The sequence below is a fragment of the Vipera berus genome, assembly GCF_964194415.1.
Source record: "Vipera berus genome assembly, chromosome: W".
Taxonomy (NCBI): Eukaryota; Metazoa; Chordata; class Lepidosauria; order Squamata; family Viperidae; genus Vipera; species Vipera berus.
This window is the reverse complement of record NC_138210.1, coordinates 72,898,550-72,969,149: the sequence shown is the minus strand read 5'-3', so window position 1 is coordinate 72,969,149 and position 70,600 is coordinate 72,898,550. Positions and strand designations below refer to the sequence as shown.

At 46.8% G+C, this 70,600-nt stretch overlaps 2 protein-coding genes across 2 annotated transcripts; one reads left to right on the top strand and one right to left on the bottom strand.

Annotated features, from left to right (window-relative positions):
- Window positions 1-19,970: 19,970 nt before the first annotated feature.
- LOC308676183 (transcription factor MafA-like) lies at window positions 19,971-25,160 on the top strand. The gene is made up of 3 exons (XM_081341944.1): window positions 19,971-20,061; window positions 22,504-22,906; window positions 24,515-25,160. Exons 1-3 carry the CDS (start codon window positions 20,042-20,044, stop codon window positions 24,911-24,913), a joined length of 822 nt encoding a protein of 273 aa, XP_081198070.1. The 5' UTR covers window positions 19,971-20,041; the 3' UTR covers window positions 24,914-25,160.
- An 18,664-nt stretch (window positions 25,161-43,824) lies between these two features.
- LOC308676176 (copine-6-like) lies at window positions 43,825-67,103 on the bottom strand (the record flags this gene model as incomplete). Its single annotated transcript, XM_081341934.1, has 15 exons — window positions 43,825-43,950; window positions 45,248-45,481; window positions 45,618-45,751; window positions 46,542-46,593; window positions 46,700-46,754; window positions 46,874-47,007; window positions 50,877-50,936; window positions 51,072-51,158; window positions 54,090-54,188; window positions 55,041-55,130; window positions 56,430-56,513; window positions 58,523-58,597; window positions 59,802-59,876; window positions 60,761-60,949; window positions 66,951-67,103. 15 exons carry the CDS (start codon window positions 67,101-67,103, stop codon window positions 43,825-43,827), a joined length of 1,647 nt encoding a protein of 548 aa, XP_081198060.1.
- Between the last annotated feature and the right edge of the window lie 3,497 nt (window positions 67,104-70,600).

The window sequence follows — 70,600 nt, the reverse complement described above, 5'->3', positions numbered from 1 at the left end:
CCCCCCCCCCGCCCCACATCCAGGTAATTAAAGAAAACAACACATGGCTGTTAGTATCCTTAGTAACTTTAAGATGGGGGGACTTCAACTCCCAGAATCCCCCAGCTTCGAATCCTCCTAGGCCCCCAGCCAGCCCTGACCATTTGCTTTCTCCTTGCTCCGAGTTCCTCATTTCTGCTTGCTGAATTGTGCAAGCCTCCTGTTTCTTCTCTTATCCGGTGAGGTCAACCGAGTCTCTGGAGGAGAGACATCACGAGTGGGTCAGCTGAGCTGAGTGGACACCCTCACTCCCCCCTATTCCCCGAAGACCAGCTGCCTCCTTCTGCAAAACAGATGGTGAACCACACGCTTCTTGAAAGTGCTACAGCTGGCAAACACCCATCCGGGCTGCCCGGGGCGGTTGCCCCTTTGCAATAAATAAATAAATAAATAAATAAATGAAAGAAAATAAAAAGAAATCCATACTGTATCAGCAAAACAACGTGATGCTGGACCAAGCGATGCTGCGGCCCGCTTGCTGACACTAAAAGGAGCATCGTGGAACTCTACGGCGTACCCAACCTCTGAGCATGTGCTAAATGCTCCCTCTAGGGGAGAATCCCCTTGAGGGATGGGAGGAAGGGCTACAGGCTGGACCGGCGCTTCTCAACCTTAGTGATGTTTAAGATGGGTGGACTTCGATTCCCAGAATTCCCCAGCCAGCCAGGAGGGTTAGCAAGCTTAGCAACTTTAAGAGGGGGGGAGGTCAGCTCCCAGAATCCCCCAGCCAACATGGCTGTTAGTATCCTTAGTAACTTTAAGATGGGGGGACTTCAACTCCCAGAATCCCCCAGCCAACATGGCTGTTAGTATCCTTGGCAACTTTAAGATGGGTGAACTTCGACTCCCAGAATTCCCCAGCCAACATGGCTGTTAGTATCCTTCGCAAGAAGATGGATGAACTTCAGTTCCCAGAATTCTCTGGCTGTTAGCAACCTTGGCAACTTGAAGATGGATGAACTTCAACTCCCAGAATTCCTCAGCTAGCATGGTTGGTTGGAAAATTCTGGGAATTGAAGTCCACCTATCTCCAAGTTGCTAAGGGATTGTGGGAAATGCACAACATTGAATGTCCACTTCTTCCAAACACCGCACACTAATATTGGAGACTTAGGGCTGATGTTAGCCATAATGTGGAACATATGTAGGTAGTCCTCGGCTGACGACCACAGGTTTTAAGTGAAGTTTGCTCCTTTTTACGACCTTTCTTGGCACAGGGGTTAAGGGAATCACTGCAATTGTTAAGCAAGTATCACGGTTGTTAAGTGAATATTGACTATCTGAATTTTGATCATGTGACCCCAGGGCTGCCGCAACGGTCACAAGTGTGAAAAAAACGGGCGTAGGTCACTTTTTTCAGAGCCGTTGTCACTTTGAAAGGTCAGTAAATGGACTGTCGTAAGTCGGGGGACCATCTGCAATCTTAACAAGGGGCTAAATAGTGAGATTAGCAAAGTGTCAATTCCACGTTGGTCAAATGCATTCCAGTCCTCATTCTGCTTCTCGCCCCCCCCCCCCGGCTGAAAATTTACTTTAAAAATCTCTGCCCAGTCTCAGCGTGGCTAATTTCTCTTTCAGCTTGCAATGAATGTCTGGATCTTTTCGGGGTGACCAATCTCCTGCTTAAGCAAGGGGTTGGACTAGATGACCTATAAGGTCCCTTCCAACTCTGTTTATTCTATTCTATTCTATTCTATTCTATTCTATTCTATTCTATTCTATTCTATTCAATTCTATTCTATTCTATTCTATTCTATTCTATTCTATTCTATTCTATTCTATTCTATTCTATTCTATTCTATTCTATTCTATTCTATTCTATTCTATTCTATTCTATTCTATTCTATTATTTCTATTTCTATTTTATTCTATTCTATTATTTCTATTCTATTCTATATTTTACTATTCTATTCTATTCTATTATTTCTATTCTACTCTATTCTATATTTTACTATTCTATTCTATTCTGAAAGGGACGCGGTGTGGCTCAGTGGGTTAGGACGCTGAGCTTGTCGATCAGAAGGTCGGCAGTTTGGCAGGTCGAATCCCGAGTACCGCGTAACAGAGTGAGCGCCTGTTACTCGTCCCAGCTTCTGCCAACCTAGCAGTTCGAAAGCACGTAAAAAAGCAAGTAGAAAAATAGGGACCACTTCGGTGGGAAGGTAACAGCGTTCCGTGCGCCTTTGGCGTCTAGTCATGCCGGCCACATGACCACGGAGACGTCCTCGGACAAGCGCCGGCTCTTCGGCTTTGAAACGGAGATGAGCACCGGCCCCTAGAGTCGGAAACGACTAGCACGCATGTGCCGGGGAACCTTTACCTATTCTATTCTATTCTATTCTATTCTATTCTATTCTATTCTATTCTATTCTATTCTATTCTATTCTATTCTATTCTATTCTATTCTATTCTATTCTATTATTTCTATTCTACTCTATTCTATATTTTACTATTCTATTCTATTCTGAAAGGGACGCGGTGTGGCTCAGTGGGTTAGGACGCTGAGCTTGTCGATCAGAAGGTCGGCAGTTTGGCAGGTCGAATCCCGAGTACCGCGTAACAGAGTGAGCGCCTGTTACTCGTCCCAGCTTCTGCCAACCTAGCAGTTCGAAAGCACGTAAAAAAGCAAGTAGAAAAATAGGGACCACTTCGGTGGGAAGGTAACAGCGTTCCGTGCGCCTTTGGCGTCTAGTCATGCCGGCCACATGACCACGGAGACGTCCTCGGACAAGCGCCGGCTCTTCGGCTTTGAAACGGAGATGAGCACCGGCCCCTAGAGTCGGAAACGACTAGCACGCATGTGCCGGGGAACCTTTACCTATTCTATTCTATTCTATTCTATTCTATTCTATTCTATTCTATTCTATTCTATTCTATTCTATTCTATTCTATTCTATTCTATTCTGTTCTGTTCTGTTCTGTTCTGTTCTGTTCTGTTCTGTTCTGTTCTGTTGTTCTGTTCTGTTCTGCTCTATTCTATGTGCATTTTCCTCTCTCCTCCCTCCGTTGGTCCCCTAAACATCCCCCCTACCAAGTTATTGGAAAGCTCCAGATGCTTCCTCTGCTTAAAATCTCGAGTTGCAACACAACTCGGCTGTGTCCGAAACCACTTTGTGCTGAGTCAAGGAAGAAAGCGTTTAGATGGGGCGCTGAGTCACTTTTCGGTCTGGATGCAAACTGTTTTTGGCACGCTGGTTCCTCTCTCAGAAGGGTGAAACTGCTTTCTTTACCAAACAGAAATATACACACATATATATATATTTTGGGGGGGGCTGTGTCATGCCTCTCTGCCCGGAAACTAAAATAGAAACAACTGAGAACATCGGAAAAAGAAAAATATTAAGGATTATTATCTCAGTCTTTCAGCCACCCATTAGAGTCAGCGCCCCACTATTTTTATGACTTTGCAAAATCAATTAATCCCAGGGACTGAAATTTCTGAAGAGAACATCTTGAGCTTTGCTGACCCGTAAAATGAACAGCTCCTGAGGCTCAACGTTGATTTTCTGCGTTGGTCTCTAAGGTCCCTGTTCAATTATTTTATTTATTTGTAGCCTGCCCTTATTATCTTTACATTAACACAAGGCGGGGAACATATCCAGTGCCCCTTCCTCTTGCTATGTTCCCCACAACAGAAACCCTGTGAGGTGGGTTGGGCTGAGAGAGACCGATCTGGCCCTGTCAGCAGCCGACTTTCATGGCTTAGGCAGGACTAGAACTCACCGTCTCCTGGTGATTGGCCCAAAGTCACCTAGCCAGCTTTCATAGCTAAGACAGGACTAGAACTTACAGTCTCCTGGTGATTGGCCCAAAGTCCTCCAGCTGGCTTTCTTGCCTAAGATGGGACTAGAACTCTCCCGTCTCCTGGTGATTGGCCCAAAGTCACCTAGCCAGCTTTCATAGATAAGACAGGACTGGAACTTACAGTCTCCTGGTGATTGGCCCAAAGTCACCTAGCCAGTTTTCATAGCTAAGACAGGACTAGAACTTACAGTCTCCTGGTGATTGGCCCAAAGTCCTCCAGCTGGCTTTCTTGCCTAAGATGGGACTAGAACTCTCCCGTCTCCTGGTGATTGGCCCAAAGTCACCCAGCTGGCTTTTCATGCCTAAGGCGGGACTAGAACTCTCCATCTCCTGGTGATTGGCCCAACGTCACCCAGCTGAGTTTCATGGCTGAGGCAAGACTAGAACTCACTATCTCCCAGGGATTGGCCCAAAGTCCTTCAGTCAGCTTTTGTAGCTAAGACTACTAGAACTCACTGTCTCCTACTGATTGGCCGAAAGTCAGCAAGCCAACTTTCTTGCCCAAGGCGGGACTAGAACTCACCGTCTCCTGGTGATTGGCCCAAAGTCTCCCAACCAGCTTTCTTGCCTAAGGCTGGACTAGAACTCACCATCTCCTGGTGATTGGCCCGATGTTACCCAGCTGGCTTTCACGCCCAAGGTAGGACTAGAATTCACCGTCTCCCCTTTTCTAGCCTGCTGCCTTCAGGACCACTGGACCAAATTGCCTTTCAATTATCTTTGAATAATAGAAAACTAGAGCAAATGTAATATAATTCCTGGGGTTCGAAACGGAACATGGGGTACATATTTTCATTTTGTTGGATGGGTGTGTGTGTGTGTGGGGCTGATTGTCAGAAGGGATTTCTGACTTTTGACTGCAAGTGGGCTGCAGTTAACCCTCCTGAGGTCAGCCGTTTTGTGGCCTGTCAATCTTTAAATTGGCTTTTTCCAGAACTGATAAGATGGTGAGGTGGGGGGGGGAGAGAGAGGGGAGGCGACCTTGGTGAGATCCAGGATCTGCAATCATGATTCATAGGTTGTGTGGGCAAAATTTGCTGAAACCTGGTTACTAAAATCAACCCACTTGCAGAGTTTGCACAGTTCCTGACACCCGGGTACGTTTACTAACCCACTGTAACGCTAAATGACTCCTCCAAGGTGAAAAACACCCACCAAATTCAGGATGTTATGTAAATGTAGGCCCTAGTTCTTTAACAGACCTGGTTAAGGACGTTGTGTGAACGCATCCACTCTAAAGCTTGTTTGTGGTTTGATTCCCTTAACCAAGACCTAGGCACGAAAAGCAGGCAACCTCCAGACTTTGGACATTGAAGTAAACAGGGCAACTACCATAAATATAGGATATTTTCTCAAACACTGATTGGCTAGGAGGGTCAAGTCCCACCTCCCGCTGTTGCTCTACCCAATGGGGGTGGGTCCTTAGCCACCATGCTGTGTAAAGGCTTGATACACCAGTGCAATGTTTCTCAACCTTGGTCCCTTTAAGGCGGGTGGACTTCAACTCCCAGAATTGCTCAGCCAATGCGGGAGTTTGGGGAATTCTGGGAGTGGAAGTCCACCCCTCTTAAAGGGGCTGAGGTTGAGAAACATTGCAGCAACACTCTTGTGTTTCTGAAGTGATGTTTAACCCTCTCACTCCCTACACGTCCAGTAGGGGCAATGAGATAGTTGTGTCTCTTTGCCGCCCTCTACTGGTCACCTGGGATATTGCAGCCCCCTGTTTGGACACACTAACTCTCTGGCTGGCTTTTTTTTTTAAAAAAATTACCTTTTGAAGCTCCCCGTATGTTCGCCACACGAGAAAGTGCTTCATTTCTGCCTCCTCAACCCCCCCCCCAAAAAAAAAGAAATTAAGGCCGCTGGACCCATCGAGACAGACCCGGCTTGGAGAGTCTGCAACTCGGCAAAGCCGCGTGGCTTCCTTCCCACCCCGCTTTTCAAGATGTGCCAAGATGGAGCAGAGGTTGAAAGGCCTGATAAGGGGCCATAAAAATATCCGAGCCTGTTATAAGCCGATTAAAGCATAATTGTCACGCTCCGTCCTCACCTGGAGCAAAGGATCAGGGGTAGAAAAGGGGGCGAGGCGCCTCAAAAGGACCACCACCCCTCCCCACCTTTGACCAGATGGCCAGGAGCAGAGTTCCTAGTTCTCAGTCCCTGCCCCCCCCCCGCAAGGACCCCTACCCAAATGCAAGACCCAGTCACCGGGCGCCTAAATCCCTTCTGTCTTCTGTCTAATGCTGTAGCAAGTGACACCTTTAATGAGCTTTGCATGCAAGCCGATTTGCACCCTCTTCTCTCTCTCTCTCTCTCTCTCTCCTGCCCCCCTCCCCATTTCTGATCCCTGGCACAAACAAACAGGTGGATTAAAGTGGGGGTGGTAGGGGGAGACTTTTAATGGGATCCCTGCGTCTCAAAGCAGGACGGATTCAGTTTTCTCTGGACGGACCAGCCCTGGAGGTAAAGATTGAAGCCTTGTCGTTTCCCACCCAGATCTGCAGAAAAGAAAAGAAAAGAAAAAAAGAAAAGAAAAGAAAAGAAAAGAAAAGAAAAAAAGAAAAGAAAAGAAAAGAAAAGAAAAGAAAAGAAAAGAAAAGAAAAGAAAAGAAAAGAAAAGAAAAGAAAAGAAAAGAAAAGAAAAGAAAAGAAAAGAAAAAAGTGCCTTCGGGTTTGGAGGTTTCAAGATGAAGTCTGCTCTGGGCCCAGGATGATGGGATGTAGTGGGGCGGGGGCATGGGTCCTTGAGTTCATGCTGAAGCCTTAGTCTACTTAAAAAGTCCCCCAAAAGTGCAAGATGGATGGATACACACACACACACACACACACACACACACACACGGGTGTCAGCATATACACACACACTCCTATACATATACATATAATATACTTTATCTCTCTCTCTCTCTATATATATATATATATAAAGGTAAAGGTAAAGGTTCCCCCGCACATGCGTGCTAGTCGTTTCCGACTCTAGGGGCCGGTGCTCATCTCCGTTTCAAAGCCGAAGAGCCAGCGCTTGTCCGAGGACGTCTCCGTGGTCATGTGGCCGGCATGACTAGACGCCAAAGGCGCACGGAACGCTGTTACCTTCCCACCGGAGTGGTCCCTATTTTTCTACTTGCATTTTTACGTGCTTTCGAACTGCTAGGTTGGCAGAAGCTGGGACGAGTAACAGGTGCTCACTCTGTTACGCGGCACTCGGGATTCGACCCGCCAAACTGCCGACCTTCAGATCAACAAGCTCAGCGTCCTAACCCACTGAGCCACCGCGTCCCCGCCCCCCCCTCTCTCTCTCTCTCTCTCTCTCTCTCTCTCTCTCTCTCTCTCTCTATATATATATATATATATATATATATATATATATATATATATATATATATAGAGAGAGAGAGAGAGAGAGAGAGAGAGAGAGAGAAGATGACGAGTGGGACCTCGTCGAAACGTCACCAAGACACTCTCAATCTTACACGGGAAAATACCTCAATACGCCAAGACCTACATACCTATATCCGTGAAAATCTACGAAAACAAATATTTTTATATATATATACTGCTCAAAAAAAAAATAAAGGGAACACTTAAACAATACAATGTACTGTATTTAATAGTAGGATCTCTTATTTTCTGTTCCCTTTATTTTTTTGAGCAGTTTATATAAATATTATATAAATTTCCCTTGCCTTGCAGCTAACAAAGCGAGAGAGAGCCTGTGGCCTAGGGGTTAAAACAACTGCTTAAGATCTCAGAAGGGTATGGCTGACTGATGAGAACAAATGAGTTTGAAATGGCCATATCAGTCTCCCTTTGATTCTTTGTTAGCAATCCAAAAAATTTACACAAATATGAGCTGTCACTGTTGTGACTACAGCCTGTGGATGGCCTTGGGTTAGGCTGAAACAGGAAATAAGTTTTGCCCCGTGTTTGGGGCCTAGCAAGGTATTCAAAACATTCGGGTTTTTCCCCGCGTAGAACTAAAGGTGTAGGAGCAACATTTTGACGAAATCCCATCCGTCATCCTCAGGCTGGTGGCTTCAGCTTATAAGTGGGACCTTATAAGGTCTCCGTGTTTACTCAGAAGTAAGGATGACGGATGGGATTTTGTCGAAACGTTGCTTTTACACCTTCAATTCTACGTGGGGGAAAAACCCGAATGACCAAAGATCCATATATATATGTGTGTGTGTGTGTGTGTGTGTGTGTGTGTGTAAATTTTAGATTGCTAACAAAGAATTAAAGGGTTAATAGTTAACTAAATAGTTAACAAGCATTTAACACACACACACACACACACACACACACATATATATATATATATGTAATAATGATAATAAAGTTGAAAGGGACCTTGAAGGTCATCTACTCCAACCCCCTGCTCAGGCAGGAAACTCTATCTATACCATTTCAGACAAGTGGCTGTCTAGTCTCTTCTTGAAAACCTCCAGTGATGAAGCACTCACAACTTCTGGTGGCCAGCTGTTCCACTGGTTAATTAACTCCATTAAAAAAAAACTGGAGGCCTTTAAGAAGAGATTGGAAGGTCCCTTGTCTGGAATGGTGTAGGCAGGTCTTCTGCTCCAGCGGGGGGTGGGGGTGGCGGAGGGGGGGGTTGGACTAGAAGACCTCCAAGGTCCCTTCTGATTCTTGTTGGGGTTTTTTTGCATTTTTTAAAAAAATCTCTTGCTGCCACAACAGGGGGGGACATGACAGCAAAGTGCATTTCGCACAAGCACACCCTTGGCTTGGTTCCTCCAGCACCGGCTCTCCTTTACTGGGTGGAGATCAAGGCCTGATTGGCAATGATCTTGAAGGGGAAAAAACACAAAACTCCTCCGACTGGAACAAACTTTGACCCAAAGCCCTGCTCCTTGGCTGAACTCTTTGGGACTTACTTCTGAGTAAACACGGAGACCTTATAAAAAAGAAAAAAAAATCAGATTGCTCTGCCCTAAGAGATCAGAAGTCCTTCTCAGTTCCCTGTCTAATTGCTTTCTTATCTCCTTCTCTCCTGCCCCCTCCCTCTTCCCCCCCTCTCTCTCCCCCCTCCTTCTTTCTCTTTCTGTTCCCCCCCCTCCCCGGCCAAATTTTTAGTCCATTCCCCATAGAGACTGGAAATTCCACAGGGATGTTGGGACTCTGTGGAAAGAGTGCAGAGAAAAGCAGCAAAGAGGCTTGTGGTGGGGTGGGGTGGAGGCTAAAACATAGGAAGAAGGATTGCACGAATTGGATGTGTCTAGACCAGGGGGTCTTCAAACTTGGCCCTTTGATGACTTGTGGACTTCAACCTCCCAGAATTCCTCAGCCAGCTAGACCAGGGGGTCTTCAAACTTGGCCCTTTGATGACTTGTGGACTTCAACCTCCCAGAATTCCTCAGCCAACTAGACCAGGGGGTCTTCAAACTTGGCCCTTTGATGACTTGTGGACTTCAACCTCCCAGAATTCCTCAGCCAGCGTGAGGGAACTATGACCCTTTGATGACTTGTGGACTTCAACTCCCAGAATTCCTCAGCCAACTAGACCAGGGGGGGGGGTGTCTTCAAACTTGGCCCTTTTTTATGACTTGCGGTCTTCAACTCCCAGAATTCCTCAGCCAGCGTGAGGAAATTATGACTCTTTGATGACTTGTGGACTTCAACTCCCAGAATTCCTCAGCCCCCGTGCCTGGCTGAGGAATTCTGGGAGTTGAAGTCCACAAGTCATCAAAGGGCCACGTTTGTAGACCCCTGGTCTAGTTTAATGAAGAGAAGGACCGGGGGGACGACATGATAGCAGCGTTCCAATATTTGGGGGGCTGCCACAAGGAAGAGGAGGGGGTCAACCTGTTCTCCAAAGCCCCTGAAGGCAGGACAAGGAGCAACAGGTGGAAACTCACCAAGGAGAGAAGCAACCTGGAACTAAGGAGGAATTTCCCAACAGTGAGAACCATTAACCAGTGGAACTGCTTGCCTCCAGAAGTGGAGGGTGGGCTTTCAAGAAGAGATTGGATAGCCATTTGTCTGAAATGGCCTAGGCTAGGTTTCCTGCTTGACCAAGGGGTTGGACTAGAAGACCTCCAAGGTCCCTTCCAGCTCAATTATTCCGTTAAGGAGAGACTCACCGTGCCGAGGATTAGGTGGGGAACTTTACCTGTTGAACTTCTCACGACGCCGGGGGACGGGGGTGGGGGTGGGGGAAGCTGCTGCTGTGCAATACAGGAAACCTTTTGGAAAATAAAGTGGTTCTTCTCCTACCCACCCCCACCCCAAATTTCAGATCAGGGGGCAAAATCTCTCTGTCGATTTTGCAGGGGATGCCAAAAATTCGCACCCGGAAAATTGAAGAAACGGGGTAGAGCTCAAAGAGAAAACAGGTCTGATTTTTCAATATTTTGAATTTTTGATTTTTCCCCCAATATTTTTTCAACTTTTCAAAGTTATTATTCAGTGCTTTGGAGAATTGTGGGGCAAGAGTTAGCCCCGATTTTCTTCTCTTCCCTTCCCCCAAATACAGAGTAACCCTTATTTGGAGCCCGGCAAGCCACAAAAAGTGACCGCAGAGAATCAGAATAAGTGAGCCGGAAGGGACCTCGGAGGTCTGCTAGTCTGACCCTCTCCCTCAAGCAGGAAACATTATACGGGTGGTCCCCAACTTACAACCATTCATTTAGCGATCGTTGGAAGTCACTACGGCGCTGGAAAAAAAGGGACCGTTTTTCACGCTTAACGACCGTTGCAGCACCTCCCACGGTCAGGTGATCAAAATTCAGAGGCTTGGCAACTGACTCGCATATATGACGGTTTCAGCCCCCTCTCCCCCCCGGGAATCACGTGATCTCCTTTTGCGATCTTCTGACCCGCAACGTCGGTGGGGTTAAGCCGGATTCGCTTAAGAACCGTGTCACTCGTTTAACAACTGCAGGGATTGACTTACGAACTCTCGGCAAGAAATGTTCGTAAAATGGGGCAAAATTCACTGAACAAGGGCTTCATTTTAGTAACAAAAATTTGGGGCTGAACCTGTGGTCGTAAGTAGAGGATCATTCTGGACAGATCTCTTCTTAAAAACCTGCAGCGATGGAGCACCCACGATTTCTGGAGGCAAGTAGTTCCGCTGGTTAATTGTTCTCGCCGTGAGGAAATTCCTCCTTAATTCCAGGTTGCTTCTCTCCTTTGATTAAGCCTTGAAAAAGGCAAAAAAAAAAATCCCCCTGCAAAAGATAAAAATAAAAATAAATAAATAAAAAAAATAAAAATAAATAAAAAAGCTAAAATCTCGCCTCTTTTGGCGCCGAAATCAGCCCCCATTCAAGGTTTCAATCTGTCAAGAAGGCAAATTTTGCCATTTTGTCAAAGGGTGTGCAAAGGTGACGCGCAACGCTTGTGTCTATTAGCACCCGAAATGTGTTGCTTTTCGTCACATCCGCGGAAGCGCAAAGCAAACTGCGAAAAAATATAATTCCGAGATCCAGACGACAGCTCTCCGGCTGATGAAATAAATTGCAATCTTGCCTTTAAAAAAACAACAACAACACCCAAAAAGAAAATCCAACACTTTAACCTTTTCCTAGCCCTCAAAGACCTTTGGCTTGGCTGCCTGGGGATGTTGGGATTTGTAGTCCGGTTCCTTTCAGGGCACCTGTGACATTCATCCTCACCCAGGTCCCCACAGACTCTTTTTTTTTTTAAAAGGTCCGTACAGAAGCGGTCGTTTTCTGGATAATTCCCCTCTTTTTGCCTCTAGCTCTATCAGTTCTCACGCGGTCCGGTCTGTTTCCAGCACTTCTCTGGATGGTGACGGGTTGTGAATGACAGCCGACTGTCAGGAACATGTGAGCATTCTCCGTCATTGCTTTCTGGACGGTTCTCCGAATCGTCCCATTAAGCGACCGGTTTAGGGGGGCTCCCAAACAGCCAGCCCCCCCTCCCCCAATGACCCCCCCCAACCAGCCTTTTATGGGGAGCATCTGAGCTGACGCCTTAAAGACAAACCATTCGTGGTGCCATCTCCTTTTACAAGGACTAAACATTCACATGGGTGACGTAGGCCGTCCTCACTCGTCGCTAAGTGAGGCAGCTGTTAAATGAGTTTTGCCCCACCTTGACAACCTTTTTCGCCACCGCTGCTAAGTGAATCAGTGCAGTTGTTAATGAGTCAGACCGTTGCTAAGGGGATCAGGCTTCCCCGACTGACTCTGCGGGTCAGACGGTCACAAACGTGACACCCCCCGGGGACACGACAGCCGTCATAAATATGAGTCAGTTTGCCAACTGTCCAAATTTTGATCACGCGACCCCAGGGATGCTGCAACGGCTGTGACGGTGAAAAAAACCAGTCATAAGTCCCTTTTTCCAGGGCCCTTGTAACTTTGAACGGTTGCTAAATGAACGGTTGTAAGTTGAGGACTGTGGCAGAATTGGGGAATTGTAATTGAATTCCTACGATGCCTGGGAATTCAGGAAGCCAGGAAACCAGCTTCCACCATTCTCTTTGGGGAAACTGAGGCATCCCATTGCTGAAAGTAGAATAGAATAGAATAGAATAGAATAGAATAGAATAGAATAGAATAGAATAGAATAGAATAGAATAGAATAGAATAGAATAGAATAGAATAGAATAGAATAGAATAGAATAGAATAGAATAATAAAATATAGAAGAATAGAACAGAATAGAATAGAATAATAAAATATAGAAGTATAGAATAGAATAGAATAATAAAATATAGAAGAATAGAATAGAATAGAATAGAATAGAATAGAATAGAATAGAATAGAATAGAATAGAATAATAAAATATAGAAGAATAGAATAGAATAGAATAGAATAGAATAGAATAGAATAGAATAGAATAGAATAGAATAGAATAGAATAGAATAGAATAGAATAGAATAATAAAATATAGAAGAATAGAATAGAATAGAATAGAATAGAATAGAATAGAATAGAATAGAATAGAATAGAATAGAATAGAATAGAATAATAAAATATAGAAGAATAGAACAGAATAGAATAGAATAATAAAATATAGAAGTATAGAATAGAATAGAATAATAAAATATAGAAGAATAGAATAGAATAGAATAGAATAGAATAGAATAGAATAGAATAGAATAGAATAGAATAATAAAATATAGAAGAATAGAATAGAATAGAATAGAATAGAATAGAATAGAATAGAATAGAATAGAATAGAATAGAATAATAAAATATAGAAGAATAGAATAGAATAGAATAGAATAGAATAGAATAGAATAGAATAGAATAGAATAGAATAGAATAGAATAGAATAGAATAGAATAGAATAGAATAGAATAATAAAATATAGAAGAATAGAATAGAATAGAATAGAATAGAATAGAATAGAATAGAATAGAATAGAATAGAATAGAATAGAATAGAATAGAATAGAATAGAATAGAATTGGAAGGGGCCTTGTAGGTCATCTAGTCCAACCCCCTGCCCAAGCCGGAGTCTCTGGCCACTGTTCTCCTTTGCTGCCAGCCTGCTGCTTTTGCAGCCATACCTGTTTAACCCTTTTGCACCAGAGACTCTCAAACTTGGGGTGGAGGAGCCCTTGAGGAGGGAGGGGGCAGGAAAGATTCTCTCTCTCTCTCCCCCCCCCTTTTGAAACCTGACCAAGCTCACGGAGGCCCAAATGGAAGCCTTGTCCGAATTTGGGCTGGTTTCCGGTTCTCCCTTCGCAGCCACAGGGAAGAACGTTGGATGGTACAGTGGTGACAATCCGGTTATTAAACACGATCTTCCGTTCTTGCGACGGTCCTCCCTTCAGTCATGGCTTTTAGGGGTCACGCAAGCCTGCTAGCCATGGTTAAAGTTCCCAAGCCCTCCAAGTTGAAGGAACCTTGTCCGTGGGAATCCTTGCTGCTCTCTGAGATGGGTGGTTTCTTTGCAGACCTTTCATGACCAAGCTAGGGAACATCATCAGTGCAGTGATGATGTTCCGTAGTTGGCTAATGAAACAATTGCAAGAAAATTGTCAGGCTCAGAGAGCATCAAGGACCCTTCAGCCTTCCTCCTCCACCTCTCCCTAAACCCCCCTCCCTTCTAGCACTGATGATGTTCCCTAGTTGGGCCATGAAACGTCTGCAAGAAAACCATCAAGCTCAGAGAGCACCAAGGGCCCCACAGTCGTTGTCCTCCTCCTCCTCTCTCCACAACCCCCCCTCCCTTCTAGCACTGATGGAAACATCTGCAAGGAAACTACCAAACTCAGAGAGCACCAAGGGCCCCCCCCAGCCCTCCTCCTCCTCCTCCTCCTCCTTTCCATAAACCCCACTCCCTTCTAGCACTGATGATGTTCCCTAGTTGGGTCATGAAATGTCTGCAAGAAAACCATCAAGCTCAGAGAGCACCAAGGACCCCACAATTCTCCTCCTCCTCTTCCTCCTCCTCCTCCTCCTCCTCCTCCTCCTCTTCCTCCTCCTCCTCCTCCTCCTCTCCATAAACCCCACTCCTTTCTAGCACTGATGATGTTACTTAATTGGGTCATGAAATGTCTGCAAGAAAACCATCAAGCTCAGAGAGCACCAAGGACCCCACAATTCTCCTCCTCCTCCTCCTCCTCCTCCTCCTCCTCCTCCTCCTCTTCCTCCTCCTCCTCCTCCTTTCCATAAACCCCACTCCCTTCTAGCACTGATGATGTTCCCTAGTTGGGTCATGAAACATCTGCAAGAAAACCACCAAGCTCAGAGAGCACCAAGGATCCCACAGTCGTTGTCCTCCTCCTCTTCCTCCTCCTCCTCCTCTTCCTCCTCCTCCTCCTCCTCCTCCTCCTCGTCCTCCTCTTCCTCCTCCTCCTCCTCCTCCTCTTTCCACAACCCCCCCTCCCTTCTAGCACTGATGACATGACCCAGTTGGGTCATGAAACATCTGCAAGGAAACTACCAAACTCAGAGAGCACCAGGGCCCCCCCCAACCCTCCTCCTCCTCCTCCTCCTCCTCTCCACAAACCCCACTTCCTTCTAACAACTGACGACGTTCCCTAGCTGGGTCGTAAGACGTCTGGCAAGGAAACCCCCCAGCTCAGAGAGCAAGAACAGCTCAAACCCTGGAGCTGCAAAACATTTTCTCCTGTCAAATCCCATCTCCGGCACTGCTTAACCCGAGTTAGACAGAACGGGGTGGACAAGCGGGATTAAAAGTTTAACCCACCACGCGCCAGCCGGGGATCGAAGTGGGAGAAATCCTCTCCGTCTGCCCCACTCCCCGATCCCATTAAAGGCCTTCCCACCTTCTTAATCTGTCTGTTTATTTGCCGGGATCAAGGTTTACAAACACTCCCCGGCTAGGCTGAGCTGGGAATCCATTAAATGCCGTCTTGGGCCCAGATCAGGATTAAATAGATTGGAATATGGGTCACTGAGGATGGAAGGTGTTGGGGGGGGGGAGAGAGAAACGGCCGGGGGGGGGGGGAGGCGGTCATCATGGAAGAAAGCTGGGCCAATTAAGCTGAGAATATACCTTAAAGTGATTAACAGAGCTGGGCTTTATTTAAAGACAGCTGCTTGAAGGCCCTGCGCTGAGCAGGTTAATCAGTCTTTTTTTTAACTTTGCAGGCCAATTGGGAGCTTCCTACAGGGAAATTCCTGCTAAAATTCTCATTTCAAGACACAACAGCTCTCTTTCTGTCTGGGAAACAGGAACGGTTGCGGGAATTGGGTATGTCTCGTTTAATGAAGAGAAGGATGAAGGGGTGTGTGGGGGGGGACATGATAGCAGCCTTCCAACATCCCAGGGGCTGCCCCAAAGAAGAGGGAGTCAAGCTGTTCTCCAAAGCCCCTGAAGGCAGGACAAGAAGCAACGGATGGAAACTCATCAAGGAGAGAAGCAACCTGGAATTAAGGAGAAATTTCCTGACGGTGAGGACAATTAACCAGTGGAACAACCTGCCTCCAGAAGCGGTGGATGCTCCAACGCTGGAAGTTTTGAAGAACAGACTGGACGGCCATTTGTCCGAAATGGTGTAGGGTTTCCTGCCTGAGCAGGGGGTTGGACTAGATGACTTCCAAGGTCCCTTCCAACTTTATTATTATTGTTGTTGTTGTTAGCTGCGAAGTCGTGTCCGACCTATCGCGACCCCATGGACAACGTTCCTCCAGGCCTTCCTGTCCTCTACCATCTTCTGGAGTCCATTTAGGCTCATGTTTATTATTATTATTATTATTATTATTATTATTATTATTATTATTATTATTATTATTATTATTATTATTATTATTATTATTATTATTATTATTATTATTATTATTATTATTATTATTATTTCAGCCTCAGAAACAGATCTCCCTCAGCAAGGCTCAGCTTCTGGGCTGTTGGCTTGACCCGTTGAACGTTCCACTTGCCCTGTTGTACTTCAGCCTGGCATCTTGTGCCCATTGCAGCTTGGCTCCTGAATTTATGGGGCAGGTCGGAGCCAAAGCCTGGGAAATTGGGTTCAGTCTGCCTCCCCTGAAAATCCAAAAAATAAAAATAATAATAATAATAATAAAAAAATCACACTGCAATTTTGGGCTTTAAGAGCATCAGCAGCAGAGGTTGAAATTCAACAGGTTAAGCTTTGCGCTTGGGGCATTTCTCTCTTGCTACCCAGGTCAGGAAAAGTCTCCTCGCCTCACGAGCAACGTTGAGCCCAATTTTTTTTCTTGCTAGATCAGACCGTTGTTAAGCGGGTTTCGACCCAATGTCTTGCAACGGTCCTTAAGTGACTCACTGTGGTCGTTACCGTCATAAGCAGGTCGTTAAGGGAATCTGGTTTTCCCATTGACTTTGCTTGCAAGAAGGTCATAAACGGGGATCACACACGACTGCAGGGACGCTGCGACCGTCATAAACGCGAGTCAGTTGCCAAGCCTTTGAATTTTGACCAGATGCTGAAACGGTCCTTAAGTGCAAAACCGGTCATAAGTCACATTTCTCCCTGCCCGGGAAGCTCTTTCGAAAGCCCAAATGAGTTCCGTCTCCCTCCCACAGCAACTCAACACCTGCCTTGTTTCGGCCTAACCTCCCCGGAACTCGGCTCTACCCATCAAGCAGCTAGTCCTCAAGAGGAGACTGGCAGGCAAGCAGCTGAATTGCAGTTTGGGGTGGGGGGCGCGAAAGATAGAGCTGGAAACGGGGCACGGCCGGGGAGCGGGAGGGGGGGAGGGGGGGGTCTTTTTTTTTTTTTTTTGCGAAGGGTGGATTTTTCCTGCTTTTCTTTCATTCGGGGGGCTTAACAACAGGACTGGGTCAGGTGGGGAGGTCACGAACGGTGGGGTGAGGGCGGATGACAGGCTGATGTCCAACTGAATAGGCTGAGAATCCCTTGTCAGAATGGGTTAGCAACGCTGAGTGGGCCCTTTGTGCCCATGTGGGGCTCGGCATTAGCAGAGGGGCGGGCAGGCCCCGGCGCCATGGCAACCCTCGGCCGGCCTGGGGTCCAAACCAGGGACGTCGCTTCTGCCCCATAGGACCCATTTCCATCGGGGCGCTGGCCTGCCTGGCTTTTTACGCCTCTGCCCGGCTGCCCGGTATACAGGCAGCGGGTGCGAGTTCAGCCTCTTTCTCAGCGCACGTCAGGATTTGAACCCACCTCCGCCTTTCATGCATGCTGCAAACGGGACTCCGAGCCCTGCCGTCTTCACCCCTGCCCTGAGTCGCGTCTCTCTCAGCCACAAGGCCTTTGTTTCTGACTTCCTGGGCATGCACAGAGTGCCTTCCCCCGCCCCCGCGAAAGAATCCTTTCCGATGGTTGCTGAAAGGGCGAACGATCTCTGAGCATGTCTAGAATGCCTTTTCTTTCTTTCTTTCTTTCTTTCTTTCTTTCTTTCTTTCTTTCTTTCTTTCTTTCTCCTTCCTTCCTTCCTCTTCTTTCTTTCTTTCTTTCTTTCTTTCTTTCTTTCTTTCTTTCTTTCTTTCTTTCTTTCTCCTTCCTTCCTTCCTTTTTCTTTCTTTCTTTCTTTCTTTCTTTCTTTCTTTCTTTCTTTCTTTCTTTCTTTCTTTCTTTCTTTCTTTCTTTCTTTTCTTTCTCTTTCTCCTTCCTTCCTTCCTTCCTTCCTTCCTTCCTTCCTTCCTTCCTTCCTTCCTTCCTTCCTTCTTTCTTTCTTTCTCTTCTTTTCTTTTCTTTTCCTTTCTCCTTCCTTCCTTCCTTTCTTCCTGCCTTCCTGCCTTCCTTCCTTCCTTCCTTCCTTCCTTCCTTCCTTCCTTCCTTCCTTCCTTCCTTCCTTCCTTCCTTCCTTCCTTTCTCTTTCTCTTTCCTTTTCCTTTCTTTCTTTCTTTCTTTCTTTCTTTCTTTCTTTCTTTCTTTCTTTCTTTCTTTCTTTCTTTCTTTTTCTATTTCTATTTCTATTTCTTTTTCTTTCTTTCTTTTTCTTTCTTTCCTTTTGCAGTTGCTACTCATGCCAGTGCTCAAGAGGTCTAGCTTCTTTGCCTGTCCAAAGTGAGTTTTTTTGTTTTTTTGTTTGTTCTTCCTTCCACTCCTGCGGAAAGTTAATTCTGGGCTTGCACAGAGCGCCTTTTCCTGACAGAGGAATCTTTTCCGGGTGTGGCTCGACAAATAACCTCTGAGCATGTTTAGAGTGCCTTTTTTCTTGCACTCAAAGAGATCTAGCTTCGGAGCCTGCTGCTTATTTTTCCTTCCCACTCCTGTTTGCTTCCAAAACAAAGTTTTTTGGGTTTTTTTTTAACACCCAGGTCGTCCTCCACTCACGACCACAGCTGAGCCCAAAATTTTCGTTGCTAAGTGAAACCTTTGCGAAGTGAGTTTTGTCCCACTTTGCGACCTTCCTCCCCACCTTTGGTAAGTGAATCCTTGCAGTTGTTATGTTAGAAACACGGCTGTTAAGTGAATCTGCCTTTCCCACTTGACTTGGCTTGTCAGAAGGTCGCAAAACGTGACACCCACCCTCACCCCCACCCACCCTGGGACACAGCAAGCGTCTTAAATGTGAATCGGTCACTTGGATCGTGGGATCGTGGGGAATGCCGCCACGGTCGCAAGTGTGAAAAACGGTCGCAAGTCTCCTTTCTCAGTGCCGTGGGAACTTTGGACGCTCACGAAAGGAACTGTTGTAAGTTCTTAGCTACTGCTAAGCTTGTAAGCCGCCCTGAGTCTTTGGAGAAGGGCGGGATATAAATGGAATTTTAAAAAAATAAAAAAAAAAGTTGAAGATTACAGGCAGGCTGAGGCTGTGGGGTGGGTGGGCGTGTGTGTGTGTGTGTGTGTGTGTGTGTGCGCGCGCGCGTGCGAGCTTTGCCGGCCAAGGCACCCAGCTTTGTGCATGCTCAGGAACACGACGGGCACACCGCTTCCACACCTTGCCCTTGGCACTGGGGTGCCATCCAAGCCAGAACTGAGACCATTGTGTGTGTGTGTGTGTGTGTGTGTGTGTGCGTGCGCGCGCATGGGCTTTGCCGGCCAAGGCACCCAGCTTTGTGCATGCTCAGGAACACGACGGGCACACCGCTTCCACACCTTGCCCTTGGCACTGGGGTGCCATCCAAGCCAGAACTGAGACCCCTGTGTGTGTGTGTGTGTGCGCGCGCGCGCACGAGCTTTGCCGGCCATGGCACCCAGCTTTGTGCATGCTCAGGAACACGACGGGCACACTGCTTCCACACCTTGCCCTTGGCACTGGGGTGCCATCCAAGCCAGAACTGAGACCATTGTGTGTGTGTGTGTGTGTGTGCGCGCGTGCGCACGAGCTTTGCCGGCCAAGGCACCCAGCTTTGTGCATGCTCAGGAACACGACGGGCACCGACATGACCTCACCGCTTCCAGACGCACTGGGGTGCCATCCAAGCCAGAACTTTAGAGGTGTGTGTGTGTGTGTGTGTGTGTGTGTGTGCGCGCCGGGAGCGCTGGGTTTTGTAGTCCCATGCATGGGAGGGTGGAGGCTGAGCAAGAGTGCAAATCTGGGGGGGACCATGTGATTCCCCCCCCAAAAGAGGAACTGGGAGTAGGGAACAAACTTCCTCCAAGCTGGTGAAAAGGGAGGAGGGACGGGGGGGGGGGTAAATGTCGGCCACGCCCCCGCCTAAATCCCACCCTCCCCATTGGCTGGCTGCTAATATATGCGGATGAAGTCATTCTCCCGGGGTTTAAAGGGAACCCCGGGGGCTGCGCTGGGTTCTTTGGGATCCTCAGCCCTAAAGCAGCTGCAACGGGAGGCAGGGCAGGGCAAGGCGGTCCGGACCGGACGCTGGGAAGGAACAAGATCTATGGACGACCAAGCGAGCAGGTGGGCTCTTTCCCCCCCCCCCACACACACACACCAAATATATATATATATATAGAAAGAAATTGGAATTTGCAAAGGATCGCTTTGCGTTTTCCCCGGATCTGGGGTTTTTGCAAAGGATCGCCTTGCGTTTTCCCCGGATCTGGGGTTTTTTTTTTTTTTTTTGCAAAGGATCGCTTTGCGTTTTGCAGGCTTTCTCCTCTATCCCTGCCCCGTCCGCTTTCATTTCTTCTTTTCTCTCCGCGATCCTTTCCGCACCCTTCGGGATGGCAAGAGCTCCGGGGAGAGAGAGAGAGATCCTCCTCTCCTGTGGAGGATGCGCGCAGCCGCTGCGCGCCATCCAGAGGGGGAAGCCAGCACCTGTGGATTGCGGGGTGTGTGTGGGTGTGTGGGTGTGTATGTGTCAAGGTGTGGATTTGGGCTGGCGGGGTAAAGGAAAGGCTGTTTAGCGGATCTTGACAAAAATGCATCCTCGGATGGGATCTTTAAGCAAAGTTTTTCAACTTTTGACAAGTTGAAGAGGGGAAGGACTTCGACTCCCAGAATCCCCCCCGGAGTCGAAGTCCTTCCCCTCTTCAACTTGTCAAAGTTGAAAAACTTTTGCTTCAGAGTATTAGATTCTGGAGGCGGCGGGGTGTGTGTGTGTGTCTTCCCTTTATCAGACCCTTCCCATTTAATCCAAGGATGCCAGTTAGGCACCAAGGGTTGGTCTATGTAAGTAGCGGTAGCCTAGCCAGGAAAAAAAAGTAGTAAAGAGAAATAATCTCAGTTCGGTATTTTCCATCCAGCTCGGCTAGGAGAAGAAATTCTGCCTGGTTTTTTTTTTTGCTCAGCAGAATCCCCAATGATTCCGGTTTCAATGCTAAAATCACCCTCCAGTTTTCCCCAAAACCCCCTGCACACCGGCAAGAGGTACTTCTTCTTCTGGCTTGGGGTAGACAGTGCTGGGCTACAGAAGCTCGGCAGAGGGAGGTGCTCAGAGACAGCGGACTTTAATCCAAGTCATTAGGTGTGAATCGAGTGCAAAACGTTTGCACTGGGGCAAGGGATCGGATCGCCTTTGCAACCTATCCTGGTCAAGAGCTGGCTAGCAAGGATATGTAGGACTCAAACTGTGGTTTAAATCCAGATGGCCGGCACGTCACCGTGTCACTTTGGGTGGCGAGTCGGGCGGCATACAAATTTAACCAGCGATTTTTAACATGAAATAAAATCTTCCCCGGATAATCCGTGGCTGCCACTTTTTTTGTTGTTCCTTTATTATTTATTTCCTGGTGTCTCCGCCCCAGCGTATCGTAACCGATGAAATAATAAAGGCGAGAGATGGTGGCACTAGAAATTTTCCGTGGGGCTGGGCGAGGTGCAAAACCTACCTCACGGGGGTGTTCAGCGTCCTGAGCAAACGGGAGAGTTGGTGCCAAAGAATATTTTATTTTTTTGCCTATTTATTTCTTGGCAACTTTAGCCTAATCTACCAAACGAAGGGAAAAAGTGGGTAGCAATAGAGGTTTTGCTGTGGGGTTGGATGAGGTGCAAAACCTGCCTTCAAGGATGTTCAGTGTCCTGAGCAAACAGGGTTGCAGACGGTCCTTGACTTACGACTGCGATGGCGCCCAGAATTTCTCTTGCTAAGTGAGACCTTTGCGACCTTTCTTGGCACGGTTGTTAAGCGAATCACTGCACTCGATAAGTTAGCAACCCGGTTGTTAAATGAATCTGGCTTCCCCCGTCGACTCTGCTTGTCGGAAGGTCGCAAAAAGGGGACCAGACAGCAACGGTCATAAGTACGAATCAGTGGCCAAGCAACTGAATTATGATCACGTGATCGAAGGTCGTAAGTGTAAAACATGTAAAACATAAGTCCTTTCCCCCCCCCCCCCCCGGTGCCGTTGTGACTCTGACATGGTCACTAACTGTTGTAAGTAAAGGGCCCCCTGTAGTTGGTGCAGAAGATTTTGTCCTTGTTGTTGCCTATTTATTTCCTTCATAACCACCTACAAAATAAGAGAGAGGTGGTAACATTAGAAGTTTGCCGCGGGGCTGGATGAGGTGCAATACCTGCCCCACGGGATGTTCGGCGTCCTGAGCAAACAGGGTAGCTGGTGCAAAAGACGCATATTTTCCCCCCCGTTTATTTCCTGGCAAGCATCTCGTAACCTACGAAATAATAAAATAGGGAGGTGGTAGCATTAGAAGTTTGCCGCGGGGCTGGATGAGGTGCAAAACCTACCGCACAGGATATTCAGCGTCCTGGGTAAACAGGGTAGCTGGTGAAAAGAATATTGGGTTGGTTATTTTTCTATTTCCCCCCCCCCCACCGCCTCACAGTTAATCCATTAATCCAGATCTCTTCCAGCCCGGTGAGACACACGTATGCACAAATGCACCGACACACACACACTCACACACAAACACCAACCTTATCTTCCTTCCTGCTTGCAGAATGAGCATCTTACCCGCCAGTCCGATTGCTCTGGATTATCTGGATGAGTTTGACCTGCTGAAGTTCGAAGTGAAGCAGGAGTTGCCGCGACCGGGCAGCAGTTCCTCCATCAGTTCCACCCCATGCAGCTCCGTGCCCCCCTCGCCCACCTTCGACAAGGGGGCAGACCCCAAATCCTCCCTGGAAGAGCTCTATTGGATGGCGACGCTGCACCAGTCTTTGGCAGCCGCGGCGGCGGGCACCGGTCCGGAGACGCCAATGGTGCCAGGGCTGGATGAAGCCGTCGAAGCTTTTTTGGGGGTACCGGTGGCAGAAGGGGGTCTTCGGAACAACGTGACCCCCCAGCTGCAAGGCTTCTTGGGATCCGTCGAGAGCTTTGGGGCAGAGCAACAGCAGCCACAGGTAAGGCCTACAAAACGAAAAAAAAAGAAAGACATCCAATATTTATTTTAGGCAGTCCTCGACTTACGACGACAGCGGAGCCCAAAACGTCTGCTGCTTTCTCGCCGCAACGCTTAAGGGAATCGCTGCCGTGATCCCGGCACCCTGCGACCGTCGTAAACGTGAGTCAGTTGCCAAGCGTTTGAATTCCGATCACCTGTGGATGGGGACGCCGCAGCGGTTGTTGAGTGTGGGGGGAAAAAAGGTCGCTTTTTTCAGGCCTGTTGTAACTTTGAATGGTCATTAAACAAGCTGTTGCAAGTGGAGAATAGGAGGGGCAGGGAAACAGAAGGATGAATGGGAGAGTGGTTCAATTAGTCTTGGGAAATTGGATCGAATTAAGAGTCTCTGAGCATGTGCAAAGAGCCGTCTTGCTAGAAGCTATGGTCCCTGTGCGTCCAAGGTTAGAACGGCTTCGGACCTGAAAGGCTGCCTAAAATGAAGGGGTCCCCCGGTTGAAGGCCCTTCCTGGAAGGCATAGCTTTTGAGCGTGTGCAGAGTGCTGTTACCTGACTACACGGGGCAGAGGGCTCATAAACCTGTAGTATAAGAAATGAGCACTCTCAGACTTGGATTGTGAATGAGATGTTTCAAGGGGAATAAAAATATTCTTAATTTCTCCGGATCAAGAAGGTAACGGACCAGATAGCCAACATTAAAAAAAAGAAGAAGAAGAAGGAGGAGGTTGCATGTTAGGTCCATGCTGGCTTATGGCCAGCCCAATGGAGGTTCTGTTAATTCAGTTTTTCTGGCTTTATGTGACACGAACTAAATAGCCAGGATTGCACATTTTAGAAAACGAAATAATTGGGTTCAGTGCTCGAAGCAGCTTGCCTCGATCAAGTATCCTCTCCATGTGGAGCACTACAACTCCTATCGGTAGCCAGTGGCTGGGAGTGCAGGGAATTGTAGTCCAACCAAACCCAGAGGGCCCAGATGTTGGGGGACACCAGCCTCCGTCTTCTCCAGCTTGGTTACAAGCCTGAATTCAAAGAAAGATTATGTACAGGTAGTGACCATTTTTCACACAACCTTTGTAGCCTCCCCGCGGTCACATGATCAAAATTCGGACGCTTGGCAACTGGCATGCACTTAACGACGGTTGCAATATCCCGGGATCACCTGATCCCCTTTTTGCGACTTTCCGAGAAGCAAAGTCAAGGGGAAAAGCCAGATTCATTCAACAGCTGTGTTTCTCCCTTCAAAATCGCAGGGATTCAACTTAACAGCTGGGGTAAGGAAGGTCATAAAATGCAGCCAAACTCACTTAACGACTGTCTCGCCGAGCGACAGAAATGTTGGGCTCAATTGCGGTCGTAAGTGGAGGACCGTCTGTATTCCCTACCCCTAGTGTAGGGGTCTTCAAACCTGGCCCTTTTAGGACTTGTGGACTTCAACTCCCAGAATTCCTCAGCCAGTGCCTGGCTGAGGAATTCTGGGAGTTGAAGTCCACAAGTCCTAAAAGGGCCAGGTTTGAAGAACCCTGCCCTAGTGTGAGAATGCTGCAACTTTAGCATCCTTTTGCTCACCCAATGTGGCTTTTGTCTTCCTCTGCCCCGCCTGATACAGCTTCCTCATTTCCAGCTACCCCGGCTTTCCGACCGCTTCTCTGATGCCCAGCTGGTCTCCATGTCCGTGCGGGACCTCAACCGGCAGCTCCGCGGCTTCGGCAAGGACGAGGTGCAGCGGCTGAAGCAGAAACGGCGCACCCTCAAGAACCGCGGCTACGCCCAGTCCTGTCGCTTCAAACGGGTCCAGCAGCGCCACATCCTGGAGGCCGAAAAGTCCCAGTTGGCCCAGCAGCTGGAGTCGTTGCGGGTGGAGGTGGCCCGCTTGGTCCACGAACGAGACATCTACAAAGCCCGGTGTCAGAAGCTGCTGAGCGAGGCGGCCGGGGGGCATTGTGGGGAAGGGGCCGCTAAGGCCCCCATAGCTCAGGCACCCTCCATGGTGCAGTTTTTTTTATGAGCCCGCCCTGGACTTCCTTCCGTCTCCATCAAACTTTCAGGGAGCTGTGCGGGAAATGAACTTGCTGAGAAGCTGCTTTCCCCTCTTTAATCCACCAGAGGGGGACGCTGAGCCCAGCTCCCTCCCAGGTAGTCCCTTTTTCCACCACCAGATGGCGCCAAAAAGTCTCGGCCATCTTAGGCAGGTCTACACGCACTAATAGCTTTGGGGATGATGGCAAGTGGGCAGACGCTTCCCCTCGAAGGCTCCTGGGAATTGTAGTTTGGCACGGGTGCTGCTCAGGGGTGGGGTGGGTGTCGTCCATCTTCCACCCGAGGAACTACAGCCCCCATGGTTCTCTGCAGCCTTATTCCTCAGTCTAGTGACGTTTACGGTGCAAATAAGGCTTGTCCTCTTGAGCGTGTTGAGAAATGTACAGGGTGATCATTCTTGCTTCCATCGGAAGGAGAGAAACAAATGGAAGCCGAAAACAGGCTTCCAGTCTCTTCCCCAGAGCCAAAATTTGGCCCAGAGGGCAAAAGAGGCAGATTTAGGAAGTTGTTGCCCAATTTTTAGGTCCCAAATTTGCAAATGGAGAGAGTTTGGCAAGGAAAAAGGGTGTGCAGCAGGGATCCTCAATTTTCTGAGAAACCTGGAGGCCATATTGGATCCTGGAAATTGCCAGGAAGGGAGGGGTAGACCTGCCCTTTCTCAAAATGGCTGCCTCATTGGTGAGGCCAGGCACAAAACCATTTGTGGGCCCAGGATCCCCAAAACATGCCACTGTCAACAACATGCATTACATTTTCCTGTGTGGGTGTGAGAGTTGTGTGGGGCGAAACAAAAAATAAAAATAAAAAAATCTTTTAAGCCTCTCTAGGCGAAAACCACAACTCCCGGAATCCCTAGCCAGGATCCCAGAATTCCTAGCGAGTAGCTAGGAATTCTGGGAGTTGTGTGCCTGGAGGACGGCTGAGTTGACAGCGATGCTGGGATTGGACGATGTTCTTCTGGGCCTCTGTGGGGATTTGGCCAGTGTTGCAGGAAAACAAAAGTGTGTGAAAAGTGCAGCTTTGTGATGTTTTTGTTGCAAAAGGAGACCCACAGTCACCCTTTAGATCCTGTCAATAAAAAAAAACAGAGTACTTTTACAAATGGCTTCCTCCACTTCAGCAACATCACAGGATCAAGCTTTTCCTTGGGGAACAAATACCAAATATTCCCAAATAACCACACAAGAGTCTGGAAATCCGTAGGTTAAAAAAGTGGGGGAAAATACAAGAAAAAACGCAGTCACGTGACCCTGGGACACTGCAACCATCACAAATATGTTTTTATCCTTTTAATTTTTTAAATAATTATATATATATATTTTAAAAAGCCCTTTGTAGGCACGTGTTGGCACCCCTGCCCTTGCATTGCTCCCTCACAGTTGTACAACTGCAGTGGACAAGAACCCACAAATCGTTAAAAGAACATCACAGCCACACTTCACAGGCCTGCGGTCTCCAAAGCTCCCATCCCAGCTGCGGGACTGGGCAGGCTGTCTCGTTGCCCACCGATTCTAGTACACAACGGGAAGATTCAATCTGGTCCTCGCTTAACGACTGCCCCGTTTAGCGACCATTTGCAATTGCGACCAAAATGAAAAATATAACTTTACAACCATCTGTATGACCCTAAAGCAAAGGGACGCTAAATTAAGATCGTAAGCCCAGTTGTGATTTCATTTAGTGACCTCTTTACTTAACAACCAAGCTCTTGGTCCCCATTGTAGCGGCTAAACTAAATATTCTACGGTGGGGTTACTGGTAGTCCTCAACGACAAAAATTGAGCCCCAAATTTCTGTTGCTAAGTGAGGCATTAGTTTTGCCCCATGTGACGACTTTGCTTGCCTGAAGATTGCAAAAGGAGATAACGTGACCCTGGGACACTGACCGTCATAAATAGGAGTCAGTTGCCAATTGTCTGAATTTTGATCATGTGACCCTGGGGCGGCTGCGATGGTTGTAAGTGTGAAGCACGGTCGCAAGTCACCTTTTTCTGTGCCGTTGTATCTTTGAAAGGTCGCTAAACGATCACATTTAAGGACCAACGTGACAAAGGCACTGAAAAAAGTGACTTATCACCGTTTTTCACACTTAACGACCGTCGCAGCATGCCCAAGGCATGTACTTCTGACAGTTGCACTGTCCCTAGGGTCGTGTGATCTCCTTTTGCGACCTTCTGGCAAGCAAAGTCGGTGGGGAAGCCAGATTCACTTACCGACCGTGTTACCCGTTTAAACAACTGCAGTGATTCACTTAACAGCCATGGCAATAAAGGTCGTAAAGTGCGGCAGAAGTCACTTTACAAATGTCTCACTTAATGACCAACATTTCTGGGCTCGATTGTGGTCGTAGGTTGAGGACTCCCTGTATTTTTAAATTTTCTTTTTCCTTCTTTTAGTCTCTTCCCAAGTGAAACTTTGGGATGTTTCCAGCTTACTGGGAAGACGTTCCGCGATGTATGGATTTTTTAAATAATAAAACATCCTTTTCTAACCAAAAAAACCCCCCAAAGCATAATTGTAAGCCATCATGCTGGTTTTGAGGAGTGAAATGGGCACATTTTAAAAGCTGCTTGTAGTCAAACGTTTGCTGGCAGATCATGTCTGGGCTGGAAGTGAAGCCTTTGATTGTGGTTTATTTCTTTAAAACCATATATTTGGCCAGCCACCACACAACAGGAAGAGGACCAAAGATTTAAATCATAAGACAAGACAAACGTTTTGTGGAAATCAACAAGTGAAAAGCGGCAACGCAACAATTGATTGAGGTCTGAGAAATAAATTTCCCTACTCTTTAGAACAGGAACCACACACAGCCCAACGAATGCACAGATGAAAAAGCTTGGGCCCGCCCCCTACTTGGATGGGAGACCACTTGGAAATCCTACAACGGCCGGCTAGATTGGCTATTTAGGAAGAAAATCATTGCAAACTGTTTCCATGCAGTGGCCAAGAACACCCCATGGATAAATCCATGGAAACTTCCAGAGGATGCTGCCCGACTTACGGCTGTCTGTTTAGTGACCGTTCAAAATTGCGAGGGCTCCGGAAAAAGCGACATGACCGTTTTCCACACACCCGTCACAACATCCCCACAGTCACGTCATCAAAACTCGGGCGCTTGGCACCTGGCACGTATTTTTGACCGTTGCATGATTCTGGGGTCACGTGATCCCCTTTTTGCGACCTTCCCAAGCAAAGTCAACGGGGAAGCCGGGTACGTTGAACGATGGCACGTTTCATTTAACAACTGCAGCGATTCGCTTAGCAAGGGTGGCAAAACGGCTGTAAAATAGGGCAAGGCTTGCTTAACAACTGCCTTGCTTAGCAACTCTGGATTCCATTGCGGTCGCAACTAAAGGACCGCCTGTATTGAGAGTCAAACTTCTAGGCCCGCCGATCTCGCGAGCATCTTAAAAATGTCGTTTATTTCCTTCCCGGAGCTGAGAAAATCTCAGAGACTTTTGCCTTTTGCAACTAGCAATCTGATCTGGCTAAAATCCAGGGAAGGAAAAATAGGAGTTAAATGGGATTTAAGAGCAGCAATGCTCAAAGTTCACCTGCCATGAATGTTACGCCTGACCTTGGACGAACTGAGGGAGATAAATCTGGCTTGTTTTTTTTAATTTTTTATTTTATCAGTGTAATGGAATATTATTATAACTCTGAGATGTCCAAGTGAGGGAGCAGATAAGGATTGCGAAATCGCAACGTTCCTACCAACGAATAATCTGTTCAGTTAACCCCAAGGGGGACGCAAAGTCCAAAGTTGGCCGAACCTCTGGAAGAAATTGTTCCGTCTTTTTCGGAATAAATTGCTTTAACGATTTATCGTTCAGCCTCTTGCCGAAGGCAGGAGGTTGTTCAGAGACAAGGCGGATTCGCGTGAAATATTTTCCTCGGCTGCTGTTTCGTGTCCGAGTGACCGCGACGGGCCAACCGGGAGAAACAAATCGGAAGCGCGAGAAATGGATTTAAAACCAAAAATACAAGGCAGTCCTTGACTCACGATCGCAGTTGAGCCCAACATTTCCCGTTGCTAAGCGAGATCATTTTGAAATGAGCTTTGCCCCCTTTCGCGACCTTGCTTGCCAAGGTCGTTAAGTGAATCGTTGCGGTTGTGAAGTCGGTAACAGGCTTGTTAAGTGAATCTGGCAATTAACCAGTGCAAGAGAAGTTCCCTTCAGAAGTTGTAGATGCTCCAACACTGGAGGTTTTGCATAAAAGTCTGGAATAGGGTCTCCTGCCTGAGTAGGGGGTTGGACTAGAAGACCTCCAGGGTCCCTCCCAGCTCTGTTCTGACTGAGAAACATTGGTGTAGAATAAAAAGTCGATCAGTCAAGTTGAGGGTGCTTCATCACTGGACGTTTTGAAGCAAAGACTGGACCTCCACTTGTCTGAAATGTAGGGTCAGGTGATCAAAATCCAGACGCTGGGCAAAACGGCATCGTACTTATGACCGTCGCTGTGTCCCAAGATCACCTGATTCCCTTAACAACCAGGCTCAATAACTTATCAACTGATTCACTTAACAACCATGACAATAGAACGTTGTAAAATGGGGCAAAAGTCACTTAACAAGTGTCCACAACCACAGAGGTGTTGGGGTCCATTGGGAGTCGTAAGTGAAGGACTAGCTCAGGTGTAGGCAACCTCGGCTCTTTTATGACTCATGGACTTCAACTCCCAGAATTCCTCAGTCAGCTGACTGAGGAATTCTGGGAGTTGAAGTCCATGAGTCATAAAAGAGCTGAGGTTGCCTACCCCTGGACTAAGCTGTATTTTATCCTCAAAGAAACCCGGTTTAGCCTAAATTTGAATACTGAGCTTTGTCTCCAACGCCAACACGAGGTGGCGCCAACGTACAAGCAAATTTCTTGACAAGGGTTGCAAAATTTATTTTCCTTCCCGGCAAGGCGAGATCAGCAAGACAGATTTTATTTTCTTCGTTTATTTTTTCTTTTTCTTTTTGAGTGGGAAAACCTTCAAAGATTTCTGTGAAATCAAGAAGATGCACAGGTCAACATTTGCTAAAGGACAGTTGCAGGATTTGGGAATGGCCAGTCGAGAGAAAAGAAGGACCAGGGGTGACACGATAGCAGTCTTCCAATATTTGAGGGTCTGCCCCAAAGAAGAGGCAGTCAAGCTATTCCCCAAAGCCCCCGAAGGCAGGACAAGAAGCAACGGATGGAAATTAATCAAGGAGAGAAGCAACCTGGAATTAAGGACAAACTTCCTGACAGTGAGGACAATTAACCTGTGGAACAGCTGGCCACCAGAAGCTGGGGGTGCTCCATCAATGGACATTTTTTTAAGAAGAGACTGGACAGCCACTTGTCTGAAATTGTATAGGGTCTCCTGCTTCAGCGGGGGGCTGGACTAGAAGACCTCCAAGGCCCCTCCCAGCTCTATTCTGATTGAAACGCTTCTCGTTTTAGTGCGATACCCAGAATAATGATGGAGAGAGCAACGCGGGTGAGAATAGTTCGACAAATGGAGGGGCTGGGCGTTTATTTATCGATCTATTCGATAATTACCCCACCTTTATTACTTTGTTAGTAACTCAAGGTCAGCTGGCTTTTGTGTCTTAAGGTGGGTTTAGAACTCAGCGTCTCCTGGCGATTGGCCCAAAGTCACCCAGCAGCTTTGATGTCTAAGGTGGGACTAGAACTCCCTGTCTCCTGATGATTGGCCCAAAGTCACCCAACTGGCTTTTGTGCCTATGGTAAGACTAGAACTCACCGTCTCCCGGTGATTGGCCCAAGGTCACCCAGCGGGTTTTCATGCCTAAGGCGGGACTAGAACTCTCCATCTCCTGATGATTGGTCCAAATTCAGCCAGCGGGCTTTCATGGCTAAGGCAGGACTAGAACTCACCGTCTCCTGGTGATTGGCCCAAAGTCTCCCAGCGGGCTTTCATGCCTAAGGCAGGACTAGAACTCCCTGTCTCCTGGTGTTTGGCCCAAAGTCACCCCAACCAACTTTTGTGCCTAAGGCAGGACTATAAATCTCTGTCTCTTGGTGATTGGCCCACTCAACTGGCTTTCATGTTTAAGGCAGGACTAGAACTCATCTTAACAAGTATCTCGTTTAGCAACAGAAATTTTGGGCTCAATTGTGGTCATAAGTTGAGGAATAAATGCAGTTTTGGCCCAGACTCAGATGCCTTTTATCAAAGTTTGTTGTGGCTGTTCCTCAGGCTTTTCCCTTCTGCCCCTCACACTTCCAGATTCCCTGATGGACTGTCTCTTCAAACTCCTGCCCAGCACCCATCCTTCCTCGACTTACGACAGTTCATTTCGTGACCGTTCGAAATTCCAACGGCATTTTTAAAAAGTGACTTACGACCATGTTTCACACTTCTGACCATTGGAGCATTCCCCACGGTCACAGGACTTCCATTTGGGTGCTGACAACGGACTCACATTGATGACGGTCGCAGTGTCCCCGGGCTCACCTCGATCCCTTTCCGAGACCTTCCGACAAGCAAAGTCAACGGAGGAACCAGATTCATTCTTTCTTTCTTTCTTTCTTTCTTTCTTTCTTTCTTTCTTTCTTTCTTTCTTTCTTTCTTTCTTTCTTTCTTTCTTTCTTTCTTCTTCCTCTCCTTCCCTCTCTTCCTTCCTTCCCTCTTTTTTCTTCCTTCTTCCCTCCCTCCTCTCCCTACTTCCTCTTTCTTTCTTTCTTTCTTTCTTTCTTTCTTTCTTTCTTTCTTTCTTTCTTTCTTTCTTTCTTTCTTTCTTTCTTTCTTTCTTTCTTTCTTCTTCTCCCTCCTTCCCTTTCTTCCTTCCTTCCCTTTTTTCTTCCTTCTTCCCTCCCTCCTCTCCCTACTTCCTCCCTCCCTCCCTCCCTCTTTCTTTCTTTCTTTCTTTCTTTCTTTCTTTCTTTCTTTCTTTCTTTCTTTCTTTCTTTCTTTCTTTCTTTCTTTCTTTCTTTCTTTTCCTTTTCCTTTTCCTTTCTTCTTCCTTCCTTCTTCCCTCCTTCCCTCTTCCTTCCTTCCCTTTTTCTTCCTTCTTCCTTCCCTCCCCCCTCCCTTCCTACTGCCTCCTTCTTTCTTTCTTTCTTTCTTTCTTTCTTTCTTTCTTTCTTTCTTTCTTTCTTTCTTTCTTTCTTTCTTTCTTTCTTTCTTTCTTTCTTTCTTTCTTTCTTTTTCCTTTTCCTTTCTTCTTCCTTCCTTCCTTCTTCCCTCCTTCCCTCTTCCTTCCTTCCCTCCCTTTTTTCTTCCTTCTTCCTTCCTTCCTCCCTCCCTCCCTCCCTCCCTCCCTCCGTCTTTCTTTCTTTTTCATTTTCCTTTCCCCTTCCTTCCTTCCTTCCTTCCTTCCTTCCTTCCTTCCTTCCTTCCTTCCTTCCTTCCTTCTTTCCTTCCTTTCTTCCTCTCTCTCTCCCTCCCTCCTTTCCTTCTTTCCTTCCTCCCTCCCTCCCCCCTCCCTCCCTCCCCCTCCTCTCTTTCTTTAGCATCTGTTTGCAGCCTGGGTGTTATTATGCGGGTGCATCAGGCACGACAATAGATATTAAAACAGCATTTTTCTAAGTCCCCCGCTGGGTAAATATGGCTCCGGAGTCTCCGAGGGTGGGTGGGGGGCTGGCACTAGAAAGATGCCCCCCCCGCTGCCAGCCCTGGTGGCAGCAGAGCCTTGCAATTAAGTCCCCAAAACAACGGCTCCCGAATGGGGTCAGGATGACTTCTGCCTCCCCCCCCACTCCGCCCAGGACAGGCGCCTTCAAATTTCTCCTATTTTTTTTTCCCCAGCTGGCTTCCAGATACGTGTTGGCACGGCTGATGCAGAATGGATCGATTTTGCTATTTTTCTCTTTGCACAAACTTCGTTTCCTCTAGCCATAAAGACTCTAAAGTAATAGCCTCGTGCAAACCAAGCTAGGGGTTAACCACATTCACAAGACACCTAATTCACTGGGGGTTTTTTGGGGAGGGGTTTTTTGCACCATACATCAATTAATCAAATAAGATGGGAGCGCTGGCTGTGTTAAGCCATCATCTGTCGCCACCACCCTGCAATCGGGGTTAGGGCTAAGCAAGCTTAGTGTTTGCAGCCAGCCGCCTTTGCTTGACCTGGGTTAATTCTGCTGTGTGAATGAGTCAGAGAGAAGGCCCAACTCTTCCCATGATCCGAGTGGATCATTGGGTCAGGAGACAAGCTGGATATAAATCCATTCACTTCCAAATATGTATTAGATCATACGTTGCTTTGCACCTGGAGTTCAGTCTGTAGCAGAGGGAAGATCATTATAACTTAATAATAAGGATTGCAAAAAATACATTTAACAGCATCAAACTTCCACATCTGCCCATCTCAGGTCCTTGGGAAGGAAGGGCTGGAAAGGTGAATAAAAATGCAAAATCCAGTCTGAACATTTGGCTGACTATATGACGGAGGAGGAGGAGGAGGAGGAGGAGGAGGAGAAGAGGAGGAGGAGGAGGAGGAGGAAGAGGAAGAGGCAGAGGAAGAGGAGGAGGAGGCTGCTAACCTTCCAAGTTGAGAAACAGATCTGAATTTTCCAGTACATCTAAGTGGTTTTGAAGTAACACGCCAAGCCTTTGCAAGCGAGTTCCAAAATGATCAGCGAGGAATGACTTGGCAGCAGTGAACGTTTAGCTAATTGCTTCTCACCCAGGACTCGGTGTTCCGAATCTGTAAAATGGGTACCGGATGTGCTGTTTTGACTACCTCTGTTCAGTTCTGCTGGTTGCTTTGACATTTAGAAGAGCAAGTTCTCGTGTAGCGACCACAATTGGCGCCTGTCATTAAGCCAAACAGTCGCTCAACGAAACCTTGACTCTGCTTCAGAGCTTCCCTCAGAGTTCCTTCGCTTTTCAGACTTGCGAAGGTCGTAAATGTGAGGATTGGTCGCAAAGTTGCTTCTTCATCACCGTCGTGTCTGTGAAAGGTCACTAAGTGAGGCGGTCTGTAAGGGAGGATGGCAATAAGTATACTGAATGGTCTTAATTACTAGTTCCTCCAAATTAGGGGTCTTCAAACTTGGCCCTTTTAGGACTTGTGGACTTCAACTCCCAGAATTCCTCAGCCAGGCACGCTGGCTGAGGAATTCTGGGAGTTGAAGTCCACAAGTCATGAAAGGGCCACGTTTGAAGACCCCTGATCTAAATAATGCAGGCGGTCCTCGACTTATGACAACAACTGAGCCCAGAATTTTATGTTGCTAAGTGAGACATTGTTCAGTGAGGTTTGGCCCATTTTTACAACCTTTCTTGCCACGGTTATTAAGTGAATCCCTGCAGTTTTTAAGTCAGTAAGACGGTTTGTGAAGTGAATCCGGCTTCCCCATCGACTCACAACGCTTCGTTTAGCGACCCAAGTTACAGCGCCGCTGTACAAAGGGACCAAGACGCTCGACAACCGACTCGTATTGATGAAAGGTGCAGCGTCCTTTGTGTGTGTGTGTGTGTGTGTGTCACACAATCCCCTTTTGAGACCTCCTGATCAGCAAAGTTGACGGGGGAAGGCAGATTCACTTAACGGCCATGTGACTAACTTAAGAACTGCAGGGGTTCCCTTCCCAAACTGCAGCGAGGAAGGTCGTCAAATGGGACTAATCTCACTTAACGGCCGTCTGGCTTAGCAACCGAGAGTTGTGGCCGTAAAGATGAGGACTGGCTGTATTTCCACCCTGTCTTGAGATAGGGAGATTTTCCTTGCAAAACTGGCCTGCAGCCCAGGCTGGGCCTGTTACCTCTTGCCAATAATTCCATTTTGGTCCTCTTAATGGCCTCCGCGTAATTAATCCTGCCGTCTTTCCCAGAGACCACCCATCCCCCCACTTTGATTTTCCAGGCAAGGGACCCACCTCCAAAAGGCCTTGAAGCCCCCAGCCCCGTCTCGGTTGCGTCCTTCCTTTGGAGAAAGCCGGAGCCGGGGAGGTTTACCTTTTCAATTGCACCCTTCGTCTCTGGAGGGTGTTTGAACAACAGAATCACGGAAGAATTGGGAGGGACCTTGGAGGTCTTCTAGTCCAGCCCCCTGCTCCTTGGCGGGAAACCCTGTAACATTTCAGACAAAGGTTTCACTGCGCCCTTGATCTGAACTCCTCCCAGACAAACCCCAGAATAAAAAGAATGTCAGCATCAGGGAAGAGTTGGGAGGAGGTCTTCTAGTCCAACCCTTTACTCCGGCGGGAAACTTCTATCTATCTATACCGTTTATTCTCAGTTTCCTCAGCTCAAGGCGATGAGGGAAGGGGGGTGCGTGGGGGGGGAAAAAGAGGGTTTTAGCCTCCAGCACATTGATCGCTTTGGCAGGCCAGAAAAAGATCTTCCCCCTGGGGAGGGGGGGGGAGAAGGGGAGGGTCATGAAACACCTTGAGCATTTCTTCAAGAAGCCGTGGAGAGCAAAACGACTTCCTTCTTTCCTTCTTTCCCTCTCTCCCATCTCTTTCTTTCTTTTCCTTCCTTCTCGCTTTCTCTCCATGATCTCCCTTCCTTCTTTCTTCCTCTCTCTTTCTTTTCATTCTTTCCTTCTCTTTCTTTCCGTCTCTCCCTTCTCTTTCTTTCTTTCCCTTCCTTTTCGCTTTCTCTCCAGGATCTTCCCCTCCCTCTATTCTTCTTTCTTTCTCTCTCTCTCTTTCCTTTCCTTCTTTCCTTCTTTCCTTCTTTCCTTCTCTTTCTCTCCCTTCTCTTTCTTTCTTTCCCTTCCTTCTCGCTTTCTCTCCAGGATCTTCCCCTCCCTCTATTCTTCTTTCTTTCTCTCTCTCTCTTTCCTTTCCTTCTTTCCTTCTTTCCTTCTCTTTTTGTCCCTTCTCTTTCTTTCTTTCCCTTCCTTCTCGCTTTCTCTCCAGGATCTCCCGCTCCCTCTATTCTTCTTTCTTCCTCTCTCTTTCCTTTCCTTTCCTTCTTTCCTTCTTTCCTTCTCTTTCTTTCCCTTCCTTCTTGCTTTCTATCCATGATCTCCCCCTCCCTCTATTCTTCTTTCTTCCTCTCTCTCTTTCCTTTCCTTCTTTCTTTTCCTCCCTCCCTCCCTCCCGTGATCCCCTTTTATAACCTTGAGACAAGCAAAGGCAATGGGGGAGCTGGATTCACCTAACAAACCCTGTTCCTAATTTAACAACAATTCAGAATCAGAATCAGAATAGAGCTGGAAGGGACCTCGGAGGTCTTCTAGTCCAACCCCGCTGCTCAAGCAGGAGAACATAGACCATCTCAGACAGGTGGCTGTCTGTTCTCTTCTTAAAAGGGAGGGGGAGGGGGAGGGGGATGAGAGACCCAAATCTTTTGCCTTGCTTGTAAGATTTCCTCGCTGTGGAAACCTTACCAACAATAGCTTGTGGACACGCTCTCTGCTTCATCCCCCCGAGGCAAGCATTATGGAACTGATCTATATTATTTATGAGCCGCCGAAAGTACGCTGCCATCGCTGAATGGATGGGGAGGCCCATCAGCGCTAAATAGCTTAATGCACCAGGGATGGGGGCCTTGCGTGATTGCACAGGCGGAAAAAGCCAACTGCAGTCCTAGGCTGCATTAACAGAGGGATGGAAACAAGATCACGTGAAGTTCTCGTACCGCTTTAACAAAGCCTTAGTAAGGCCACACTTGGAATACGGCATCGAATTTTGGTCAGCCCAAGATAAAAAAGGTGCTGAGACTCTGGAAAGAGTGCAGAGAAGGGCAAACAAAGTTGATCGGGGGACTGGAGGCTAAAACATACAAAGTACGGTTGCAGGAATTGGGTTGTTGTTGTTGTTGTTAGCTGCGAAGTCGTGTCTGACCCATCGCGACCCCGTGGACAATGTTCCTCCAGGCCTTCCTGTCCTCTACCATCTTCTGGAGTCCATTTAAGCTCACGCCTCCAGCTTCAGTGACTCCATCCAGCCACCTCATTCTCTGTCGTCCCCTTCTTCTCTTGCCCTCAATCTTCCCCAGCATGAGGCTCTTCTGCAGTGAGTCCTTCCTTCTCATTAGGTGGCCAAAGGATTTGAGTTTTAGCTTCAGGATCTGGCCTTCTAAAGAGCAGTCAGGGTTGATCTCCTCTAGGACTGACCAGTTTGATCGCCTTGCAGTCCAAGGGACTCGCAGGAGTCTTCTCCAGCACCAGAGTTCAAAGGCCTCCATTCTTTGGCGCTCAGCCTTTCTTATGGTCCAGCTTTCACTGCCATACATTGCAACTGGGAAGACCATAGAACTGGGTAGGTCTAGCTTAATGAAGAGAAGGACAAGTGGCGACATGATAGTATTGCTTCAATATTTGAGGGGGCTTCTACAAAGAAGAGGGAGTCAAGCTGTTCTCCAGGGCACCTGAGGGCTGGACAAGAAGCAACGGATGGAAACTAACCAAGGAGAGAAGCAACCTGGAATGAAGGAGAAATTTCCTTACAGTTAGAACAATTAACCAGTGGAACTACTTGCCTCCAGAAGTTGTGGGTGCTCCAACATTGGAAGCTTTTAAGAAGAGATTGGACAACAATTTGCCTGAAATAGGGTTTCTGACCTGAGCAGGGGGTTGGACTAGAAGACCTCCAAGGTCCCTTCCAACTTTGATTCTATTCTGTTCTGTTCCGTTCCGTTCCGTTCCGTTCCATTCCATTCCTTATTTTATTATTCTATTCTATTCTATTCTATTCTATTCTATTCTATTCTATTCTATTCTATTCTATTCTATTCTATTCTATTCTATTCTATTCTATTCTATTCTATTCTTATTCCTATTCCTATTCCTATTCCTATTCCTATTCCTATTCCTATTTCTATTGTATTCTTGTTCTTGTTCTTGTTCTTGTTTCTGTTCCTATTTCTATTCTATTCTATTCTATTCTATTCTATTCTATTCTATTCTATTCTATTCTATTCTATTCTATTCTATTCTATTCTATTCTATTCTATTCTATTCTATTCCATATTTTCTATTCTATTCTATTCTATTCTATTCTATTCTATTCTATTCTATTCTATTCTATTCCATATTTTCTATTCTATTCTATTCTATTCTATTCTATTCTATTCTATTCTATTCTATTCTATTCTATTCTATTCTATTCTATTCTATTCTATTCTATTCTATTCTATTCTATTCTATTCCATATTTTCTATTCTATTCTATTCTATTCTATTCTATTCTATTCTATTCTATTCTATTCTATTCTATTCTATTCTATTCTATTCTATTCTATTCTATTCCATATTTTCTATTCTATTCTATTCTATTCTATTCTATTCTATTCTATTCTATTCTATTCTATTCTATTCTATTCTATTCTATTCTATTCTATTCTATTCTATTCTATTCTATTCTATTCCATATTTTCTATTCTATTCTATTCTATTCTATTCTATTCTATTCTATTCTATTCTATTCTATTCTATTCTATTCTATTCTATTCTATTCTATTCTATTCTATTCTATTCTATTCTATTCCATATTTTCTATTCTATTCTATTCTATTCTATTCTATTCTATTCTATTCTATTCTATTCTATTCTATTCTATTCTATTCTATTCTATTCTATTCTATTCTATTCTATTCTATTCTATTCTATTCTATTCTATTCTATTCTATTCTATTCTTTTCTATTCTATTCTTCCCTCCCTCCTTTCCCCTCCCTCCCTCCTTCCTTCCCTTCTTTCCTTTTTTTCCTTCCTTCTTCTGTCTTCCTTCTGTCCTTCCCTTCCTTCCTTCCTTTTTCCCTCCCTCTAATTCATTCCCTCCTTTTCTTCCTCCTTCCTTCCTTCCTCACCTCCTTCCTTCCTTCCTTCCTTCCTCCCTCCTTCCCTCCCTCGCTCCCAAAAAGAAATGACGAATGATGAAGGTCCAGCAAACTTATTTCCCTGAAGGCTACCATCTGCTTCTGGGATTCTTCTGGCACGGCCACAATCACACACACACACACACACACACACACACACACACACACACACACACACACACAGACAGGCTGTGCTTGGGAAGACATCTGCTGGATAAGCAGCTTCTCCCTCAAAGAAGTCAGCAAAGCAATTTGTGCCAAAAGGGGAAAACTCCTCCGTAATCAGTGTGGCCTTTTCTGCTGAGCTGGCCGGTGAGCTGATGCGCTGGCCCATTTTGGCCCAGACTCCAGATGAGTAGCGAGAAGCAGGGAACAAGCTTGGCCAAGCAGGACAGGCCTAACCGGCTGGGGAAAAGGTTGATGATGTAGCTGGATTGTGCTTAATTTCATCACGGTGAGCTTTGCGAGCCATTATCCAGGGCAGTGTTTCTCCACCTTGGGGACTTCAAGATGGGTGGACTTCAACTCCCAGAATTCCCCAGCCAGCATGGCACTTAGCAACCTTAGCAACGTTAAGGTAGGTGGGCTTCAACTCCCAGAATTTCCAAGCTACCAGGGTGGTTAGCAACTCTTTAACAATTTTAAGGTGGGTAGACTTCAACTCCCAGAATTCCACAGCCAACATGGCGTTTAGGAACTTTATCCATTTTAAGGTGGGTGGACTTCAATTCCCAGAATTCCGCAAGCAGCATGGCGGTTCACAACCTTAGCAATGTTAAGGTAGGTGGACTTCAACTCCCAGAATTCCCCAGCCAGCATGGCGGATAGGAATATTATCAATTTTAAGATGGGTGGATTTCAACTCCCAGAATTCCCTAACCAGCATAAGGGATTAGCAACCTTAGCCATTTTAAGATGGGTGGACTTCAACTCTGGCTGGGGAATTCTGGGAGTTGAAGTCCACCCATTTTAAGTTCCCAAGGTTGAGAAATACGGATGTGTAACGTTCCTGAACGTGGGCGGTGTTTAGAAAGATGGGCTAACTGGGTTATATTTCTTAAAAGGGAGTTTGAAACGAGTCTGTCGGCGAGAAGCATGGTCTTCCCTCTCTGTGGATTCGGTACCCACAATGCCTTGCTCTTTTGAGTTCTCGCACCCGTATCTTCCCCGTGCCAACACAACCAGCCGGATTAATAGCGCTTTTGAACAACTGTCATAAATGAAATGCAAGGGGACGCCCGCAAAGGAGAGCAGGAAACCACAGGAAATGGTTTGCAAGGAAGGAAAAAACACCGCAAGATGACCCCAATTGGCCTTTGAGCTGCGCAAGAAAAAAACCTGTGTGGTTAGCATCAACAGCTGGCTGCAATTTTTTTGTGTGTGTTTTAGGTTTTTCCAGCTTGTGGTCCTGTGGATGAGGTGTGCTTAGGATGGGTGGCCACTGAGGAGGGAAGAGGATCCCTTCTGCATATGCTCAGAGGAATTGCCACGTAGGGTTGAGCACCAGTAACGAAGGACAAGCTGAGATGTCAAATGTTGGCATAGATTATGGTTTCGAGCTGGTCCTGCACAACCAGACACACCAACTAGTCATATCGTTGCTAAATTAGGCGCACCAAAATCTCATTATTCTTAATGTCGTCTCTGACCAGTCACTTGACTTGAGTTTTTCTTTTTCTTTCTTTCTTTTCCTTTTTCTTTCATTCTTTTCTTCTTTCATTCTTTTTTCTTTTCTCTTTCCTTCCTTCCTTTCTCTCTTTCTCTTTCTCTTTCTTTCTCTTTTTCTCTCTTTTCCTTCCTTCCTTCCTTCCTTCCTTCCTTCCTTCCTTCCTTCCTTCTCTCTCTCTCTCTCTCTCTCTCAGTTGAACTCCACCCATCTTAAAGTTGAGAAGCAGTGATCCGAACTGCTTCAGATCATGGACAGTATTAAGGATGAACTAACCAACTTAGCCTGTTTCTGAATTTAGAATAGAATAGAATAGAATAGAATAGAATAGAATAGAATAGAATAGAATAGAATAGAATAGAATAGAATATTAGAATAGAATAGAATATTAGAATAGAATAGAATAGAATAGAATAATATTAATAGAATAGAATAGAATATTAATAGAATAGAATAGAATAGAATAGAATAGAATATTAATAGAATAGAATAGAATAGAATAGAATAGAATAGAATAGAATAGAATAGAATAGAATAGAATAGAATAGAATAATAGAATAGAATAGAATAGAATAATATAATAATAGAATAGAATAGAATAGAATAGAATAGAATAGAATAGAATAGAATAGAATAGAATAGAATAGAATAGAATAGAATAGAATAGAATAGAATAGAATAGAATAGAATAGAATAGAAGCTGGAAGGGACCTTAGAGGTCTTCTAGTCCAGCCCCCTGCTCAAGCAGGAGAACCTATACCATCTCAGACAGGTGAATGTCTAGTCTCTTCTTAAAAATCTCCAGTGATGGAGCCCCTTAGATCCTGGAAGACTGCTATCATGTCTCCACTATTTCTTTTTTTTTTCTTTAGACTAGCCAAGCCCAAATTCCACAGCCGTCCTTCGTATGTTTTGGTCTCCAGGCTTTGAATCATCCTAGTTGCTCTTCTCTGAACTTTTTTTCCAAACTCTCAACGTCTTTTTTGTGATATGGTGAACAAAATTGGCTGCAATATTCCAGGTGTGGCCTCACCGGGGTTTTATAAAGTAGTATTAATACTTTGTGTGATCTTGCTTCTATGCCTCTGTTTATACAACCCAGGATTGTATATTTCACACCCTTATTAACATTTCACCACTGTCTTACACTCCTCCTTCAAAATCAACATCCAAATTTGAGAATAAAAGTCCTGGCTATGGCACTGAAAATTTCTACCAGTGAAAATGAATTATTATTTTTTCCCCTGAGCAATAATCAGTATTTTTTCACATACAGGTAATCCTCAGTTTACCACCACAGTTTACCCTTAAATGACTTGCACCTAGATTTTATAACCTGTACTGCTACCGTTCTTCAGCAAATTGCCACGGTCCTTAAGTGAATCCTGTGGTCGTTACGCAAATCTAGCTCTCCCCCCACCCTTTGCCGGTTGGGAAAGGTCCCCAACGGCAGTTGTAGAACCTCGGGACCCTGCAACCCTCGTAAATGCACGGCAGTTGCCAAATGCCTGGATTATGCTTGTGTGCCTCTGGAGGGGGGGGAGAAAATGCTGCGATGGTTGTAAGCACGAGGACCGGACGTAAGTGCGAGGAAATCACTTTTTTTTTCAGCGCCGCTGCAACTTCGCACAGTTGCGCAATGAACGATTGTAAGTTGAGGACTACCCGTTTCAAAAGAAAACCAGCCGTATCGTACCGTCTCGGAGATATGGCAAGGACAGGAAAGACTCAAGAATCGAAGGAGGATTTCCCGGTGTTTATTAAAGGATATGGGGGTTCACCCCGGCAAGCTATTGGGGGGGTGGGGTGGGGGTCAGGCTAAGAGCAGGGAAGGCAGAGAAGGGAGAACACTTGGGGAAGGGGGTGCCCGATGCCCGTGGTGCCAGCTGGCGTCCTGAGTCGTGTTTGAAGCCCTGGAGCCACAGATGAGGAAGACAGCTCCCCGTTCGCTTTCTCTCTTTCTCCCACGTGAAGGGGTCGGTGTAGTTTTCCAAAGGGACCAGAGGCTGGAAGACGGAGGTGTGGGGAAAGAGTAACAGGCACCTGGGCCAGAGAGAGAGAGAGAGAGAAAATAAATAAATTGATGCACAACAAACCCCGTTGCAAAATCTGCTGGTTCACACAACCCATTAACCCTATACACCCGGGTTCTTGCAGTTGTGGGAAAGCTGCACAGATGACCTCTGGAATCCCCAAGAGACTTCTCTTTAGGACAGGGGTAGGCAACCTTGGGGGTCTTTTATGACTCGTGGACTTCAACTCCCAGAATTCCTCAGCCAGCTTGGCTCAGCTTGGAAACCTCTCCCTTTTCTCCTCAGTGTGGCCGGCTCAGGAATTCTGGGAGTTGAAGTCCACGAGTCATGAAAGAGCCAAGGTGGCCTACCCCTGGTTTAGGATTTGCCTCATGCCTGTTGCCCTCCTGCTGGTTCACACAACTCAGCTTTCCCACAACTGCCAGAAGCTGGATGTAGGCTTAGTGGGTTGTGTGAACTGGCAGATTTGACCCACAAATCTGCCAGTTCACACAACGATTGACTAAACCTACACTCAGGTTCGTGCAGTTGTGGGAAAGCTGACCCCGGGAGTCCCCAAGAGTCTTCTGTTTTGGATTTGCCTCATGCCCGTTGCCCTCCCTCTGGTTCACACAACTCACAAAATCTGCTGGTTTCACACAACCCGCCCCCTAACCCTACACTCAGGTTCTGGAGTCTGTAAGTGTCTTCTGTTTTGCATTCGCCCCAGGGCTGTTGCCCTTCCGCCGGCTAAGGCAACCTACAAATCCGCTGATTCACACAACACACTAACCCTACTACACCTAGGTTCTTGCAGCTGGCAAAGCTGTACAGATGATCTCTGGAGTCCCCAGCAGTCCCCCAAAGTGTCTTCTGTCTTAGATTTGCCTCAGGCTTGTTGTGGGTTCACACAACCCACCAATCTCCTGCTTCACGCAACCCACTAACCCTACACCCAAGTGCTCGCACAAAAGAGCTGCACAGATGACCTCTGGAGTGCCCAAGAGTCCCCTGTTTGGGATTCGCCCCCTGGCGGTTGCCCTCCTGCCCTCTTCTGAGGCGATTTGCCCATTTCCCCCATGTTTTTCTGAGCAAAAACCAACAGACCAGGCTCAAAATGGTGGTGCGGGACTCTGCTTTCCCTTCCAGGGGAGGGGGGGGAAAAACTGCAATTCCCAGCATTCCGAGCTGTGCCGCTCGGAATGCTGGGCGTTGAAGTCCGCATCATTCCAAGAGGCTTAAGCTAGCGGGCCTTCTAGAGTTGGCGCAGCCCTCGGCCTTCGTTTTCGCTAATTCTCACCTATTTTTTTTCCCCCGTCGCTGCCCACTCACAATTACATCTCCACCTCATCCCCTCACCCCGGGCACCCCAAAACCAGCTTCTTGGCCAGTTGCCAAGTCTGAGCGACACTGCTTTTGACACTCACATTCAGGTGCTGGGCAGACCATGCCCAGAGGGGGTGGGGGGGTGCTTGGGGGGGGGTCTCTCTCTCACTGGGGCAGTGGAGAAGAGGAGGACCTCTGCGTCCCAGGGGGGATTCCCTTGCTGCCGTAATATTCCACCACCTGTTTGGGGACTTCAGCCAAAACGGTCCTGGCGAGAGCGTTGGGGGGGGCCTGGGAGGAAAAGAAAGAAGAGGGGGGAGGGGGGAGGGAGGAAAGAATGAGAGAAGGAAGGGAGGGAGGGAGGGAGGGAGGGAGGGAGGGAGGAAGGAAGGAAGGAAGGAAGGAAGGAAGGAAGGAAGGAAGGAAGGAAGGAAGGAAGGAAGGAGACAAGGTGAAGGGAGGGAGGGACCAAGGAAGGGAGTAGAAAAAAGGAAGGAAAGATATAGGAGGGTGGGAGGAAGGAAGGAAGGAAGGGAGGGAGGGAGGGAGGGAGGGAGGGAGGAAGGAAGGAAGGAAGGAAGGAAGGAGACAAGGTGAAGGGAGGGAGGGACCGAGGAAGGGAGTAGAAAAAAGGAAGGAAAGATATAGGAGGGTGGGAGGAAGGAAGGAAGGAAGGGAGGGAGGGAGGAAGGAAGGAAGGAAGGAAGGAAGGAAGGAAGGAAGGAAGGAAGGAAGGAAGGAAGGAAGGAGATAAGGTGAAGGAAGGGAGTGAGGGACCGAGGAAGGGAGTAGAAAAAAGGAAGGAAAGATATAGGAGGGTGGGAGGAAGGAAGGAAGGAAGGGAGGGAGGAAGGAAGGAAGGAAGGAAGGAAGGAAGGAAGGAAGGAAGGAAGGAAGGAAGGAAACAAGGTGAAGGAAGGGAGTGAGGGACCGAGGAAGGAAGTAGAAAAAAGGAAGGAAAGATATAGGAGGGTGGGAGGAAGGAGGGAAAGAAGGAAGGAAGAAGGAGAGTGGTAGAAGGAAGGAAGGGAGGGAGGATGAGAGGAAGAAGACAGAGAAGGAAGGAATGGGGGAAAGTGGCAGAGAAAAGGAGGGAAGGAAGCAAGGAGGGAAGGTGAGGGAAGGCAGCGAGGGAACGAGGAAGGAAGTAGAAAAAAATAAAGGAAAGATAAAGGAGGGAGGGAGGAAGGAAGGAAGGAGGGTGGCAGAAGGAAGGAAGGAAGGAGGAGGGAAGGAAGAAGACGGAGAAGGAAGGAAGGGAGGAAGGTGACAGAGAAGGAAGGAGACGAGGTGAAAGAAGGGAAGGAGGGAGGGAGGAAAGAAGGAAGTAGGAAAAGGAAGGAAAGGTAAAGGAGGGAGGGAGGGAGGATGGAAGGAAGAAGACAAGGAAGAAAGGAAGGGAGGAAGGTGACAGAGAGAAGGAAGGAAGGAAGGAAGGGACAAACTGAGAAAGAAGGCCTGTCTAGGCAGACATTCAAGGCCCAAAGCGGCCCTTGAGCCCCTCCTGAGGGCCGGTGCCTTCCAGCTCCCTCACCCCCCCCCACCCACCCCCCGAAAGCAGAGCCTGGCACCCACACTCCCCCCTCACCTTCTTGAACTCCCTGACGGGCACAAACTGCACGATGTCCCGCACCGCCCTGCCTTCCTCCGTCTCCAGCATCCCTCGGTCCCCGTTCAGCTCCCGCATGTCGGAGAAGTCGGCGTTCCCGATGCCCACGATGATGATGGAGAGAGGCAGACGGGAGGCCCGCACCACGGCGTCGCAGGCCTCGGGCATGTCGCTCACCACCCCGTCGGTCAGGATGAGCAGCACCCGGTACTTCTGCAAAAGAGGGGGACGGGGCGGAGAGGGTATCAAGAGCCAGGAGGGGGACACGAGGTGAGACCCCCCCACCCCCGGCTCTTTGGCAGGAGGGGAGGGGGGGTCTCAGGTGTTTCCTTCGCCCCCCCTCCCGTACCGTGGGCATGCCACTTTTTTCCTCCTCGGCTGCAGGCCCGGCCACCTTGCCGATGATGGGGGCCACGTTGGTGGGGCCGTAGAGCTCGATCTGGGGCAGGCAGCGCTTGTAAGCCTCGATCACGCCCAGAATCTCTGCCAGGGAAGGAAAGAAAGCGAGACTGCAGACCGGGTGGTTTCTCTGGGCCACGTGTGTGTGTGCATGCGAGTGTGGCTATGTGCATAATTTGTTTTATTTTTGTCACGTTTATGCAGGTTATGTTTGGGGGGGTAACTCTCTGAGAGCTGTAGGAAACAAAAGCTCCTTTTAATGTAGGCTGATGAGCGTACGTTTAAAGTGACAATAAAATCTTTCTTTCTTTCTTTCTTTCTTTCTCTCTCTCCCTCCCGATTTCCTTTTTAAAATTCTCCTTTTCCTTTCCCACAAATTCCTTCCTTCCTTCTTTCCTCCCTCCCTCCCTTAATATTTCCTTTTAAAATTCTCCTTTTCCTTCCTTCCTCCCTCCCTTAATATTTCCTCTTTTTAAAATTCTCCTTTTCCTTCCTTCCTTCCTTCCTTCCTTCCTTCCTTCCTTCCTTCCTTCCTTCCTTCCTTCCTTCCTTCCTCCCTCCCTCCCTCCCTTAATATTTCCTTTTAAAATTCTCCTTTTCCTTCCTTCCTCCATCCCTCCCTCCCTCCCTCCCTATTTCCTCTTTTTAAAATTCTCCCCTCCCTCCCTCCCTCCCTCCCTCCCTCCCTCCCTCCCTCCCTCCCTCCCTTCCTTCCTTCCTTCCTTCCTTCCTTCCTTCCTTCCTTCCTTCCTTCCTTCCTTCCACCTAACTCCATCAAGTGACTCTATTATTGCCAGGGTTTTCAATCCCCCAAATCTTTCTTTAAAAAAAAAAGCACCAGGAATTCCACTGAAAAATCACAATTCTTCCTTACTTTCACATTCGGGGTTCTCCGGATCAAAGTTGATGGCGAAATCGTGAGACACCTGTCCGAAGGAACAAAAACAAAAACAAACAGGAACGAGGATTCGAACCCGGAGCACAAAAGCTGTGGGGAAACGATTCAGTTTAATCAGGTCTCAGGATTCTTACCTCGAAATCGGGAGGGATTCTCGCTCCGAAGCCAAAGGCCGGGAACCGTTTATCGCTGGAAGACAAACAAAAAACAAAAAAAACCCACACTGTTTCAGTTTTCCATCCGGACAGGTGGCAGGGGGATTCTGGGAGTTGTAGTTTCGAGGTGCCAGGCGCACACCTATCCCGTACCTGTCGTAGTCCTGGCAGATTTCGCCCACGGATGACAAAGTTTTCAGGTATTCGTTCGGCTCTCGGGGGCTGATGAAATGGAGCGAATGTTCACTTCTGGGGTCCCCGTTGGAGGCTGTGAAGTCAATGGCTACCTGGGCAAGGGAGAGAGGGAGCCAGCGGTGTAGCCTAGTGGTTAGAGCACCGGATTCGTACCAGGCGTCTTGAGAATTTTCCGATACTCATTTAAGGCGCAAAGCTCTCTGAGCAAAAGTTGCTGGGAATCTGAAAAGAGAAGCTGGAGGAATCTTAGCTCATTGTTAGGAGTGTTTGTGAGTGTTAAACGGGCGGCAGCCAGAAAAGCTAACACAATTCTGGTGTGGGAAGTCAGTCCCCCCCCACCAGAGAAGGAAGTATTAAAAGGGCAGAAAAATATATTTCCTCAAAGAGGCAGAAAAGCGTGCCCAGTTTTTCTTAATAGGCCCAAGTCTCCTCCAAGCAGAAACCAGATCTGTAGAAATGCAGATGTGATCATCCATTCAGGAAGATTGGAGCCCTCCAGCTAGAAGATTAAGAAGACAAAGACACCTAAAATCTACATAGGTAAAGGTAAAGGTTCCCCCGCACATGCGTGCTAGTCGTTTCCGACTCTAGGGGCCGGTGCTCATCTCCGTTTCAAAGCCGAAGAGCCGGCGCTTGTCCGAGGACGTCTCCGTGGTCACGTGGCCGGCATGACTAGACGCCAAAGGCGCACGGAACGCTGTTACCTTCCCACCGGAGTGGTCCCTATTTTTCTACTTGCATTTTTACGTCCTTTCGAACTGCTAGGTTGGCAGAAGCTGGGACACATAACAGGCGCTCACTCTGTTACGCGGCACTCGGGATTCGACCCGCCAAACTGCCGACCTTCTGATCGACAAGCTCAGCGTCCTAACCCACTGAGCCACCGCATCCCTTAAAATCTACATACCCCACCCAAACTCTTCAGGCAGGACAGGACAGAGGCCAAAGGGACCCAGGTCAAAATACATGACACAAGAAATAGCCTCCAACAGGAACAGGAAGCAGCTCCAAACAAAAGGCTCCAGAGGGTATAAAAACCCACTCCCTACATGTGCTCACTCTCTCTTTTTTCTTCCAGAGCCATCTTCTTGTCTGCCTCTCCTCTTTCGCTAAACTGCAACCATCTTTCTAAATTAGTCGCCGTGTTGTTTATACCCAGCTTGGACTGGACCATGATGAAGACTTTTCCTTCAACACTTTTTTTAAAAAAATCCCATTTATATCCCGCCCTTCTCCGAAGACTCAGGGCGGCTTACAATCTAAGAAGCAAAAATCAATGTGCTTAGCAGTAGCCTTCATTCTATGTATATGCCTGCTTAGTAGGGCTTTCGCCCACCCCCACCCCCAGCGGCATTTTTACAAAGTCAGCTTAATTGCCCCCAACAATCTGGGTCCTCATTTTACCTACCTCGGAAGGATGGAAGGCTGAGTCAACCTTGAGCCTGGTGGGACTCGAACTTGCACTAATTGCAAACAGCTGGTGTTACTTAAGGAGGCATTAGCCCACTGCTCCACCAAGGCTCTTGCTTGTGTAAACAGAGGCATAGGATCAAAATCACACGAAGCGTTAGCACCACTTTACAAAGCCTTTAGTAAGGCCACACCTGGAATCCTGCATCCAGTTTTGGTCCCCACGTCGCCAAAAAAAACAAAAAAAAAGATGTTGAGTCTTTGGTAAAAAGTGCATAGAGGAGCAAGTAAGATTATTTAAAGGCCTGGAGACTAAAACATAGGAAGGACGGTTGCACGATTTGGGTTTGGCCAGTCTAGACAAAAGAAGGACTTGGAGGGGGGGACGACATGATAGCAGTATTCCAAGTATTTGAAGGGCTGCCACAAAGAAAGGGGGGGGGTGTCAACTTATTTTCCAAAGCACCAGAAAGCAGGACAAGAAGCAACGGATGGAAACTAATCAAGGAGAGAAGCAACCTGGGATTAAGGAGAAACTTCCTGACAGTGAGGACAATTAACCAGTGGAACAGCCTGCCACCAGAAATCGTGGGTGCTCCATCACTGGAGATTTTGAAGAAGAGACTAGACAATCATTTGTCTGAGATGGTCTAGGGTCTCCTGTTTGAGCAGGGGGCTGGACTAGAAGACCTCCAAGGTCCCTTCCAGATCTATTCTGATTGATTGATTGATTGATAGGTTAGGGCCAAACAGATCCAGATCTAAGGGAACTAATAATAATAGTAACAACAACTTGCACCTAAACATCGGCAAGAGGAAAGAGATGGTGTTAGACTTCCGGAGAAAAAAGGAAGAACCTGCCCCACTTTACATCGGGGAGGACTGTGTAGAGAGAGTTTCCTCCTTTAAATTTCTGGGAGTCTACCTCTGCGAAGATCTGACCTGGAAAGTTAACACAACCCAGGTGGCTAGAAAGGCCCAAGAGAGGCTTCACTTTCTTAGGGTCTTGCGGAAGAACAGGGTAGAACAACGGCTAATGACCCTCTTTTACCGGTCTACTATAGAGAGCGTCCTCTCGTACGGTATTGTGGTTTGGTATGCTGTTCTGACAGCCGCGGACAGGAAAGTATTACAGAGGGTGGTGAGCACAGCACAAGACATTGTGGGCTGTTCCCTGACACCACTGGATGACCTCGCCAGGGCTCGTTGCCTTGGAAGAGTGAGGAAAATTCTCAGGGATGACTCACACCCTGGACGGTATCTCTTTACTCTCCTACCATCCGGTAGGAGATATAGGAGTATAGCCAGTCGTACCAACAGGCTGAAAAATAGCTTTTATCCGTGGGCTGTTAGGCTTTTAAATGGGACATAATCTTATGCAGGATTGACTTGGGAGGCCGGTGTGTGGTGTAGTTGGTTCACATAGTGTGGTGGGATGGAGGGTTTGTTGTCACTGTGTGTTGGGGGGAGAGAGCATGGGGGGGGAGGCTCAGCTAATCTCAATGTACACATGTTGTACTTTGACAATAAAAGGTTAATAATAATAATAATAATAATAATAATAATAATAATAATAATAATAATAATAATAATAATAAGAAGAAGAAGAAGAAGAAGAAGAAGTAGTTGGAAGGGACCTTGGAGGTCATCTAGTCCAACCCCCTGATAAGGCAGGAAACCCTATACCATTTCAGACAAATGGCTGTCCAGTCTCTTCTTAAAAACCTCCAGTGTTGGAGCATTCACCACTTCTGGTGGCAGGTTGTTCCACTGGTTAGTTGTTCTAACTGTCAGGAAGTTTCTCCTTAGTTCTAGGTCGTTTCTCTCCTTGATGAGTTTCCATCCGTTGCTTCTTCTCCTGCCTTCAGGCGCTTTGGAGAAGAGCTTGACTCCTTCTTCTTTGGGGCAGCCCCTGAGATAGTGGAAGACTGCTATCATGTCACCCCTCGTCCTTCTCTTCATTAAACTACACATACCCAATTCTACTTGAGGTTTACTCCAGATCTGGACAAATGTACCAAAGAAAGCCTAATACTAAAGCAAGGGTCTTCCAACTTGGCCCTTTGATGATGACAGTCCTCATTCAGCAACTGTCCAAAGGGACAACGGCAGTGAAAAAAGTGACTTTCGACCATTTTTCACACTTAACGACCGTCGCAGCATTTCCCCCCCCCCACATGGTCAGGTGATCAAAATTTGGACGCTTGTCAACTGACTCGTATTTATGTCGGTTGCAGCATCCCAGGTGTGTGTGTGTGTGTGTCACGTGATTCCTCCCTTTGCGACCTTTCCTGACAAGCCAAGTCAATGGGGGAAGCCGGTTTCATTTAACGACCGTGTGACTCGCTTAATAATCGCTTAGCAGTGATGCACTTAACAACCGTAGCAGGAAAGGTCATAAAAGGGGATCAAAATGCCTGCATTAAATCATAATGGGGACAGTTGAACAATACATGCAAGTGATCAATCGATCTATCAAATAAATAGACAGTCAACAGCCTGCTTAAAGATCCTACCTCTCTCTCTCTTAATTCTTAATTCTAAAACTTACCGTGAAGGAGATTTGCAAACCACCCATGATGTAATCCAGGAAGGTGTGGACTTTCTCCATCTGCGGAGAGACAATGATGGTTAGGCTGAGGGCTGCGACGGTTAGCCATCATCAGAATCTTGGCTTTCTGCTTCTTCTTCTTCTTCGGAGGCCCGATATATTCATACCGACACCCCACAAGGCTACAAGGCTCACCTTGCACTGAGTGAGAACAATATATCCAGAATTTTTGTAGTGTTTCTTCTTTTCTTGATACTTGGGGTTAATACATTCCCATTTCACCTGCCAAGAAAAAAAAAAGGAAATGAGGTTATAATGCATATTTTTTGCCTTTTGCTGTTCTGGATAGAAGATCCAGATAAGGAAAAGCAGGGATTTTTTTTATTTTTTCCAACTAACCCCAACATTAAAACACTTCTTAAAATTTAGGTTTTTCCCCCCTAAAATATGTAAATTCTTAAAGGTCAATTTCCCCCCACCCCCCGCAATATAAATTACTGATGGTATGCAGATAGTCCTCGGCTTATGACCATTATTAAACAAACTCAGCATGGGAAAAATGCTTTATGACTTGTCCTCGCACTTACGACCACCCGGGTCCCATGATTGTGATTTGGGCACTTAGCAACTGACTCGCGTTTATTTTTATTTATTTATTTTATAAAGTTTCATTGATTTTTTTAAAAAACAGAATTCAATAGCAACCGTTCAACAAAAACGTGTTGCCTGAGTATCTTATTCACTAATACAAATAAAATTCCTAATCCCTAAATCTTTTCTCTAACCATTGATAAAATAGGTCCCAACTTTGAAAATATTCTGTTTCTCCTTTTTCTTTCAACCTTAAAGTAACTCTGTCTGTTTCCGCACAGTCTAGTATTTTTTTTAAAAAAATATTTCTTCTTCTGGTGGTGTTTCTTCGTTCTTCCAATATTGTGCAAATATAATTCTTGCCGCTGTTATCATGTGTAAAATCAAGTATGTACTTTGCTTATCAAATTTTTCTGGCATTATACCTAGTAAAAAAAAAATTAGGTTTGTAGTCTATGTGTTTCTCTTAGATTTTTTCCTAACCATGTGTGAATTTTTGTCCAATATTTCCTTGCTTTAACACATGTGCACCACGTATGATAATAAGTACCTGGCTTATGCTTAGATTTCCAACATTACTCTGACATATTTTTAAAACATTTTTGCTAAGCTTGTTGGTGGCAAGGGCCATCTATAGAACATTTTGTATAAGTTTTATATAAGTTTTATATGACTGACTCATGTTTACGACCAGTCGCAGAGTCCTGCAGTCACATGCTTGCAAATTGTGACCTTTTTTTTTTTTTGCTGTTTTCTGGCCAAAGCCAGCAAAAAAAATGTCCATTAGGGGAAGCTGTTCGTGTTTAACGAACATGTGATTCGTTTAACGGCCACATGTTTTACTTAATGACCCCCGTGATTCGCTTTATGGTAAAAATGGTAAATAATAATAATAATAATAATAATAATAATAATAATAATAATAATAATAATAATAATAATAATAATAATAATAATAATAATAATAATAATAAGTTGTTGGAAGGGACCTTGGAGGTCATCTAGTCCAACCCCCTGCTCAGGCAGGAAACCCTATACCATTTCAGGCAAACGGCTGTAGTAAAATCGAGTCCTGTCACATCCAGATTTACAATTTCACCAAATTATGGGAGAGATTCCAGTCCGAAGCATAACTCAAGGACTACCTGGATCTATTTTACCCTAATCCCATGGGTGGTGAAAACTCAGCCACCGAATTCATGGTCCTTCCATCATTTTAATTCTTTCAGATTTCTCTTCCCCCCCCCTGTCTTCTTCTAAGCTTGGCCAAGTGTTAAAACTCTGAAGTTTGAAGTCAAACCTAGCACAGCGCTGAACTTTAGCACAGCGTTGCTAAAGTATCTCCTTTCACAAGGGCCAAACTCCCAGAGTGAGTTTTCCATCTTAAAAAAAATAATAATAAAAAAAGCAGGCTTTTTAATTTTTTTTTTAATTAACGAAGTGGATAAGCAGATAAAAGCTGGATCTTTTTTTTAAAAAAAATTAAATGAAGGAAAAGGCTGCAGCGCTAAAAGAGAGCGTTAAAACGTACAGCAGAGTTTGGTTTGCTAAAATCCACTTCTAGTCATTTCACTTAAGGTCTGTTAAGGATAAGGTGAAGGGGAGCTTCAGTTCAGGCCCAGAATTCCACCCCCACCCCTCATATTGGCCGTTGTTGGGAACGCTGGGAAGTGAAATCCACACAGTGACACAAGTGGACCTGGCCATCTCCCTCTCCTTCCTTCCTTCCTTCCTTCCTTCCTTCCTTCCTTCCTTCCTTCCTTCCTTCCTTCCTTCCTTCCTTCCTTCCTTTCTCTTTCTCTTTCTTTGTCACTATTTCTCTATCTTCCTTCCTTCCTTTCTCTTTCTCTTTCTTTGTCACTATTTCTCTACCTACCTTCCTTCCTTCCTTCCTTCCTTCCTTCCTTCCTTCCTTTCTCTTTCTCTTTCTTTGTCACTATTTCTCTATCTTCCTTCCTTCCTTCCTTTCTCTTTCTCTTTCTTTGTCACTATTTCTCTATCTTCCTTCCTTCCTTCCTTTCTCTTTCTCTTTCTTTGTCACTATTTCTCTATCTTCCTTCCTTCCTTCCTTCCTTCCTTCCTTCCTTCCTTCCTTCCTTCCTTCCTTCCTTTCTCTTTCTCTTTCTTTGTCACTATTTCTCTATCTTCCTTCCTTCCTTCCTTTCTCTTTCTCTTTCTTTGTCACTATTTCTCTACCTACCTTCCTTCCTTCCTTCCTTCCTTCCTTCCTTTCTCTTTCTCTTTCTTTGTCACTATTTCTCTATTCCTTCCTTCCTTCCTCATTTCCTTCCTTCCTCCTTCCCTCCCTTTTACCTTTGATCCATTGCCCCTTCCCTGCCTCCCTTCCTTCCCTCCTTCCTTCTCTTTCTTTTTCTTCCTTCCTTCCTTCCTCCCTTTCTCTCTTCCTCCACCCTCCCTCCCTCCCGTCTTTTCCTCCGTTCCTTTCTTCCTCTCTCCTTTTTCTTTCTTTCCTCCCTCCCTCCCTCTTACCTTTGATCCATTGCCCCTTCCCCTCTCTCTTCCTCCCTTCCTCTCTTCTTTCCTCCCTTCCCTCCATCCATCCTTCCTTCTCTCTCTCTCTCTTTCTTTTTTTCTCCCTCCCTCCGTCTCCTTCTCCATTACCTCTTCTCCGGAAGACGCCTTCAGCATCTCTTGAAAACTTGTGTTGAATTCCCCAATGTAATCATGTTTCCCACTGGAGTCGTGATCGTAAACCACACACTGGAAAAGAAAATGGCCAAGTGACAGAGCCAGAAATACGGAGGAGAATTGCTCTGCCTGGTTCCTTCCGAAAAAATCCAATTAAAAGGCAGGCAGACCCTGATTTGCCTGGGATTTTTTTCCCCCTCCAGGAGCAGAGAAATAAAACAGTTGGAAAATTGGTTCTGCTACTCAATCGCTTCGTAGGTTTCCTAATTGTTCACTGTAATTTGAGATTATTTCCAGATCTAAAGCAGTGTTTATCCAACTTGCCAAGTTTAAGCTGTATGGACTTCAATTCCCAGAATTCCCCAGCCAGCACAGCTGGGGAATTCTGGGAATTGAAGTCCACCCGGCTTAAACTTGTCCAGTTTAAGAAACATGGATTTAAATCCTTTTATATTGATGTCTAGAACTAAACAGACTTTTTTTCCCCCCACCACGGTCTTTTTTTTAAAATCCCATTTATATCCCGCCCTTCTCCGAAGACTCAGGGCGGCTTACAATCTAAGAAGCACAAATCAATGTGCTTAGCAATAGCCTTCATTCTATGTATATGCCTGCTTATTAGGGCTTTCACACACACCCCCAAGCGGCATTATTACAAAGTCAGCTTAATTGCCCCCAACAATCTGGGTCCTCATTTTACCTACCTCGGAAGGATGGAAGGCTGAGTCAACCTTGAGCCTGGTGGGACTCGAACCTGCACTAATTGCAGGCATCTGGTGTTACTTAAGGAGGCATTAGCCCACTGCTCCACCAAGGCTTTGATGTAGCCAAGACTTTCGAAATCAATATTCCGCACTCAATTCATCCCCCCCTCTCTTAATTTTCTTTCTTTCTTTCTTTTAATACGGCTCGGAAGAAGCCTACCCGTATAGGCCTGTCGGGATCACAACTGCACAGCGATTGCAAAGAAATTCGGAACGGTTGCCAGCGAGGGCTCAAGTTGTTCTTCACCACCTAGGGCACAAAACGATGGGAGAGAGATTTTCAAAAAAAGGTTAACCCCAAGAAATTGTCATTTTTTTTATCCCTAAACCATGTGTGTGTGTGTGTGTGTATGTCTGTCTGTCTGTCTATCTATGTCTGTCTGTCTGTCTGTCTGTCTGTCTATCTATCTATCTATCTATCTATCTATCTATCTATCATCTATCTATCGTCTATCTATGTCTGTCTATCTATCTATCTATCTATCTATCTATCTATCTATCTATCATCTATCTATCTATCATCTATCTATCGTCTATCTATGTCTGTCTATCTATCTATCTATCTATCTATCTATCTATCTATCTATCTATCTATCTATCTATCTATCTATCTATCTATTATCTATCTATCGTCTATCTATGTCTGTCTATCTATCTATCTATCTATCTATCTATCTATCTATCTATCTATCTATCTATCTGTCTGTCTGTCTCTGTCTGTATCTATCTATCCCTATCTATCTATCTATCTATCTATCTATCTATCTATCTATCTATCTATCTATCTATCTATCTATCTATCTATCTATCTATCTATCTGTCTCTGTCTGTATCTATCTATCTGTCTCTGTCTGTATCTATCTATCTATCTATCTATCTATCTATCTATCTATCTATCTATCTATCTATCTATCTATCTATCTATCTATCTATCTATCTATCTATCTCTGTCTCTATCTATGTCTCTATGTCTCTATGTCTCTATGTCTCTATCTATCTATCTATCTATCTATCTATCTATCTATCTATCTATCTGTCTCTGTCTGTCTGTCTGTCTGTCTCTATATCTATCTATCTATCTATCTATCTATCTATCTATCTATCTATCTATCTATCTATCTATCTATCTATCTATCTATCTATCTATCTCTATCTTCTATCTATCTATGTCTCTCTATGTCTATCTGTCTGTCTGTCATTCTCTCTCTCTCTAAGTTTATTTTATTTATTTATTTAGTTTCTTAATTACATTTCTTTGCTGGCCATCTCGTTTCGAAACGATGCTGGGCGTCTTGCAACACTAAAAGCCTTGAAATAATAAAAGACGAGTAATTCTAAAACCTTAACAGGATTGGACGTATCCATTCGGATAGCCGGTTAACCGATCAGCCGGCTCAGAGGCTTGCAAAGCGTCTCCTTGCTGCCTTTCAGCTTCCTTCCAGCCCGTTTAAATTTGTTATGTCTCCATTTCCCCCCCACACTGTTTTTTTTTTATATATAAAAAATCCCTCCCATCAAACTCTACAGAGGGGCCCCATAATATCCTCACCTCTGTCCTCCAGGCCAGATTCTCCGACTCGCCACTGCCCATCTTATATATTTCCAGGAAAGGATCGGATTTGCTGAAGAAATCCTGCGGAACAGGTTGTTTTTTTTTAGAGAGTAATTTTTTCACGAAACGCTCCATGGCGCTACAGCGAAGGAGCCATAAGGTTGACACTCCCGGGAGCCGATCACAACAATCCAGATTGGGTATCACACCAGCTGCTCTCCCACGGAGGTCCTTTAAGGTCCTCCAACACACCCTTGCCCTTTTTTCCAGGTAGTCCTCGACTTACGACATTTGAGCCCAAGATTTCTGTCGCAAAGCTTGCTAAGTCAGCTTTGCCCCGTTTCGGGACCTTGCTTGCCACCGTTGTGAAACGCAGCCCTTGTTCCCCTAATCACACGGTTGTGAAGAGAACCTGGCTCCCCCATGGACTTTGCTTGAGCCCAGGGCCGTCATAAAGACGTGCCCGTCGCCAAGGGTCTGACGGGGGTCTTAAGTCTGAGAAACGGTCCTCGCTCACTTTTTTTCCGCCGCCGTTGCAGCTTCAAATAGTCACTAAATGAATCGTTTTAAGTCGAGTTCTACCTGTACTTCTACTCGGGGGTCAGGGAAAGCCAAGCACACGCCAGCGTCACGTCGTGCTCATTTCAGGAGGGCTGGGACACCGTGTTGCACCCGGCGGTGCGGAAAAATAAAATGCATTTTTTAAAAAATCCTGCAGAGAGCAGGTTTTCTCCAAATGAGCCCAGCCTCGCTGGGCAATCCTCAGGGGGAAAAAAGGCCTGTCAGATTAAATGGGGCATCTACAAACTGATGCAGCTCCGTCGCATCAGCGGCTCACAACCTTGCGAAAAGAAGGGGAAAAAAAGATGGCTGGACGAACCACAGCGGCGTGGAAATGAAGGTGGAGAAGATGGACAGGTGAGAAAAAGCCATTTGCTATCTGATAATCCTGTTTAAGGGGATCGAAACCATGCAGTGTTTTTCGACCTGGAGCCTTTTAAGAGGGGTGGACTTCAACTCCCAGAATTCCCCAGCCAGCGATGCTGGCTGGGGAATTCTGGGAGTTGAAGTCCACCCCTCTTAAAGGGCTCCAGGTTGAAAAACACTGATCTGAAAAAGTTTCTGAACGTGGGCAGTATTTAGCATGATGGGTTAACCATTTTAAAACGGGTGGGCTTCAACTCCCAGAATTCCCCAGCCGGCATCTGTTAACTCCCCACTTTAGAATGAGAATAGAATAACGGAGTTGGAAGGGACCTTGGAGGTCTTCTAGTCCAACCCCTTGCTCAGGCAGGAGACCCTAGACCAGGGGTAGGCAACCTCGGCTCTTTTATGACTCATGGACTTCAACTCCCAGAATTCCTGAGCTGACAGAATTCCTCTCAGAATTCCTGAGCTGACTCAGGAATTCTGGGAGTTGAAGTCCATGAGTCATAAAAGAGCCGAGGTTGCCTACCCCTGCCCTAGACCATTTCAGACAAATGGTTGCCCAAGATCTTCTTAAAAAGGAGGAGGGGATAACAGAATTGGAAGGGACCTTGGAGGTCATCTAGTCCAACCCCCTGCTCAGGCAGGAAACCCTATACCATTTCAGACAAATGGTTGTCCAGTCTCATCCTAAAAACTTCCAGTGTTGGAGCATTCACAGCTTCTGGTGGTCGGTCGTTCTGGTTAATTGGTTCTAACTGTCGTTAACTGGTTAATTGGTTCTAACTGTTGTTAACTGGTTAATTGTTCTAACTGTCAGGAAATTCCTTCTCAGTTCCAGGTTGCTTCTCTCCTTGGTTAGTTTCCATCCGTTGCTTCTTGTGCTGCCCTCAGGTGATTTGGAGAATAGCTTTGACACGCACCCCTCTTTTTTGCGGCAGCCCCCTCAAATATTGGAAGACCGCTATCATTTCCCCCCTGGTCTTTCTCTTCATTAAAGATTATTCTTCCTTGTTTAAAAAGCAATTAATCATGAGGTAAATGTCTGGTTTAAAATGCCGCCAGTTTCTAGGCTACATAGCTCGCTTCCCAGGCAAAGAGTCCTGTGACACCCCAACCTTGGATATTATTCCTCTAGGATCCACTTCTCAATTTTTCCTTACCTTGTCATCCAGTTCTTGACCGCAAAATTCCAGTTGGACAAACTCGTTGGTGCGGGAGACCTCTTCGGCTTCAATCTGCCCACAAAAATGGCCCAGAAATTCATCTCAAGACAGCAAAATACCTCCAAGATAATCTGCCTACCCTTTTCTTGAAATACATGCAGCTAGTCCTCAAGTTACGACTGTAACTGGGGGCTGGAATTTCTGTCACTAAGCAAGGCTCAGTGTGAAGTAAGGCGGGCTCTGCATTTGTGAGCCATTTTGCCACTGGTTGTGAAGCGAATCATTGCAGTTGTTAAGTGAATCGCATGGTCGCTAAGCGAATCCAGCTTTCCCTCATTGGCTTGGCTTGTTGGAAGCCGGCTGGGAAGGTCACAAATGGGGAATCACGTGAGCCTGGGACAGTGCAGCCGTCGTAAGTACATGCCAGTTGCCAAGCATCCGAGTTTTGATCATGTGATCACGGGGATGCTGCAATGGTCATAAGTATGAGGACCGATTGTAAGCTTCTTTTTTTCAGATCTGTGGTAACTTTTAATGGCCGAAACGAATTGTTGTAATTGGAGACTATTTGTATTCTCTTTACTACTAAACTCTTCTTGTTGATATTTATTTCACTAAAACAACTTAATATATTCTAAAGACATTACTCATTCTAACTAAGCATCCCCCATCAATTCAATTCTCCCACCCTATATTTGAAATCTCTGGGGCTTAAATTCCTGCAAACCAAGAGCTGACGGTCATTAGATGAGACGAGCTCAAATCCCTATTTTTCCTGTGAAGCACACAGCCCATGCCACCTTATAAGGTTGTGGTGCAGATGAGATAGAACAAGAAAGGCAGGTTGAAAATATTTGCAAAATTACAGTAAGAATCTGCTCTCCTGTTTTCAAAAGCCAGAAGAGACAACTCTTGTAAGTAAGCCAAACTGCACACTGAGGGAAAAAAAAGCTAAATGTTGATTACCAGAGGACGACACTGGTGGGATCAAGGTCAGCTTCTCCTAGCTGTTATGGGACCTAATGGTCCCAACGCATCTTAGCTTCCAATTAAAATAAATTTTCGCCCGTGGTTCTAGACCACATGAAACCCAAATTGTGTTTCTGATCAGATCATGCTGTTTCCATCACTCCTACAATTCCTCGCATTAGGCCATGTTCCCTGCCTTCCCACCCCCCCACCCCGAATTATGCTTGGTTTCTCCCTTTGTCCTTCTCTAAAATTAAGATTATTTCTCATTTCTCTTTCTCCTGCCCCTTCCCCTGGATTTATGTACCGTGATGATTGAATTCTCCAAAATCTCTCCATTTAGCAATGCCAGCTGCTTGGTAACCTTGGTCTGGGAAACAATCTGGAGATGAAAAAATAGAATTAATGTTTGGATGGATGAATTAATGGATGGATGGATGGATGGATGGATGACTAGCAAGATAGGAAAATGGTGATAGATAGATAGATAGATAGATAGATAGATAGATAGATAGATAGATAGATAGATAGATGATAGATAGAAAGAAGATGGATAGATAGAGATAGAGATAGATAGACAGATAGACAGAGACAGACACATAGATAAAAGGCAGATAGATGATAGATAGATAGATAGATAGATAGATAGATAGATAGATAGATAGATAGATAGACAGACAGATAGATGGATAGAAAGAAAGAAGATGGATAGATATAGAGATAGATAGATAGATAAAGACACATAGATAAAAGGCAGATAGATGATTGATAGATAGATAGACAGACAGATAGAAGATGGATAGATAGAGATAGATAGATAGACAGACAGACAGAGACAGACATGGATAGATAAAAGGCAGATAGATGATAGATAGATAAATAGATAGAAGATGGATCGATAACTGATAGACACATAGATAAAAGGCAGATAGGTAGATAGGTAGATAAATGATATAGATAGATAGATAGATAGATAGATAGATAGATAGATAGATAGATAGATAGACAGACAGACAGATAGATAGATAAAGATAGAAAGACAGAAGGAATGATAGATGATAGATTGAGTGATACACAGATGATAGACAATTGATAAATGGACGTACATAGGGAGATGATAGATGATAGATGAATAGGCGACAGACAGACAGACAGACAGACAGACTGAGAAAGAGATTAAGGACAGAGAGAGAGAGGGAGGGAGGGAGGGCTGGTGGTGGGTGAGATGGATGGACGGACAGATGGACAGGCAGAGGCCCCTCCTACCTGCCCGAGGGAGCATTCGGTGAGGCCAATCAACCTCCCAGCCTCACAGCAAAGTTCGGGATCACCTGGTTCCTCAGCGTCAAACACCTGGAATCTCAGATTCTGCATCTCCTCAAAGAAGTAATCCAGGGCGAAGACGTGGGCAAAAACGGGGTTCCGGGACCCGTGCAGGACTTCCGACTGCCCCACCTGGGGAAGGAAAGGAGAGGGTGTGTGTGTGTGTGTGTGTGTGTGTGTGCGCGCGCGAGGAAGCCCAGAAAGAGTATCCTACTTGGGAGAAAAGTCGGAAGATGTTTCCGGCAAGTATTGGAGGTTTGATTTGGCTGCACTTTTGTAAAGAGGAATATCGCATTTCTGGGGTTCTTTATTTTTATTTTTTGTTGTCTGATGCTTATATTCTTGCAAAACAGTGCTCTTTCTCAACCTTAGCCACTTTAAGGCAAGTGGACTTCAGCTCCCAGAATTCCCCAGCCAGCATGAAGGAGGGAAGGAGGGGGGGGATGGAGGAAGAAGGGAGAGAGGGAGTGAGAAAGAGAGGAAGAGAGAAAGGAAGGAAGGAAGGAAAGGAGGTAAGGAAGGAAGGAAGGAATGGAGGGGGAGAGGAAGGAAGGAAGAAGAGAGGAAGAAAGAAAATGAGGGAGGGAAGGAAGGAAGGAAGGAAAGGAGGGAGAGAGGAAGGAAGGAAGGGAGGAAGGAAGGAAAGGAGGGAGGTAAGGAAGGAAGGAAAGGAGGGAGAGAGGAAGGGAGGAAGGGAGGAAGGAAGGAAAGGAGGGAGGTAAGGAAGGAAGGAAGGAAAGGAGGGAGAGAGGAAGGGAGGAAGGGAGGAAGGAAGGAAAGGAGGGAGGTAAGGAAGGAAGGAAGGAAAGGAGGGATAGAGGAAGGAAGGAAGGGAGGGAGGAAGGAAAGGAGGGAAGTAAGGAAGGAAGAATGGAAAGGAGGGAGAGAGGAAGGAAGGAAGGAAGAGAGGAAGTGCTTTATCTAAGAAGCAGGCGAGACAGCAAGTTAACAATTTAACTTTTTATTCTGAACCAGGCGAAGAACAAGGGAACATGACAACTATTTATACTGACAGCTGCCGGCGGATCGACCAATCCCGGGTGAGTCTTCTCCCGCGCCGTGGTCTCCGCCAATCGGGTTCGTTTGGTTTTGACAGCTCGGAGCTGTCATCTGTAGCGCGTGTTGAGCTGTCACTTTTGGCGCTTGCGCGGTTTCGCCCGGCAGCTTTTGACAGCTGTCAAAAGCTGCCGCGGTTTTACCTCAGTTCTGTAACTTCTGTTTAACTAATGTAAATAACAATTAGTAATACACAACACCCCTTCCCCCTCCCTCTGATTGAGTTGATTTTACCCCAACTGTTTCTTCTTTGGTTTTCCCCATTCATAGTCTTTCAGGTATGTGGGAGGTTTCTTTAATCTCTCGGAGCGCCGGGGGGTAGCCTCGGTAGTATGTTCTGGTTCTCTTGGCGCCTCTTGGGTCGGTTCCGGGGGTGGGGGGTTTGGCTCTGCAGGATCTGCGTAAATTGGAGTGGGGTGTTGAACTGGTATGCTCCGATCAGGGGAGTCCTGTCGTGCCAGTCTTTTCGCCGGTGCTTCTGTCGGTATTTCGTCGTCACCCCTTCCCCCTATAGTTTGAGGACTGCGTTGGCGTAGTTGGTCTATGTGTCTGCGGATGTGTATATTTTGTCCGATGTCAATGATGTAAGACAAAGGGCCTGTTTGTTCGATGACCACCCCTTGTGTCCATTTGTTTCCTCCCCCGTAGTTTCTCGCCCAGACAGCTTGCCCAGTGGTGAGAGTTCTATGATGGAGGGGTAGGTCTGGGTCTGGAGGGGATCTGTCTGGGTGGAGACGGTCCAGTCTGGTGGTCAATCTTTTGCCCCAGCGAAGCTCTGCTGGGGACTTTCCGGTAGTTGTGCAAGGCGTGGTGTGTTGGGAGAGAAGAAATTGTGCCAGTCGTTGGTGCCAGTTGCCGGAGATGATCTTGCGCAGGGCCTCCTTGGTTGATTTTACCATCACCTCTGCCAAGCCGTTCGATGATGGGTGAAAGGGAGCCGAGGTGGTGTGCCTAATAGAGTTCGCCGTTGTGAAACTCTGGAATTCGTAGGAGGTAAATTGGGGCCCGTTATCGGAAACTATAACATCAGGGAGGCCGTGTGTGGCGAATAATCCCCTTAAAACTTGTATAGTGGCCGAGGAGGTTGTATTGGCTACCGGCGCCACTTCCAGCCATTTTGAAAAGCTGTCAACGACAATTAGGAATGATTGTCCCTGGAACGGACCTGCATAATCTATATGAATGCGGGACCAAGGTGACTTTGTCGTTTCCCATCTATGTACGGGCGCCTGTGGCTGAGCTGCTCTAACTAGCTGGCAGGAATAGCAGCCAGCTACGTGTGCCTCAATGTGTTTGTCTATACCCGGCCACCACACATAGCTCCTGGCCAGAGCCTTCATTTTGACGGTGCCCGGGTGCCCTTCGTGGAGGCTATCTAGCACCTTAAGCCTGTGTTTGTCAGGGATGATTACTCTGCAGCCCCATAAGAGACATCCCTGATGGGTGGATAATTCCTTTTGTTTTAAGAAGTAAGGTTGGAATTGTGGTTCCTGGGGTGCATATTGCCAGCCCGTTGTGACATAGCCTAGGACTCTGCCTAGGATTTTGTCTCCCGCGGTAGCTGCGGAGATATCTTTGACAGTTAAGGGGCATTCTGGCAGTTCTGAGATAGCCAGTATCCTTCCAGCTGGTGCTGGGTCTGGGTCAACAATTGGCTGCGGCAGTCTGCTCAGGCCGTCTGCATGGCCCATGGTTTTCCCTGGCCTGTATTCTAGTTTGTATGAATAGGCTGATAGAAATGTAGACCATCTCAGGATGCGGGGAGATAATATTTGTGGTGTTAGCCTGTTTACTGTAAAGAGTCCTAATAGGGGCTTATGGTCAGTATAAATAGTAAATGGTCGACCATACAGGTAATCATGAAATTTTTTTACGCTGGCCACTATAGCTAGAGCCTCTTTATCGATTTGAGCGTAATTCCGCTCAGGTTTTGACAGCGTTCTCGAATAGAACGCTACAGGGGTCTGTATTCCTTCTGTAGTTAAATGGCTTAGGACCGCTCCGATGCCGTACGGGGAGGCATCACAGGCGAGACATAAGGGCAGCTGTTCGTTAAAAAGGGCTACGGTTGTGCTGCTGGAGAGTAAGTTTTTTAGGAAGTTAAAACTTTTATCATGCTCAGGGGTCCACGTCCAGGGTTTGCCCTTGTCTAGTAATCTATGTAAGGGTTCTGCAATGGAGGCTTTATGCGGTAGGAAGGTGTGGTAAAAGTTGACTAACCCTAAGAAAGCCTGAAGTTCTTGTTTGTTTTTGGGGGTCGGTGCTGTTTTGATAGCTTTAATTTTTGTGTCCGTGGGGTGAATTCCCTTAGCGTCTATTTTAAACCCTAAGAACTCTGTTGAGGGCACCCCGATGGAGCATTTGTCTTTTTTTAATTTGAGACCAGCCTTCCTGAACCTTAGGAGTACCTTAGTTAGTTTGTCAGCCAGGTCATTTTCTGATTCCCCTGCAATTAGGACGTCATCAAAATATGGGCAGACCCCGGGGATTCCCTTAAGTGTTTTCTCCATGATTTCCTGGAAGATTCCCGGGGCTGCAGAGATGCCAAATTGAAGGCGGTTAATTTTGAATGCTCCCTTGTGGGTGACTATTGTTTGAGCCAAAGCAGTGTCAGGGGTGACAGGCAACTGTAAATACGCCTGCGCCAAGTCTAATTTGGCAAATATGGCGCCTGACTTAATGGCCGCCAGGATGTCTTTGACAGCCGGGACCGGGTAGGCATGTGCGTTTAAAGCGAGGTTGAGGGTCGCTTTATAATCGGCGCATAATCTTATTTGGCCGTTTGGTTTAACTGGGGTCACTATGGGTGTCTCCCACTCGGCCCCTTCTACCGGTTCGAGGACCCCTAAGTTTGTTAATCTGTCGAGCTCCGCTTCTATTTTTTCCCTTAAAGCGAAGGGAACCCTTCTGGCCTTGATTCTGACAGGCATCACATTTGGGTTCAGTTTAAGTGATACGGGCGGTCCCGTGTATTTCCCTAGTGAGCTGTCAAAAACGTCCGCGAATTGACGGCAGACGGATTCCAATTTTGACAGCTGAATGGCGTTGACACCTGTCAACGCTATTCCTAGTGCCTCAAACCAGTCTAATCCTAGCAGGCTTATTCTGTTTTCTTGGGTCACCAAAATAGGAAGGGATCCTTTAAATTTTTTGAACTCTACGGAGACGGAAGCTTTTCCCCGGAGTTTAATGGGCGTTTTCTGGAAGTCGGCTAGGCGGAGTTTAGTGGGTCTAAGGGCGGGTCCTTCCTTACTACGGTTACAAATGTCCCTGTACGTTTGCCAAGAGATTAGTGAGACGGAGGACCCAGAGTCCACCTCCATCTCACAGGGAATTCCCTGAATCCGGACGTCCACCTTAATTTTGGGCTTAAGGATGTTGTGGACTGTATGTTTCTCTGCCCTTCCCCTTACGTTAGACACTGGGGTTCTGGGGCTGTGCCTAGCTCTTAGTGTATGTGGGGCCATACCTTCGGCTGTCACCTCCAGGTCGTGCAGGTTTTCCCGGCTCCGGCTGCGGCATACGGCTTTGAGGTGACCTGTCTTCCCGCACCCGTGGCACTTGGCGCTGCGGAACCGGCACGTTGCCCTGGGGTGGCTTCCGCCGCAGCTGGCACATTTCGCCCTGTTATTCGGAAAATTGGGCCCCCTCTGATTGCTGGCAGGGCCCCCCCTGTAGTTGCGTTGCATCCTCAGTTTCTCGAACCGCCGTTGCACCGCGTCTATATCTGTGGGGCCGTCGTCGTCCTCAGAACCGCTGAACCTGCCGTCTTCCTGGTGCACGGACCCCCGTGGTCCGCTGTCCGGTACCCGTCGGTCGTCTCCGTGGCAGTCTTCGTATGCGATGACTTCTCTAGCCACATCGGTCATTGTCATTTCAGGCTTGGCGATCAGCTTCTTCCTCAGCCGTTCGTCCTTAAGCCCTATGACAATCTGGTCCCGGATTCGGTCTTCCAAATCCGGGAACCGGCACCGACGTGCGGCATGCCTGACCCTGGTTATGAAGTCATTTGCTGACTCGTCAGGAAGCTGGAGTTTCCGAGCGAAGTTCACTCTCCAGTAGAGTTCTGACTTGAGGGGCATGAAGTATTTACTCAGCCCCTCAGTAAGGTCTGCATAAGAGATGGTGGCGACCGGCTCCGGGGTGAAGATCCCCACAGCGGCATCATAAACGGCGGGGCCGCTGAGCCAGAGGAGGGCGGCCGCCTTGGCCCGGTCATCCGTTATCTTCTTGACTACCAGGTACCCTTCTACCTGGCCCAGATGCGATTCCCAGCCTTCTGGGTGGCGGGTATCGAATTCTCGAATGTGGCCGTGATTCGTCATGCTGTCTGTATTTGAGGTGCCGCTGCTTGCGTTGAATGGAAGTTTGACTTCCAGTGACTTCAGCAAGTGACCAGCTCGGCTAAGGGAAAAAAATCTCTTCTCCCCTTAGGTAGTGACTTCAGCTAAGCAAGCAGCATCCCACCTTCGTCGCCAGTGCTTTATCTAAGAAGCAGGCGAGACAGCAAGTTAACAATTTAACTTTTTATTCTGAACCAGGCGAAGAACAAGGGAACATGACAACTATTTATACTGACAGCTGCCGGCGGATCGACCAATCCCGGGTGAGTCTTCTCCCGCGCCGTGGTCTCCGCCAATCGGGTTCGTTTGGTTTTGACAGCTCGGAGCTGTCATCTGTAGCGCGTGTTGAGCTGTCACTTTTGGCGCTTGCGCGGTTTCGCCCGGCAGCTTTTGACAGCTGTCAAAAGCTGCCGCGGTTTTACCTCAGTTCTGTAACTTCTGTTTAACTAATGTAAATAACAATTAGTAATACACAACAGGAAGGAAGAAAATGAGGGAGGAAGGAAGGAAGGAAGGAAGGAAGGAAGGAAGGAAGGAAGGAAGGAAGGAAGGAAGGAAGGAAGGAAGGAAGGAAGGAAGGAAGGAAATATTCCCAGTCACTTCCAAGCGGCAATTAAGCCCTTCAATTTTCCTCTAACGCAACGGAACCATTTTAAGATGGGTGGACTTCAGCTCCCAGAATCCCCCAGCCAGCATGGAGGATGCCCAGATTTTTTATTTTTAAAAAGCCGTACCTCGTTCCACTGTCCATCGCTGAGCAACTGAATAATCAGACTCGGGTCAGGTTTAATGTTGGCTTCTCTGTCCGGCAGGCCCCAGCAGGAGACCCGTAGTTCGACCCGGGAGGCCCCCAAAGCCACAGGCTGGGAGTCGGCCCCTTCAGACATGACGGCAGCTAAAAGGAGGGAAGGAGAGGAGGGGTGAAACAGAGAGAGGGAAGGAGGGACAGGCCGGAGGACTGGAGTCCTCTGGGAGGTGGGATATCCCTGTGGGGAGAGGCTGACTGGCTGTGGATGATGTGAACAGTGATCCAGCAGATTTTAGAAGATGCCTGCTTTGGGAACCATTGTCCTAAAGTGATTTGCGTCAGGGTTAGGGTAGCAGCATTTTGAGATGGGAAGGGGAAGAGGGAAGGAAGGAAGGAAGGAAGGAAGGAAGGAAGGAAGGAAGGAAGGAAGGAAGGAAGGAAGGAAGGAAGGAAGAAGGGAAAGGAGGAAAAATGGAAGGGAGGGAGGAAAGGAAGGAAGGAAGGAAGTAACAAAAGAAGGAAGGAAGGAAGGAAGGAAGGAAGGAAGGAAGGAAGGAAGGAAGGAAAGGAGGAAAAAATGGAAGGGAGGGAAGGAAGGAAGGAAGGAAGGAAGGAACAAAAGAAGGAAGGAAGGAAGGAAGGAAGAAGGGAAAGGAGGAAAAATGGAAGGGAGGGAGGAAAGGAAGGAAGGAAGGAGGAAAAGGAGGAAAAATGGAAGGGAGGGAGGAAAGGAAGGAAAGAAGGAAGGAAGGAAGGAAGGAAGGAAGAAAGGAAGGAAAGGAGGAAAAATGGAAGGGAGGGAGGAAAGGAAGGGGAGGGAAGGGAGGGAGGAAGGAAAGGGAAAAGAGGAAGGAAGAAAAGAAAGCAGGCAGGAAGGAAGAAGAGAAGAAGGAGGGAAAGAAGGAAAAATGGAAGGGAGGGAGGAAAGGAGGGAAAGAAGGAAGGAAGGAAGGAAGGAAGGAAGGAAGGAGGGAAAGGAGGAAAAATGGAAGGGAGGGAGGAAAGGAAGGAAGGAAGCTAGGAAGGAAGGAAGGAAGGAAGGGAAAGGAGGAAAAATGGAAGGGAGGGAGGAAAGGAAGGGGAGGGAAGGGAGGGAGGGAGGAAGGAAAGGGAAAAGAGGAAGGAAGAAAAGAAAGCAGGCAGGAAGGAAGAAGAGAAGAAGGAGGGAAAGGAGGAAAAATGGAAGGGAGGGAGGAAAGCAAGAGGGGAAGGAAGGAAGGAAGGAAGGAAGGAAGGAAGGAAGGAAGGAAGGAAGGAAGGAAGGAGGAAGGAAGGAAGGGGTGACCCAACTGTTTGAAAGGATAAACCCAGCCTGGTGTCCCATTGATGCCAACCCCTGCCAGGGGCCGGGCACAGCCGGGGACGGAGAGAGGGGCTTGGATGGGGCTGGGAACTGGCATCCTGGCAGGGGGGGGGGCCTTCTTGGGACTCCTGCCCCGTGCAACCGTCCTCCCAGCTCCAGCAACGGGACAGGAAGCCGTGGGAGGCCAGCTGGCATCCCCACATTGGCACCTGCACTTGTGAGCCCGCAGGGTGCTGAGTCAGCTCCCTGGACTTTGATTTATGACAGGGGGGTTCGGAGCCAGGGCGGGGGGGGGGAGTCAGCTGCCCCCGGGGATGTGAGTCAGGTCAAATCCAGGATGCTCCAGCAGCAGAATTTTTTAAAAAAAATCTTTAAAGATGCCTTTTCCAATCTGGAGAACAGTCGGTTAAGATTTGAAGGGATGTAAGATGCTCAGTCTGAACCCAGTTAAGATTTCCTGGCATGGAACATGGTCAATAGGAACCCGGTTAAGATTTCCAGGGACGTAAAATGCTCAATCTGAACCCGGTTAAAATTTCCAGGGACGTAAAATGCTCAGTCTGAACCCGGTTAAAATTTCCAGGGACGTAAAATGCTCAGTCTGAACCCGGTTAAAATTTCCAGGGACGTAAAATGCTCAATCTGAACCCGGTTAAAATTTCCAGGGACGTAAAATGCTCAGTCTGAACCCGGTTAAAATTTCCAGGGACGTAAAATGCTCAGTCTGAACCCAGTTAAAATTTCCAGGGACGTAAAATGCTCAATCTGAACCCGGTTAAAATTTCCAGGGACGTAAAATGCTCAATCTGAACCCGGTCAAAATTTCCAGGGATGTAAAATGCTCAGTCTGAACTCGGTTAAAATTTCCAGAGACGTAAAATGCTCAATCTGAACCCGGTCAAAATTTCCAGGGATGTAAAATGCTCAGTCTGAACTCGGTTAAAATTTCCAGGAACGTAAAATGCTCAGTCTGAACTCGGTTAAAATTTCCAGGGACGTAAAATGCTCAGTCTGAACCCGGTTAAAATTTCCAGGGACGTAAAATGCTCAATCTGAACCCGGTTAAAATTTCCAGGGACGTAAAATGCTCAGTCTGAACCCGGTTAAAATTTCCAGGGACGTAAAATGCTCAATCTGAACCCGGTTAAAATTTCCAGGGACGTAAAATGCTCAGTCTGAACCCGGTTAAAGGCCCTGGATGACAAAAGAGGCTTTGTAATTCCAAGGCCTCTCCTGAAGGAATGATCTATTAATGGTTCTTCAAACTCAGTAGCAAAACGGAGCCTCCATGTTTCATGGCAGTCTACCTTTGGATACCAGCGTGCCGGTGGGGGGGGCGGGGCTGGGGGAAACGGGTGGGAGAATGCGAAACAGCAAAGGAAGCATCCTAGCCTTTCTCATCTCTGATTTATGAGCCTCGTGGCTGCAACTGAGCTAGAAATAGGATGCTGGAGTAAATTCACTCTGGGTCTGATCCAAGGGCCGACTCAGCACAAGCGGATGGAGATCAAAATGCATTTGTAGAAGCTCCAATTATTTACCGGGAATGCCGGCAAATAAACAGCAATCAAGCTCCCAGGCACCACAGTTATGCCCCAGTTGCATTTCCGAGAGGGAGGGGCACCGCCTGGGAGGGTTCTGCCGCCATTTTGACTTTTTTGACCCACTCTGACAATGCCGCTTGTGAGGAAGACATGAAGAGTTTGAAAAATAAGCTTTTCTTTTCTTTTTTTCTTAATGGCATGCTGGTTCCAGCTCAGCATACGCCACGAGAAGGGTTTTTTTGGGGAAGGAAGGAAAACACAAATTTTGTGTATTTGTGTGTGTGTGTGTGTGTGTGTGTGTGAGTCAGGCTTGCAGGCCAAGAAAGTTTGCTTCCCACCCAAAACTTTTGTCATATTTATGTTTTCCCCCCATGCTTATGGAGTGTCTATCGGTGACCCTTGGAGAGCTGTACGCAACGAAATTTCATTTTAATGCATGCCGATTGGTGTACATTCAAAGTGACAATAAAGTTATTATTCTGTTCTGTTCCGTTATTTTAAAATAAAAAATAAATAAATCTGGGAATGGGCAATTAATAATTGTGGTCCTCGCTCTGCATGGTTTCCCCTTCAATGCCGTGCGCAGAGGAGTGCCCACGGTGACACCCTGTATGAGTTTCTGTTCTCTGGGATGGGGGGGAAGGCCCTGTTCTCCATGGTGTGTGTAAAAACACACACCCGGAACAGCTTCCTATGTGCCATGCAGTGCTGATTGAACGGAGACTAACAGATCAAGTACTCAAACAGAGATTCAACTGGAAGGATCCCTGATGGTGCGTCCTGTTTGCA

Coding starts and splice junctions, on each gene's coding strand:
- LOC308676183 (XM_081341944.1), top strand. CDS start 20,042: ATGGACGACCAAGCGAGCAG. Junction 20,062..22,503: donor ATGGACGACCAAGCGAGCAG/GTGGGCTCTTTC, acceptor TCCTGCTTGCAG/AATGAGCATCTTACCCGCCA. Junction 22,907..24,514: donor CAGAGCAACAGCAGCCACAG/GTAAGGCCTACA, acceptor CGCCTGATACAG/CTTCCTCATTTCCAGCTACC.